This window comes from Ylistrum balloti, unplaced genomic scaffold, assembly GCF_031769215.1.
Source record: "Ylistrum balloti isolate Yb309-2 unplaced genomic scaffold, AGI_CSIRO_Ybal_v1 Utg371002, whole genome shotgun sequence".
Lineage (NCBI taxonomy): Eukaryota > Metazoa > Mollusca > Bivalvia > Pectinida > Pectinidae > Ylistrum > Ylistrum balloti.
The window spans coordinates 698431-770519 of NW_026782559.1; the positions used below are offsets into that span (position 1 = coordinate 698431).

Genomic DNA, 72089 nt, shown 5'->3' on the forward strand with positions numbered 1-72089 from the left:
TCCATAGCTTTTGACAAATCTTTAACACCTCTTCTGAAACAAATTATTCTATTAGAATATTTAATTTTCCACCCTGTACATCACCATACCCCATTCTAAACCGAAAGAACACCTTCGTTCTCTTGTTAAGAGCGTTTTCTTTTCCAAGAAAGGTGAAAAGTGGTATAAATACAAGTGTATTTCATAATAAATAAAGATACGTCCAAATCAAAGCAGGAATATACGGAGGACAAAATCATAGAATGATTGAGTTTCTGGTTGACAACACCTTCGTCGAGTTTGGTGGCAAGATCTTCAAACAGAAAAGGCGACGAGGACCAAAAAGTTACCTTACAGAGTTTGCCAGAAAGCCTAAGAGGAAGGAGTCAGACCAGAAAAGAGGACAGGCAAGAATTTATATTAGACAGGAGATCGATAGATGGCGAAAGATGAAGGAGGATCTTGGACTGAATACGGATTCGGAATTCGCGAAGATACTGCTTGACTGGTTAGCTTAAAGAGCCAGACCCACTCCTCGACCGATATTATTTTATATACATTATATATATATATACATAAAAAATTATGATTTTCTATTTTTCTCGGGTAGCAAAAGTCCTGACTAGCCCTGTAATACCGCAATTTTAAAGTAAATCGCTGCCAATCTAACGTAATTAATAGTTTTAAAAAAGAATTCGAAACGACTCAGTGCTAATTCATAATTATGCGGGAAGTCCTGTCCTCTGACGCATGCGCAAAGAACTGTAAATAAATCTGCCGTCTTCCAACATGACAGAAAGCGTGCAAGGGAAGCGGGGAAGAAAACATGTTTTGACGGACTCTGTGTCGAAAAGAAGGAAGATGGCTGGTTCATACTCTGTATCGCTCTCTGTTTGGCTCTCTCGTGTAGCATCACTCTAAAATCATATTCATAAATACTCTGATCACCGAATATTTGTTTTAGATCCATTTCACGATGTTGTATATGTTCGTTACCTTATCGTAGCCCCCATTTGAGGGTCTCGTCTCTTAGCAATTAACCGTAGTTTTTCTCGTAAACTGCACGTTTTTGTGTCATATCTAAGCATTGAAAGATGTGATCAATACATACGTTAGATGATTTCCATACAGGATATATAGAGTATTAATTGCATTTATCGGTAACATCTCTTTACAAGCGATGTCACATGGACGTACTACTCACCTCTTCCTCCATTTTTGTTTTGGTTCTGACCGCGCCTGAACGTATCACGTGACATTTCCTCATCAATATTCATATCCTGGTGTTGATTAATTAGACTAATTCCGGCACCGATATCACCGGTACCCTTTCAATTTCAAGGTCGAAACTTTATAAAAGTCTTTATTAATATATTATCTATTAGTATACAACATTTCCAGTCAATAAAATATGAAAAAAATATCCATAACGGAGTGGGTGTGGCTCTTTAACGTTAGCCTTATCATTATAACGTATCCGCCTGTCATTGATTATAATCCAATATCCAGTGTTTGATCCCTTTTGTTCTGAACTTGTCAGTCCGTTGACGACTTCTTGCATGAAAATCATGATAATGGGAACAGGGCCTTGATTGTCGAATCAACTGTGACATGTAAATACCATAAATAACAAATTTTCAATAATTTGTAAGTAACAAGTTTTATTTATGCTATACAAAAGTCATTGTTCACTATCCTTTCCCTATTCCGTCTGTGGTGATTGTTTCTGTGGTCACGAAATTCAAGAAAGTCATTTTGCAGAAAATCCTCCATACACCTCACAGAACATACATAAGAAATGAAATATGTTTGTCAAATAGAAGGCAAAAAGTCTAACACAATTTTATTAAAATAAAAAAAAGATACTTTATAGGGACATTCATTGTTGGTTGGTTGATAATTTTTCCTTTTTTGCTTTAACTTTTGCCTTTTTAAATGTTTTGCTTTTGTTCTTCAAAACAACACTTGAAGAAAAGGTCACCACTGCGTTACATCCGCGATTGACCGTAAAACCGCTTGGCTTTGGTTTCCTGTCAATATAGGGCAGAAACTGCCTGTTACTGGTAATTCTGTCTATGGCTTCCTCTTCAGACAGCTGTTCTAATTCTTTCCGTGGTATTTTCAGGTGAAATAATGTGTTCTCGTTTATCTGCAAGATGAAACATTGATATGAATGATTGATTTATTTGGTATAGAACTTTTGCTTCTCTCACATGTATCACACACTCTGCTCAACTTTCTCTGTATCTAACAACCTGAATATACCCAAACTTTAATGTTTTGATAACATTATATGTATGTGATCAGCAATATATATTAATACATAAAATATACATTCAACAAAACACGAAATGCACAATCAATAGCCTAGGATATTTCGGGAAATTGGTACAAAATTTTAAATCAATATAAAAGAGACAAGTCTACTCTTTACAATACTGTAGAGGAAAAGTCTGTGTGACGTCACTTGTGTCGTCAGCAGTTACTCAAAGTAGGATACCCGCGAAAAACAAAATGACAATTCAGTACCTGGTGTGGGCACCTCTTGTACAAATCACTGCACGGATTCTCCTATGCATTGAATTCACGAGAACATTAATTCGCCTTATGGGAATGTTGTTCCATTCTTTTGTTAATGCTGCCATCATCATGGCGCGGTTAGTTTGGGGTTTTTAACGTTTCCTTATACACTTGTCCAGCTTATCCCACAGATGCTTAATGGAAGATATGTCGGGGCTATATGGGGGCCATTCCAGAGGCTGAACGTTGTTTGTCGTGAGAAAATCACGACAGACTCTGGCAACAAGAGGACGAGCATTGTCTTGCTGGAAAATTAGGTTATGGTGTTTGAAAAGTGGAAGGACATGTGGTGGGAGGATCTGGAAAGAATCAAGAGTTGATGGTGAACATCACCCGTCTCCTATTCGAGCCATGTTTGCACATCCGGTCAAGACGCACTTGCCGCCTCCATGGTGATAGAGGTGGCCCGACATAAGGTCGGCGTGCAATGATTCTCTAGACAAGCAAGCAATCCCTGGCAGTTTGAGCACTAATAGGTCTACCCATTCTCAACAGCAGTCTTGAATCTGTTGCGCAAGTGCGACAATCGAATCGCCCTGTCTTTAGACGACCGCTCCTGGGAAAATCGGAAACTAACCTAGTAGCATGGAAACGTGTATAGAGACGGTTAATTGTACACCAGGCAACGCCAAACTGCTGTTCGACATTAATTTGACTATGACCATCCATCTTTTTTTGTTGAGTATATGAAGTATAGAGACATACAATCATTTGTAAATGCCCATTCAATTAAAATCAAACTGCTTGAGGGACTTTTTCATCTCTTGATACAGTCCAGCCAAAAAATATCTGAGAAAAACCTATACATAACATTAACAAAATTCTGCTAAAAATGACAAAACTTCTATTCGTCAAATCTGTTGCTCAGGAAAGATTAACCGCAAGTATATAATTATGCATAATTATTACAAACCGTCTTTCCTACAACCGAGAAAGTGGATCTGTGTACAAACTTGCAACACCACAAATGGGAACATAAGGAAAACCCAACTTCATGTAAAGATGTTTCAAATGGATTGATGAACAAAAGTTCCTAATTAATTTCATCAGAAATCCATGCATCCACAATGATCACTACTTAGTCAGCATAAGGAAAGTGTAATTAGTACGATCATACCTTTATGAAATACTTTTAGCACAAACGCACTAAAATGATGTTACATATGTACCGCAGAAATATGTATGTTACATTACTCAATGCAGTAAGAATTCAAATATTTTCGTTAATTTTTTGTGTTAAACACAGATCGAATATTACTCTCTATTGCTATAATTTACAGCAGCATTACGGTGAAGACTTGAGATAATGACCGACAGAATTTCTGTACTTACACAGCACTCTAGAGACAAAGGATAATCTAGATCAGCAAGAGGCCATGACTGGTCCAATACGCCAAGATCCTGGAATCACACGGACAATCAAATATCAACACAGCCTAGACTTCATTGTCATCTTATGATTATCTATTACTCCTGACCTCATTCTACATACATAGCCCATAATTACGTAAAAGATTTCTTCTTCTGTGTTGAAAGTGGAATCTTTGATTAATGTTAATGTTGAAAGTCTCTTTTTCTTTTTTTTTCTGTCAATGATTCTTTTTCTTCTAATAAAACACAATCTAGGTCATATAATGATTCGTATCTTAAGGAATATCAAATATGTTTGAAAACAAAACACGGAAAAGAACGTACAGGAAATCAAAACACAGAAAACAACGGACAGGAAATCAAAACACAGAAAACAACGGACAGGAAATCAAAACACAGAAAACAACGGACAGGAAATCAAAACACAGAAAACAACGGACAGGAAATCAAAACACAGAAAACAACGGACAGGAAATCAAAACACAGAAAACAACGGACAGGAAATCAAAACACAGAAAACAACGGACAGGAAATCAAAACACAGAAAACAACGGACAGGAAATCAAAACACAGAAAACAACGGACAGGAAATCAAAACACAGAAAACAACGGACAGGAAATCAAAACACAGAAAACAACGGACAGGAAATCAAAACACAGGAAAACAGGTCACAGAACAAAAAGCAAAAAAGGGAAAAAACACTGAAGACAAAGCACAGAAAATAATATACAGGAAAAAACGCACAGGAAAACAAAACAGAAAATAACGCACAGTAAAGTAGTCGATGGAAATAACGCAAACAATTTCCTTAAACAAGTCCATGCTTAGTATTGATGTCCCCTTGCCATTAATGTTAATGCTTACAGACTCTTTAAACAATGGTAGAAAAAAAAATTTTTTTTGCCTGGACGTTGAAATTAACTTATACCTATGGGATGATGATTAGACAAAAGGCAAACAAGTGAATAGCACCATTTAATACAAATTTAGATACAAAAGCGCCAAAAAGTGAATTAAACTGCATCCTATATTAGCTGTTTTGTCCTACTTGGACCATCAGCAAATGAGGCTAACGTCCTAAATCTTAAAACTAGGAAGCCACTGAGGAAAATCCAAAGTGAACAAAAGAAATGTCAAACTTTAGACAGGGAAGAGAATTTTCTCATACTTCAGTAAATTAAATCAATTTTATTTATCTGATAATTTTAAAAGAATGTCAAGTACATTCTGACCCATGCCACTATTCATATGAATTGAAATGCGGCATGCAGATTTTGGCAAACCTCGGGGACTAGCAGTCAACCTGTAGTGTCGAAGAATGTACAAAAGACATTAATTAGACTAGAAGATCACCTATGACCGCAGAACATTATGAACAATACAAAGTTACTAAACGGCGATACTAACCCATTTATGATCAGTTGTTCTGGTCGCCTGTGAGCTCATAGCTGTCCAGAGCTCCGAGGCAAAAGCTGGCGCCATGGGCGACAACATGATGATGAGGTCAGCCAGAGCTAACTCAGCTTGATGACTGTGGACAAGAACATCTACGGGTATTTTCTGAAAAACAAATAAAAAATCGAATTACTCCTAAGTTCCAAAGATAATATATACATCATGTACTACCAACAGAAAAAGAAACTTTAACACAGGCATTTATTTATATAATAGGAAACATTCTAGAGGTTGTAACATTGTAGTCTATATTAGATTGTTTAGTTCCAAAATGAATTAACAAAACTATAAATAGATTCAGTAAATGTTTGAAGATTTGTTTCTGTCTCAACTTATTTTTTGCGTAATTTTTCAATACCAAGTAGATGCAGACTTTTAGCTTCATATTCTTAGAAATTAATGTACAGTTAAAACTCGTCATCTAGAAATTCAAGGAACCATGGAAATTATTTCGACTTATTCGAATTTCGACAAATGTCCACAGTTAGGTTGGCCATATCAGTTTCCTGACGTCGATTACTAATGGATGAAATACAGGATACAATAGCGGATACACTGTGATAGCGAAATTCAATCTTATTTGAAAGGGCAGTGAATGAACAGAAACAAATAGACTTCTACTTTCACATTTTATTGTTTATTCATCCAAATAACATGAAACAACAATATCAACAGTGTATGTACTCACTTCAAATTGTTACGTCCCACTCACATGTGTACACTCAAAGCACAAATAGATCATATATCTTACGACATGGCAATAAAACGAAACTAAAATTTGCTTTACTATGCATGAATAAACATAAGCAAAAAGGCAGCACAGGAAAGATTTTACCTGTTGAAGAAAACATTATACAAGTCAGCACTGCATTGTTCAAGCAATAAAACTAGCAAATTACACCGTAACAGTCCTTAACAAACACAAAAATTAGTCACTTTCGGAATTCTGGTGATCAGATTACGTAAAAAAGTCTGTTATGTTGGTTTGTCGGTTATGGAGCTTGGTGAAATGTAGATTGACAAAAAAGGTGTTCGCCAAGGATGGAAGCACTGAGTCTGTTGTTTCGGTACACTCATGGAAGTTCTGTAGAATGTCACACGCAGATATGGCACTCTCCATGGAAGGTTTAGGTTGGACAGGCTATGCTGTATGTCATCGTCACTGTTGCCTTCCCAAGTAGTGACAATACAGTTGATGATATCCTCATCTCTGTTGCGTTAGCTGATGTAGGGATGTCTTTGTCCACTACAACATTGTGATCAATTCTCATTTCAGGGGCTAGGCCAAACAAAATTTCCAGGGGAATCTAGTCCTCTGAGTCAGCATCACTATCAACAGTTATGTCATCTGAGGTTTTCACCGAGACAAATCCGGCATGTCGGAAGCAGTTATGTATGATTTTCTCTGTATTTCTGCCCCAAACTTGGTGAAGCAAACAAATTGCGTCTAAACAGTAACAGATACTTCCCCGGACTTATTGTCGATTGCCCTGATTTTGCACTGGATCACTAGTTTCCTGTAATGCACTTTAAGATTGTGTATTATCCTTAATCCATGGGCTGTGTTACACTTGTAGTGATAGGGGAAGGAAAACATAAATTTGAGGCTTTTAACTCTAGGCTGTGCAGGACAGTTGTCTATCACCATGACAATTGATTTCTTTTTTCTTTGTCATCCGGTTATCAAGTTTTTTGAGTCATTCACTGAAAACTTCTGATGTCATCCATGCTTTCTTATTTGAGTGATACAAAGTTGTCAGAGTTTTGACATTTTTGCAACAGCGTGGATTTGCATACTTCCCTATAACAAACGGAGGAAGTTTGTCACTCCATTTTATATTAGAACCGACCATTGCAGTTAGACGTTCCTTACCTTCTTTGCCTTCATGGCAGCTGAGAGATTTAAATTCTAATGTCTTGTCAGGCAACAGTCTGTAAAAATACTCATCTATTATAAATGTAATCTGCATCATGGTCTTTGAGGATGGAGGCTAATTTTGTTTTCCATTCACTCATACCCTTAGATGAAGACTGTACATCAACTGACTCTGCACACACACTTTTTTTAAGCCTATAGAGCAATTAAAATGATTTAACAAAACCCCTAATTTGTTGGCATAATATGTTACCAGAAATGGTTATATTCTGTGAATAGGCATTGGTAAACCAAGTAAGTAGAGCTTGTTCTACCCCAAGAAATTATGCAATCCTGTTCCTCTGTGGTCAAACTTCCCTGAAGATGAACTTTTTGATGTCCAAGCTGTTTTTTATCCATGTTGATAAAGTTGATTGTGGAATACCGAAATCAGCAGAGATCTGTTTCTTTGTCTTCACTTCCTTTCCAACCTCCATAATGGCTTCATATTCAACATAATACAATCTGGCATCAAGTTTTCTTTTTAAACCATTTCCATCAACTGATCCAGCTATCCCCCGGGTTGGGTACCGGGTCCTTCACTAGATTGTTCAGTTGACCCTGTTCTAGCTAGCTTAGGTAATAACTTATGTAATCAGGAAATGAATTAACAACATTGACCATGTGTAGTATATTAAGTAACAACAGTGTGCTTCTGACCACTGGTCAATACATAATCCACCACTGGTCGATAGATGTCAATAACTCAGTTAAGCTAATCTCACTCTGGCATTTAAATCATGATTAGAAATCTGACATATATCTAACTACACAATTTTGAATAATTTAATTAACTTCCTTATTAACTTTTGATAGTTCAGAATTGACTGTTTTCTTCAAAAGACGTGCTGATGTTTTGACAAAAATTAATTTCAAGACAAGGAATGATATTTCTCTTGTTTTACAATTGAAGGGACTGAAAAAAAGATATAGAAGGGAAAAAATCGGGACTTTGAAACCATTACGACTCAAACAGAATTTCGACTCAAGTGATTTTGGGACAAGTTTCAACTGTACTTCATTTCAGCATGATAATCAAAGAAACAAACCAGTTATTTCAAACACTGACAATATGCTTTCAATCAATTCAATTTTTGAGATGAGAAATATCATTTTATTATAGAAACTAATAAATACCATATTTAAGTAATGTCAAGCTACCTTAAAATTATTCAAATATCCATGTAACCTTGATATGGCTGAATTTATCAGAAACCTCTGACTGAGTTGTTCTGTTACCTGAAAAAAAAATCAAAATGAAATTACATAATACAACAAAAGGCCCAATGGGCCTGTAGAACTCACCTGGGATATATATAAAACCCAAATGTAATGCCTCTAGGCCTTTTAGTTCATGAGAAGAAATCATTTGAATGTTTTAACAAATTTGACCCCTGTGATCTTGAATATCAGTCAAACTTATTTCTGTTCACAAAAATTGTTTGGCTTCATCCTAGGAGCATACCAGCCAAATATCATGCCTCTAAACCTTTCAGTTAATGAGCAGAAGTAGGTTATATGTTTTCACAACTTTGACCCCTGTGACCTTGAATGTAGTCAAGCTTATTTCTTTTTTTGCAAATATTGTTGGACTTCATCCTAGGTACATACTGGCCAAATATCATGCCTCTAAGCCTTTCAGTTCATAAGAAGAAGTTGTTTAAATATATTCTCAAATTTGACCATTTTTGATCATGAATATAAGTTAATGTAATTTCTTTTTGCAAACTTTGTCAGGCTTCATCCTAGAAACATAACAGCCAAATATCAAAATATTTGGTCCATTGGTTACTGAGAAGAATTTGTTTAAAGGAAGAAATTGAGGCCAGACAACAGACAGACAACAGGCCCTGCGCCATGGCATAAGTTCACTCCACCCTTTGATAGAATGTCTCATTTGACAACTGGCGATTGGCCTCCTTAATGTCATCATCTCTGTTCATGACAACTACTGCGAAGACTTTGTCCGCTGGTTTGATAACAATATTGGTATACTGTTTTAAGGCCTGCAATGCCCTCTGTTCTCCCATCCCAAGGTTATCTCTTTAGGTATGGGATTTAGTGCTGTATTCAGATATCTCCTGTTTTACTGCATCTAAAAATGCCTTAAAACTAAATTGGTTTACAAAGGCCTCTGTGGCAGAGTGATCTGTTTCTTCACACTTAATCTCAAGATCAACAATCATGATGTTCAATCCAACAGAAATGCCCAGACCTGCCTGTAGCAAGCCATATGTGGCATGACATGCAGGTAGTACCTATAGACCAATGCAGGACGTAGTGTGATCAGCAACCCCTCAGTAAGGAAATTGATACCATGCACACTGTCATAGTATGACCAAATATAACAACCCTTGCTTGACAGTGGGCTCCAGACACAAAAGGGCTGATGACAAGACGAACAAAAACCAAAATATTATCTGGGAGCATAAAAATTGTCAATGACCACTCACTCAAAGGATACACATTATCTAAAATGTTTTATTAATATTTCAGATCTATTTTTTTCCAATATATATTGAAATGTCTCCCTTTCCCTGCAGCAGTATTTACAATTGTCAGACACAGCTCATATAATATAAACTTAACACAGATAAGTGTATAATAAAGTATCATAAATGACACCAAACACAACACATTTATGATATCATTGTCGTCATAGAAGCTGCCACTGTATATTGTCAAAATGGCTCTTCAACATAATAAATTTCACTGTTAGAGACGAATGAATTATTTAAATTTAAACCAAATTTTTAACCTCCTTAGGCATCAACCAGTATAGTAAATACCTTTCACATGTTTCAGGTTTGTAAAGTTCCGTCATTTATAATATAAATATATTTACAAAGCTTTGTCATTTATATCCTTCATGAATGCCTTAACAAGACAGTAGAAAGCCTTTTGCATGTGATGATGTATTAATCCTTACCTTGACTAAACATTCATTACGAAAGTTATAAATAGAGCATTCGTATTCCTGGAATTTTTCTTCCTCACACGTCAGGGGCATATTTTGTGATCGTCCCTGTATGAAGTTGTTTATCGTGTCCCACACACGCCTCTGCCACGTCATCACACCCACAAACACTGAAAAATTCATCATAGTTACGATTAGACTGAATGCCAAACATTGACATTTCTCCTGAACCTTACTGATAAACCCTGTAAAATTTTATTGTTCTTCAACAGTACACCTCTAGTCTAAGGGTTAATATATTATCTCTTCATAAATTAAAATTTTCTCTTTCTCAAAGGTGATGATCAGATTTCCTCCTTACATCAAAATACAAAATTTTGGTAACCCGTGTATAGATTGGTATTGCAGTAATGACTTAAATACATTCTAACCCTGATAAAGTTGTCAATTACACATCAATGTAGAGAGAATCCTATGATACTACATATATGTGTGTGTCAAAGCCAATAAAAAAAGTCAGTCACTCATTTTTCTTACAACCACATTTTCAAGTACATTCTAAAATGATCATAAGATCTCACAAGAACTGTTATTAAAAGCTCATCGGAAGTCAACTCTCATGAGATCAGTAACTGTTTTGAAAATGGGTTTGAAACTGTTATTTGCTGATTTGGAATGCATTTAAACAAACCTTCATACGTCCACTTGCGGTCAGATTTTGGGGCCACGTTGGACAGTATACACAGACGAGTAGCATCCACGCCATACTTGTCAATTATCTCCTGAAAATTAAAGTGTTGATAATGGCTACAGATGTCAATCACGTAAACTACAAACCTTCAAGATTTCTAACTTCATGCATGATTAAATTTTTATTTTCTTTTTTTTTTCTTTTTTTTTTTTGGCAACACTGATCATGGTGGTTTTAATTACCTTATACATTGTGTGAAGTTTTATTTCGATTTCAAAAACAGACTAGAACAAAGTGAGGACATTTTCTATTCGTACAATTATGGTTAAAAAACTATAAATTTGTCCACTGGCTTTTTCACAAATCTTAATGTCTTCAACACGAAACACTTGCGTGAAGTTTCATCCAAATATGAAAGAATATACAATTTGTATAGATTTGAAAGTTGCCCAACACATCTGTGTAGATGTACAATAAAAATGCAACTTATTTGAGTAAGGATACTTTATTGTAGAAGTGTACCTTATGAGGTTTCATTCTACTAAGGTGTTTAAAAAAATTTAATTCTAACCCCTATTATCTTTCAGTTAAGAATGGTCTATGGGAGACAACTGTATTTTTCAGAATTAAAATTGATCTTTATCTCGAAAATCTTATATGAGAAGGTGAAAAGAGTGAATAAGGTACATGTGACATACATTTTAAAGAGATACCGTAAATTATACAGGTGTACTTGTGGTTTACCTGAGGATCCACCCCATTGTATTTAGATTTACTCATTTTTTCCCACTGTGAAAACACTTTTAGTCCTGTGCTCTTCTCAACTGGTGCTGGCCCTGTAACATATAAATCATGATTTATAAACTATGGGCCCAGTAACATGTATATCCTGATTTGTAAACTATGGGCCATGTAACATGTATATGATGATTTATAAACTATGGGCCCAGTAACATGTATATCATAATTTATAAACTATGGGCCCAGTAACATGTATATCATCATTCCACATTACTGCCCTGTACAATGTATATCATGATTCCATACTATAGCCCTGTATAATGTATATCATAATTCCACACTACAGCCCTGTATAATGTATATCATAATTCCACACTACAGCCCTGTATAATGTATATCATGATTCCACACTACAGCCCCGTACAATGTATATCAGTATTCCACACTACAGCCCCGTACAATGTATATCAGTATTCCACACTACAGCTCTGTACAATGTATATCATAATTCCATACTACAGCCCCGTACAATGTATATCATTATTCCACACTACAGCCCTGTATAATGTATATCATAATTCCACACTACAGCCCTGTATAATGTACATCATTATTCCACACTACAGCCCTGTATAATGTATATCATGATTCCACACTACAGCCCTGTATAATGTACATCATGATTCCACACTACCCCATGGTACAATGTATATCATGATTCATAAACTGCAGCTATCCAATATATACAGTCTGTTTATTACAATTCATGACACGGTTGTGTACATTAATTATAATCACCATAAAAACATGAATAATTTGTTATCTGTGGTCTTGTCGAATTTATCATGATACATATATAGTTAAACAACTTGGAATTCCTTTCACTATCAAATCTAGGTCATAGCTGGAATGATTGTCAGAGAGATAGAATTGTGCAGTAGATTCTAGTGTTGCGAGACCTCCACAAGCTTCAGCTGATCATAAGAAAAGAAGCAGTCATGTATTAAAATGAATACAGCATTTTACCAAGACCTCTATCAGATAGGTTGCACTGTATGCTGCTTACAATAATGGTGAGTATATTTACCTGAAAAGTCTACATCAGCTTTTGAGATATAACGTCCATCCACACTGTAACTTTCTCCTAGAACCATGCCCTGTGTTAACAGGTTGATGAATGGTTCTCTGGTGGATACATACCCACAGTTGTACAGAAAATGGCTGAAGAAGCGGGCAAAGAAAAGATGCAGAACAGCTGGAAAAAAAATTCAAAAGTTAATTTTGGCATTGAGGTAACTTATATGAATATCCTCCAGGTTCTCTGTACTTGTTAATATTGCCTGTTGTTAAAGTGATGTCTCATTCCTCCTGTGAAACACCATATAGAAATGGTGATAATTCATGAACAACTACCAAATACTGTTAAACATCATTTTACAGACAATAGATCAAAAGTGATTGAAATCATTGCAAAAACTCATTAATGGATCATAATCCTGTTTACGTTTTACAATCTCTATAAATACAGAGAAACAAAATGAACTTGAATTCAAATGTGACCTTCAAATACTGTACGTACGCAGAGAACTTTTTGTGAGAGTTAACAGATTAACTTTCATCCAATTTGCTCCTTTGCCAATAAATAGAGGGCGCAAGATCAAGTTTGAAATAGGAATCTTTTAAATATGAATCTATGGCAAATATAGTACTAAAAGAAACCGAACACAGTTTTATACATGAACAGAAATAACTGAGGGCAAATTTTCCCTAAATACATTGGTTATGTATCCTTCTCATTCTTTTGTGCTCTTTGCAGTTTCCACAGAGACACCAAAAAGTGACCATGAATTAACGGATGACCTTGAACTTACCATGTTCCTTGCCACCAATATAGAGGTTAACAGGCATGGAGCGGTCAGCCTTGTCCTTATCAAATGGTGCGATGGTATTCTTAGGGTCAAGGTAACGGAAAAAGTACCAAGAAGAATCAACAAATGTATCCATGGTGTCAGTCTCCCGAGTAGCTGGTCCACCACACCTGTCCAATCAAACAAAAACACATTCAAAATGGACTGTCTTTTTGTGTTTTTGTCTCGCTTTTTCCCCATTTTATTATTTTTTTTTGAGAGGAAGGACGAGGAACAAAGATAAAGCAGTAATAAGAGATGAATGACGTTGATTACTATAACAGACTGAATGCTTAGATTTCCTTAATTTTTTCATGCATTTGATTTCAGGCAAGCATTGTAATACTTAGACTCTTCACAAAATTATAACACTTTCTGAGAGAAATGGATAAAGATTATCATCTTCAAACTAACGCTAGTCAACACTCGCTATTGTGTCTACCACCCATTGCTGTTTTGATCAGAGACAGCCAAGTTCATCAAGTGACCTTTCGTAGCCTCGTTTTATTTTTATTATTATTTTTTTTTTACTGAAAATTTTTCTTCCTTTCATGGGTATGGCAAAATCTTTCCTTTTTTTCACTTGATTCTGATGTGAAAAATTTTCAACCATTACAAATTAAAATACCATCATAGAATTAAACAGGAAACCATTAACACCCTTCTTAACTTACAAAAGTGACCTTTGTTACTTACTTAGGACATTTAACATTATACCAGTCTGACACCTGGGCTAAGGGTGGCCTCCCTTTTTCTGTGGTACCAGGAAGGCTAGGTAATTCCACTGGTAGGTCTTTCATTGGAACAGGCACAATCTGTGACAGTAAAAACTTTCATCAGATGCAATTCTCATCTCAAAAATTGTACAGAAGTGTTTAACATTGGTTGAATTTATTGATGGTGCTAATTCTTATCATCTTGGAAATGATCATCCAATTCGAAGCTATTGAAATATTCTGTATTTTTTCTGTTCTAAAACAGAGTACCTGCTAATAAACAAAATGAAGTACAAACTTCTAGTTAATTCATAAAAAGCTGAAATACATTTATATGAATTTTTGACGTTTCTACTCTGGGGTCTCATTTCTTTTAAAATATATAGGGCTTAATGAATAAGAAAAAGTCTAGCTAAGACGCTTTAAAACATTTTCTTTTCAATTTTGTCTTTTTTATTACTAACAAACAATTCAATATTTATTTTATGGCACTTCTTTTCTTCACATTTATGTGCAAAAGCAAAATGTACAGGAACCACAAGTTTTCTTCAAAGATTGTACTGCCCTGGTGCCAGGTTATGAGTGCAAGGGAGATAACTTTAAAATATCAACAAAATTTCAACAGGTATTTTTGAATTTAAAGCAAGATTACAAATATTGGTTGAAAATGGTCATCAGAAGTTCACATAACACTTGAATAAACTCAATTTGTTTTTCTGAATAGAACATGCAAGTTATCTTTTCAATTCTGACACTTTCAGACAAAAACCTTTGGATAAAAAAAAAAAAACAATATAAAAAAAATTATTTATCTCACCTTACAATTGGGACACTTTATCAAAGGAATGGGTGTCCCCCAGTAACGTTGTCTTGATATTAACCAATCATTCAGCTTTGAACTACACATGTGACCTCCGATATGTCTCTCCTGTAACAGATTTGTTAAAGGATAGTTATCAAGTGTCATGAAACAGAAATTGTGACACTGACTATAGTAAGCCAGTGTCAATACATGCAGAACATCAAAACTGTCATCATATACTAATTATTCTTACAAAGTTACTTCCAATGGGTAATAACCAAATTTATGCTCAAAAATGCAATTTTTCTATGAAAATTATAGTAAAGTCTAAAAATATCTTCCTCCCTAGGAAAAAATGTGAGACTCATTTTGGTAATTAAAGCACCTTAAGATGCTTCCTTTCATGAAGAGTATTTGATTCTACCATATCTGGGTGTTGAGAAGAAGATTTTTGAAATCTGAGTCAATTTAATCCCATTTGGCCCTGCCCCTCAAGTCTCTATGGGGTGGGGACTGTATAATTCACAATTATGGTTCATCTTAGTTCAGGAAAGATTTCTGCAAAATTTCACTGAAATCAGATCTGGGATTTTTGAGAAAAAGTCAAAAATGTTAAATTGTTTACAGGCGCATGATGCATGACGCATGATGCATCACACATGATGGCAGATGAAGGAGATAGCAATAGGTCACTACGAGACTTTATCTCTGTAGACCTAATAATACTTGAGGTCAAAGTACCATTTCATTTTCATGCTTTCAGTAGCTATCATAACAATACATGATATTTGTTTCTGAATGAAAATGAAATGACCAAAAACAGTACCAGGTCTTCTAGTAGGAAAAACTGGGAAAAAATTCATTAAAAAAAGAAAAGAAAAAAAAAGAATAATAAAAAAAAAGACTGATTACCCCAGACTTTGAATTCAAATGGTCTAATGAAAGTTTCATGTAACAACTGATCAATATCATTAAAGGTCAATAACTGAACTGATCATTATAAAATTAGAGTGATAGACAGTTGCAATACCAACCCTGGCATATGCTGTGATTTCTTTCAAAGCCTCTTCTCTGCTCATGCCGGAAAACTGTAACCAGACAAATATTTATAGAAAGTTAATATCAGTATGTTCCAAATCTCTGTGAAAAGCAGTTAAATCCTCAGAATAGAAGTTCTTATACGACAACCAGACTACACGGTCACCTTCATCTTATCACACAACCAGACTACACGGTCACCTTCATCTTATAACACAACCAGACTACACGGTCACCTTCATCTTATAACACAACCAGACTACACGGTCACCTTCATCTTATCAGACAACCAGACTACACGGTCACCTTCATCTTATAACACAACCAGACTACACGGTCACCTTCATCTTATAACACAACCAGACTACACGGTCACCTTCATCTTATCAGACAACCAGACTACATGGTCACCTTCATCTTATAACACAAACAGACTACACGGTCACCTTCATCTTATAACACAACCAGACTACACGGTCACCTTCATCTTATCAGACAACCAGACTACAGACAAACAGACTACACGGTCACCTTCATCTTATAACACAACCAGACTACACGGTCACCTTCATCTTATCAGACAACCAGACTACACAGTCACTTTCATCTTAAAACACAACCAGACTACATGGTCACCTTCATCTTTTAAGACAACCAGTAGAAGATTTGAGGTGATGTTTCGATGACTACACGGTCACCTTCATCTTATCAGACAACCAGTAGAAGATTTGAGGTGATGTTTCGATGAAAAATGAAAAATGAAAAATGGAAATGATTACCTACCCTTACTTATGAATCAGGCCAAAGCTTGTTGAAATCCACCCAGGCAGAAAGGAGGAGTAGGGTATTAAATCTAATTTCAGTTCCTCCCCCTTTAGGGCCCTGTCCCTCAACCCCTGATGGTCAAATAAAAATTTTGATTTAAATAAATGATAACCCTCACCCATTGATGAATCAGACCAAATTTGGTTGAAATCCATCCAAGTTTGAAAGAGGAGTAGGGTTTCGAAAAAAAAGTTTACACACAACGCATGTCGCATGATGCATGACATGCGATGCCGGGCGAAGAACAACAACTATAGGTCATCTTGACACTACGGATCAGATGAGCTAAAAATCCCTAATATATAAATTTAAGGAGTAGAGCACATGACCACCAGATGAAACAGCCCAAGGTTACCCAGGGTTTTACCTGTACACGAAAGTATCATAAGACAAAGACAGGTGTCGTTTGATTAAGACAATGGTAAACCAATAATAGTGATCTTCTGATATAGGTGATAGGACCTCACAACCTGCCAACTAATGTGTGATATGATATAGCTTGTTTCGTCTAATATATACATCATGCAGACATCACGCGCATATTGTATATTCTGTAACATTGTGCATTACCACAGCTCTACATGTTGTACAGGCATCTTCGGGACATGACAGGGAATGATGGGACATGACAGGACATGATGGGACATGGTCAAACAAGGACAGGACATGATGGGACATGACAGGGAATGACGGGACATGATGGGACATAATAGGACATGGCAAGACAACGACAGGACCTGATGGGACATGGTCAGACAAGGACAGAACATGATGGGACATGACAGGGAATGACGGGACATGATGGGACATAATAGGACATGGTCAGACAAGGACAGGACATGATGGGACATGGCCAGACAAGGATAGGAGATGATGGGACATGAAAGGGAATGATGGGACATGACGGAACATAATAGGACATGGCCAGACAAGAACAGGACATGATGGGACATGACAGGACATGATAGGACATGGCCAGACAAGAACAGGACATGATGGGACATGGTCAGACAAGAACAGGACATGATGGGACATGACAGGACATAATAGGACATGGCCAGACAAGGACAGGACATGATGGGACATGACAGGACATGATGGGACATGGCCAGACAAGAACAGGACATGATGGGACATGGCCAGACAAGAACAGGACATGATGGGACATGACAGGACATGATGGGACATGGCCAGACAAGAACAGGACATGATGGGAAATGACAGGGAATGACGGGACATAATGGGACAGGACATGGCAGGGTTTGACGAGATGGGATGGACATAGCTAGCACCACATCCTTCTGAATAATATGATGAGGGCAAAAATACTTGCAAACATTTTTTCCAACAGAGATCCAACAGCTGTTAATGAGACTAACCTGAGCAGAGTTGTCCACTGTCTCCTTTTGACCATCACTGGTCAGTACACTGGGTACAGGTATGTCCAGTTCTGTGGCAGTAAGGCAGTCAGCCTCAGAAATATCTGGGATTGCTAAACATCATAAAGTTGAATGTTTGTTAATATTTCTGTATTTACATATTCTAAAATTGCTACATATTGGCTGAAAGCACCTCTTCTAATTTGTGTTATTGTGAACATAATGCCAAGTAAAAACTTAACATGTTCACTTTTGAAATGAATAAAAATATGAAAGTCATGAAAATCTAATCCAGAATTAAATTAAGTGCATTTGTCCAATCATCATTCAGTTTCACCTTTAAATTAATTTAGTTTTTCTTTCCTTGTGGTAGTACGAGAATTCAAAATTCCAATAAATACCTAAATGGACATCACTGTTTTCATCAAATTTTGTAGTATGGGACACCACAACAGGGACTGCTTTTCCAGTAAATGGATGGATAGCTTTTATTTTCAAATCAAAATCTGAAAGTAATAATGAATGTTTTAAAATGTACACAGATGAACTCCAATTTATCCATATAACATCCTTTCTCGAAGAAAATGACTGGAATAGAATCATTTATGGAAATTAAGAAGCTATCTCACAATATTAACTGGATACACCTGATGTGAGAAATAATTTCGACTTGACTTAAGTAACTCAATAAAACCAATCCAGTTATCAGAATCTATGGCCTCAGTGTTGTTTACATATAAACTTTTAACCCAACAAGTCCTATGCTAGTAACATCACAGTTCAATCATCAACTTACTTTTCTTATCACCATCCTCAGGATTCTGAAACAAAACAAAAACATACATTAAACATTGATTTAATCATATTACAGACCAGTACAAAATGATAAAACTGAAGAAAGACAAGAGGGCCATGGCTATTAAAGGTCATCTGACAATTGATGCATGGATGGACAAACCAGAGGAAAAACTATTTACAACATCCTATGGTTCATAGAATTTCAAACAATCTGAAAGCTTTTGTTTTCATTTCAGTTCCAGTTACCACAGACTTATTATCTGTTCCATTCAATAAAGTAGAAATTTAAAAAAAACTTAAAAAGACTTTCATCCACTGGACAACAGAGTTGCTAGATTCAAACATGATAAGTTTTGTGATTGAAAAAAAACTCTGTTAATCAATTGTAAGCAATCTGCATTTGACCAGCATACCATGTAGTACTCAGCGTTGTTAAGTCTGTGAGAGGGAGACAAAGCTATATGAGAAATCCCATACACCAGCTCAGGACTATGAGTAAATACAATCATTGGGTCAGCAAACTTCTCGTCCTCCTGAAATAAAATAATGGTTTCAGGTTTTATCTGTGATTAAGTGGCTAGTGTTATCCACGAAGAAGTTCTACTAGAATTGTATTCCAGTTTTACAAACAGTGAAAGGAAAGTTTGTTCAAAGAATTAATGCATAAGAATTCACTCATAAAAGACATCACACAATATTTTTAATAAAACTTCTGTATTTGGTTAAAAACAAGCTGAACTGTTTCTTTGTATGTAATATTCAATCAAATCATCATCTGGTTTTCATTTAAACTCTTCATACTGAAATCAGCAATCAAAGGTTTTTCTTTATGAGTACTCTTATGGCACTGAATTAGTGCTTCTGTTTGATCTGTTTTTAATTCCATATCAAACACATTATATTTTTTGAAATGATATAATCTCTCATCTTGCAGTACATTTCTGAGTTCAAAGTTGAATCTGCAACCGTTACATTCCCCAAGCCACTCCTTCTGTATGCGTACAATGTCCCTCCAAAGAGATGTGTCCACCTCATCTAGACCCTCAATCAAATCCTGAAACACAGTAAGAACCAGAAAACATCTCTTAAACACCAAAAATATGTCATCATTCCTTCTTTCATCAAAAATTTGTTTGTAACTTGTTGGGTTTATTACTGTCTAAACAACCAGTGTCATTCTGAGAACGGGTGTCATTTTCCAAGATGGTGGCAACCATACCTAGTTAAATGCTCTACTGACTGAGCTGTCACTACCCTCAGTAAAGACGGATGTACACCTGGGGTTATGTATGTCAAATTGGCTCTGTCAGGAATAATTGCAATATATAGTAAAATTTGACAGACAACGGGTGGAGGACGTTACAGTATCCAAACAGCTCACTTTGCCCTTGGGTGAGTTCATAAAACATGGATCTTCATGGTAGGTGAGTTAATAACACTTGGAACTTCAAGAAAGGTGAGTCAATGATACAAGCCTAAATGAACAAACCTTCGTATATGCAGTTGTCTTTATATACCACTGTCGGAGAAATCTTTTTTCTGCCTTTGCTCCTGACCTCCAGGAACGACCATTTTCATCTATCTGTTCATCAGCCAAGACTGTCTTATCTACAGGATCCCAGTTTACCTCCCCCTGGCCAATGATACAACACATATTAACTTATGTCTACATATACAACTTCAACATTTAGTGGTTGTCTCCCCCTGACAAATGATACAACAACACACATCAACTTATGTAAACATAAACAACTTCAAAATTTAGTGGTTTTCTCCCCCTGACCAATGATACAACACATATCAACTTATGTCTACATATACAACTTCAACATTTAGTGGTTGTCTCCCCCTGACCAATAATACAACACTCATCAACTTATGTTTAAATATACAACTTCAACATTTAGTGGTTGTCTCCCCTTGGCCAACAAATATCAATTCAGTTACCTCATTTTGATAAACCAAGCCATGTTCGTACATCTTGAGGAAAATAAACTGAGTCCATTTGTAGTAGCTAGGATGACTGGTATTTAGCTCCTGTCAAAACATAAATGTACACATGTACTGATGCTAGGACTATGATAACAGTAGTTGCATACCAGAGTGCATGCCTCACTATTACAATTGTGGTACACAATAACCAGTAATCACAGTTAATGAGTAGTGGTTAGTAGAAAAAAAATATTGCCATACCAAAACAAAAAAAGATTTTAACAAAACATTATACAATGCACGATGTCTACAACCTTGACCTTTGACCATGGCACTTGTAAAGCAATGTCATCCAATCATTTAATTGTTTGGAATAATTGGACATTGGTAACATGCCTGTCATACATCATGATTTTTGTGTGATTGTCACAGTATTTACCCTTTCTCAAGTAGAATCAAAACATGATGACCATTTTCATGGTTTTTGAAAGGAGGTAGAGTCAAATAAATAACTAAATATTGAAACCTCTACCAAACACATTCTGAAAATAAATAACTAAATATTGAAACCTCTACCAAACACATTCTGAAAATAAATAACTAAATATTGAAACCTCTAACAAACACATTCTGCAAATGAAGTAAAATAAGTAGAACTGGCTAACCAGAAGTGACAGAAGGGAGGACAAATGGACAAACAACACAACAACAACAACATCCTATTCTATCTTAGATCTGGGAGAGTTTGGAATGTGGTCTAAATTTTCTGTTACTACTAACTGTGTGTGGGTTTTTCTTCTACTAAACATAGCTTGATTAAAACTGGAGTTTGTTATGTAGATTGGACAACAGAAGAGTTTGGTTACACTTACTGAGTCCCAGTCAAAGCTACAGAAAAGATCGTCCATCTGCTTTTTCATGCTGGCTATGTTCCTACAACACAAAGCCATCACATTTACAACATCATAAGGGCAATCACATTGTTTGTCAGTACAAATACCTTCTCTGTATCAGGCTGTAAACACACATATCTCAAACTTTTTTTCAGTTTTGGAGCATTTTAGTTTATCTTACTGGGAGTATAGTGAAAGACATTAATTGTTTCATACAGATGACTAAACCCAAACTCACCAAAGATGTATTTGTTTTTAATTATATCAAGGACCCCTCTTTTCCTTCCTTATCTTCTCCCCAAAATCCACAAACCGGGAAATCGCGGCTGACCTATAGCATCAGCATTCAGACAGGCCCATTGAAAAGATGTCGGCCACGATCAATTATTACCTCAAACCCCTTGCTCTCAAAGTCAACTCATATGTGACAATTACAACCAACTTCCTGAACAAAATCAAAGATCCTGGTCAAATTCTCTCTTATAGCTATCTAGTAACAGCCTACGTTTCTCCCGCTACACATCAATTCCCCATAGAGATGGCATCCTTGCGGCTAAACACGCACTGGACACCAGAGAGAAAAAAACCTACCAACTTGGTTCCTCCTTAGATTTGTACGTTTTGTCCTTATGAAGAACTGTTTAATATTTAATAACAAACATCTACAAATACAAGGCACCAAATGTGCCTTGAATTATGCAATACTCTTTATGGATGTATTTGAAACTAGTTTCCTGGAGACCCAACCTCTTAAAAACCACACAGGAATTCTATACAGTATCAGATCACGACTTAGGAATATTATTATTACTGGCCTTAAAAAGAGCAAACAACTTAAAGAATCTTCTTGTGAGAGCTGATATAAACCCACCTAGCAACACGCATGAAGTCAACCCTGTCACAAACTGTAGTTTGTGACCTTATGTGGAGACTTGCATTTCAATTACCAGTAAGCCAAACCAACAAACCTTTGACATCAGACAAAGCATAAAATGCCGCTCTACCAGTGTATCTTATATCAAAACTTATATGTCAACTGCCAATAAATCCAGTTGAGATCTTCTGACAGGTGTTGTCCGGTGATCCATTCGGTTTATTTTTAATTAATTCAATAAGGTTATCCATCAGGATTATCAAGTCACCAATTGTGGATAAGAATTTATATCTGACTCCTCTAGAACTATATAAATTACAGCCCATCTTATGAAAGACAGTTCTGGATTCAATAATCGACTTTGCTTTTTTATTTTATTGGTATATTTTACGATACCAAATTATTAAGTGGAGATTAACTTCTTCTTTCACCAGAATGACTATGTAGTCTTACATTGTTGTCCAGAGTTGGGGATCTAAACCTCGTTCTATTGCAGCATTCTCCGCAGGAAGTCCAAATGCATCCCATCCCATCGGGTGAATGACCTTGGAGAAGAAATCCATGAAGTATAAGTGATAATTCTTATAGAAATATTAGTGTGATGTGTCACATATTGGGCTCTCTCCTAATTGTCACACAAACTCTGTATTTCAGTTTGTTTGTAAGGTTTGTTGTCCTTCCAACAGCCAATGTCAATTTGAGGTTAGGTCTTAACTTTTGATAGCTGGTGATTATATTACTGAAAAATAGCTCCCCAAATGCGGGCAATACCCCACAGCCTTATTATAAATTTGGGTGCAGGGCTGAGATTGTGAAAAACCTCAATAGGCTGTGTAGGTCCATAGGCCCAACATGCCCAGCGAAAATGGTGATCGCCAGTGATGTCGTTCTTGAGATAATGAGCGGAATGCAAATTCAAGATGGCGGCTGTAACCGCCATATTGGATATCAGGCGACAAGGAAAAACAATAGGGTTCTGTAGGTCCATAGACCCAACATGCCCAGCGAAAATGGTGATTTTTTTAAATATTGCCCAGAGCAATTCGAGTAAAGTGTCTTGCATCAGGACACAACCATGACAGTACAGGATGGACCATTTAAATCAGCAGGGAGTGTTAAACCACAAACTTCACAACTTCACCCAAGGTTGTTTAGTCCAAAGTTCTATGGACTAAAATAAAGTGGCTCCTCCATCTAAACAATAAAGCTATCCTCAGACTTGCTGCAAACACAGAGAGAAAAAGTTGATGTAAATTTTCTGAATCTTTGACTGAAGATGTTTTTGTGTGCAGTCTGTAAGCAAACTTATTTGATTGATCTCCTAATATCACCTATGAATGTGACAGTCGCATGAAGAGACAATATTCGTAATAGCTTGTAACATTATTTACTGATGGTATATATACTGTAAAATTCACTCTTATTAAATCACCCTAAATGATTCCTAATATCACCTATGAACTCCTGAAGAGACAATATATGAAACTTAGGCTCACCATCAGTACTCAGTGTTCATAGTGCAAGTTGCAAACATACTGTCTGTTTAACCATCTAGCTTATGGTGCACTTTACTTCGATCATTGTTCATCTATAGCTGAACCTTTAACAATATCCCCTATAGACACATGTTTATTGGGGAAAGATACACGATTTGCTATATGTCTGGTATGTAGAAGTTACAATATCATTCTGTACCAACACCACTAAACAGCAGTACCTGTTTTCCACAGAGCCTGTGGAAGCGTGCCATAACATCACTTATAGTGTATACACGGACATGTCCCATATGTAGCTGACCACTGGGGTATGGAAACATAGACAGCACGTAGTACTTCTCCTTGTTAGCCTGTAGGTAAATACAACAATATTTCGCCACCAAAATATGAACAACACAAATATAAACAAAACAGTTTTACATCATTTCACCATAGGGATGAAATGAAATCAGTTTCAGATTACAAGACACCCAAAAGATGGGCAAATTGATGGTGTTGTTTGAGAGAAAATCATTCAAAGACAGTGTCCAGAAAACTGATTCAAAATTTTTTTTCTGCATTCATAATTACAGCTTCAAATGCTTTTGAAAATAATTTTTTTAAAATTCTAACAATAATGTACAATATTCTGGTTGTAACCCTTTATCCAAAGCTTCCATTTGTCAGTGCAATGAAAAGATACACAGCTTCTAAGCTCTCTAAGATTTTTTATATGGCCACTCAATGCCCAAATAATAATGCTGGCAATAAGGAAAAGACACACATGAATAAACACTGAAGTTGTTAATTACAATGACACAAAATCTTATATTTTGCAAGGCCAAACCTTCTCAAGAATAAATCAAAATGACACAATAACTATATATTTACACATTTTAATTAGTGTATACAAATGCATCATACTGACTTAATTGTTTGATTTTACAATTAGTATTAAGAAATTCTCAAATATTTTTTTGAAATGTAGATTTCTATCTCCGTTGTTTTCATACATGCCTTGTATTGTTTCCAATAACTCACTTCTGAATTGTTGCACTTTTTAGTATGCTGCTCTTTCAATCGTGGCTTCCAATATTCTTCCAGTTTTCTTGAAACATCTCTGTCAAATTTTGCTTCCTATTTCAGAGAAAATCAAAGTAATTATCTTTATCATTGATATTGGTAATAGGTAAACCATCAGGAAGTGACATATAAACAACAGTATAAGATACAAAATTTGAATAATGTAATTATGCTGTCACTCTATCTGAGTTACCTCCCCTGTCACAGTTCTTGACACGCTAAACAATTAACATATGTGACTTCTGACCATATTCATTATTCAGAGGGGTCAATATATAGTTATAATAGCAGGTAATTCATGAATACTAGTACACATACATATGTATATGCCACGATCAATTAATTTCTTTTCTTTATTTGAATATCAGCCAGTAGTTTTTTCATATTTGAGAATCAACCAGTATGAATGTACATGTATATATATAATAGTGGGGAAAAAAACACTGTGCATGGGTATAATATGCTATAACTTAGGAGGTATATAAGAAATCAACAAAAAATGTTTAACAGGGTTTTATCTGAGCTTTACTTAACACCAGCTCAATTGATATGGTTATTTCATCAGCAGTGTCCTGGATAGAGATCAGTTTTCATACATGTTCTCTAAACAAAGTTCAGGTAATAGATACCATGTGTATGGCTGGACATCCTAGACGTATGCATAATTCAAGCAATCAATTATGTACGGTTCACAATTGCGTACCGTTCAGGGACTAATTCTTCTAAGGCCAGGAGTATTTCTAGCCATGAAAGAAGCAGTTCTGAGTCATTCACAGAGATGAATGACCCATATATACGTATCCTGGTGATAAGATGATATGCGTGGACGTCCTGACCGAGGCAGGTCTTTCTGGTGGTCCAAAACTGTTGGTACCGTCTCAACAAGGCGTATACAGTATTTTGGTGCACACAAAGTTGTCTTGCAACTTCAGCATGACATACACCAGTTTTGATCGTGTCAGTTTCATTCAACCTTGGGCATGTCATATCAAAGACATTTTTTTTTTTTCAAAATTATGCTGGTTTTGGGTGTTACAGGTATTTACACTATGCTTTTACACAGGTTTGGCATTGACTGCTGGATGAAAAAGAATGTGAAATATGGGCCAGACAGACAAACTACTCGTGATATTCATGCATTGACCAGTGTACAAGACGGAAAGATATACACAACTTACCTGTGTAAAGTTTCAAGCTTTTATCAATAAAATTGAACATCACATGAACATTTTGTACATGCACTGTTTCTTTTTTCCACTAGTATATATAACAGACATTTCAGCATATGTTTCCTCCATTTTGAATGTGTAACAAAACCTGACAAGCTATAATTCCAATATTGATCAATAGTGATATCCATTTAAACCAAATTAAACGGATATCATGTAGAAATGACTATAAAAATTAGTCTTACAAAAAAATTCTCCAAATTTTATTGAAAATTTGATTTTAAGCTGTAGATGTTTCATCAACTTTCTTACAAGACCAAAAATAAAAACAAAAAAGTAATCCTATTTTATAATTACCAGTTGTCCTGTTTCACTAAAGACATGTCTAATTTGCTGCCAGCCCAACTGCCTAAAGGATACCCGGAGTGTCTTCAGGATACACCAGGTCACCATGATGATGTGCTGCGTGTTCTTCTGAAAAGCTTAATTATCAGGTCTTCTGATGTTAAACTGTAATGCCCATCAATAACCTGAAACAAATGTGAAATTTCATTGCAGCTTATCTTGTTTCACATCTCATACATTTGAAAACTTTTGAGTTTTTTTCTCATTACTGAGGCCATAACTTTTGAAAAAAGTTGTTGAAAGCTTACCAGATAAAAAGATCACTACATCAAAAGTTTGTATACTTTTTCATACCAGAACTTCGGGATATTTTACACGGCTGAACAAATCTTGATAAACATGACAGGCGGCATACACGGTTTGGGACACTTCAAAAAGGGCTTAGCTGCACTGCCTATGTAATTTCAAGCTGTAAACGCACCACACACCCACACCCTCCCTCACAGATTCACACACAAGCAGGTTTTACATATACAAACATTCAGTTATTACAAACCAAAGTACCTCTGCGTAACGCCAAGTAATTGTCAAGAATGACAAATTGGTGGAACAATTAGATTCTTCCGACATGATATGTTCGTATTTTGACGGAGAGGGCGAAACAAAATGAGTTTATTATCAGATAATGCTGGTACCTATTGTCTTCCATCAGTAAACAAGTAAAATGTTCAGGAGTCTGACGTCTGTCAATAATAATGTATTATAATCGAGAAGAGAACAGAACGTCAGACTCCAGTGGTAAATTGTTTATGTTGTCATAACCGTCTTTCTGCATTATAACGCTAACACACTGGTCTATCGTTTACGTTATAGTTTAGCTGTTAATCAATCCAATGCACGTTGCTTACTGTAAAATAACATCGATAACAGCTTACATCAGACTGCATGTCCTTGTTACCGACTACATGGGCGCAGCCATCTTTGTTTTACCTAAATTTCGATCCAAGCACGGAAATAATATTGCGGATACTCGTAACCTTTTACTTTCTGTTCAAAGAATATTCAAATATGTATGTTAATATTACAACAAATTAAATTTCTATTTGTTATTTATACTTGCTCCATACAAAGAATTGAAATTGGGAACTTTTATAAGAGTACTAGCTTGATACCTATACAAGTAATTACCTTGAACGGTTTAAGAGAACTGGTCTGAAAAAATCGAAAGATGTGATTTGGCCTATCTGTTTCGATGGTAACAGAAAAAAATTTAAATGGAGAACTTCCCAATAGCAAAAGATACTACTAGCTTAATAAGTGTAAAAAAAAGTTTTGAGCAATTATTTTGAACGGTTTTAGAGCACTGTGCACGGAGAAACTGAAAGGTGGGGGTCAACATTTATGGGAATTTGACATTAGCCCCACTTGGAATTTCAAAATATGATAACCATAAACAGATATGGGTATCAGAAGCTTAAATACGGAAAAGTTAGTCTCGGAATTGATTTCTTATAAAATGGGAGCTCCTTGACTAACACCTTGGTGTGTGTTAAAGTAGTTGTTATGTAATTCCTTCTAGTGCATTATTATGAGGCAAATCCAATAGAATTATGTCATTAATGTGTGCAAATTATATCAACCAACATTTTGATACCACATATCACACTATTTCAGGAGAATCCTTTCTTTTATGTTGAAAAATGCAGCCAAAATTCATATAAAACGCCATTACTTTGGAGAAAAGTACTGTTTTGGACACTCCAATTTTTATACTTCCAAAACCAGTCTATTTTTCATACTTGCTTAAAAGTTGGCCACAGATGATATTTTTCAAAAGGATGATTGTTGGAAAAAAATGAAACCCAGTAAATTTGTCATTTTACACATTTGCTTAAAAAACCCAAAGAACACTGATTTTTTTTTTCATTTTCGTTAAATTGTAACAGCTTAATAACCAAAAGTGTGTAGGTCTTGCTATTTGACAAGGTGCTTGTTCATGTCAATTTGTTCAGTTTGGTTAACATTGTAGAACTTGACCTCTGTTCAAGGTCAAACACAAATGAAATGTGTTAAAATAAAGGCATTTTTGTGCAAGTTTCGCAATATGAAGATTTAGTTAGCAGCTTTATACAAATCTTTTGATGAAAGTCAATAAAGTGACCTTATTAGATTATGTACAGTAATAGTGACGGGTTTTGCCTTTGTCAGTTACGATCCATAATTTGTGGCACTTTGAAAAGCTAATAAGAGAACAGTTGCAGCACATTACATTGTGTTTTAGTATAGCAGAACTGCTCAAGGGATTGCTTGTTTGAACTTGAGTGTTGCATGGACTGGGTTAGTTTGATCTTGATGCTGAACAGGAAATACAAAATGCATGCAACATGTGCACACATTCCAACTGTGCCCGCTGGACAGACACAGTAGTAATCTTTGAAAGATCATTTCTGTCAAACGCAATCCAAACATTGTATTTTGACTGTGATTTGTGTCTTGAATGGATTTGGCCTCGGAAAAGATTTTCATCATGCTGATAGACCCAAACTTCAAAGTCTCCAGCAGGAGTCAGATGCTCAACAATATATCTGGGTGCTACTTTCAACTGGTATGATCCGCAGGTTACCGTTTCTAAATATTCCATATCCAGTACTGGAAACTCTATTGAACAGGCATCAAGCTTCACCAAGTTGGCCTTGTTGCGCCTAGAAAGGCCAGGTTCATCTGCAACCCTTGAGGCCAAGGTGTTGGGCAGATCCAAACGTGATTGCATTTGGTCAGCAAGGTGACGGTCCCTCTCTGGTGTGGACACATAAATTGGTCCACGTACAGCATTCAATGAAGCAGTAGCTACTTTAATCAGTTCCTCTAAGACACTTAGGAAGTAGTTTGAGCTGAGTTGTTCTCTGAACAGTTTCCACTGTTTCAGTCGACCATAGTAGCTCTCCATCATGATGGTCCTCGTTGGCAGTAAGTGTATCATGCTGTGTCTGATCTGACAGAAGATAGGAAGGCATGTACACAGAAAACCCTGAACCTCGCAGCATCTCCAACACATCACTAAACCCCCGGTCAACAATCACATTGTCATCTTCACTGAGCCACAAGGTCAGGTTCTCAACTGTTCCAAAAAGTTTTGTCAAGATGTTTGCATCGTTTTCATTGCCATAAAAAGGCTCAACAGTGCCTAGTACATAACCATATGGAAAGACAATGCTCATGAATTTGCGCTTCTTTTGCCCACAGTATGAGGATCTTTGAAGGGGGGATCAGCACGTTTTTGGACATCAATATAGGTACCATCAAGGATTACAGTTACTTTGTAACCCATAGAAACATCTTGTAAAGGCAGTGTTGTGGCACTTAGCGTCCTCGCAGGTAATGTGTCTTGGACCAAGGAAACTTGGCACATTGGTCTGGCTCAAGGCTTTTAAGACACTATGAAATGTGTAAGACACATACCGTTTTTTTTTGTCAGACCATACAAGACACCAAGTTGAGACCATAAATATTGGTCTTCAGTTTAACCCACGCTGGGGTATAATGCATAGCCCAGTGCCCTCTTTTCCACATATGGCACATCTTTTATGTGAGTTGCCACCATAAAATAATTTCTCAACAGAGATTAGCGGTAGTTGGTTGGACGGCAATCAGTGTAAGCATCATCTGCATCATTAGCCAGGTCATCTGGAGTGCTCATACCAGAAGGTTCATACAATTCAGACTGCAATGGCCTTTGCTTGAGGTACCGATTGTATCACTTTCCACATAATATGCTTTCTTCTGTTATGCTAATTATCTCAGCAGTCAGCAGCTGGTGCAGTCAGTTATACTGGGGTAAATATGTACATGTCTTACTTGAGCTCGGGCTCTTTGAGAGAAATCTTTCAACCTGGTTTTGCAACCACGACCTATGCACACGTCTGACATGATTATTAGTAAATTTGATATCTAACTAATTGTTATCCATTATTGTTATGTTTAATGATAAACGAAGAAAAGTGGAATGACGATAACATGTTATCAGTAATATTGATTATTTAATCATTGTTCAGTTTTTATAATACAGACTTAACTGTCAGTTGTTCTTTAGAGGATAGATTTCTAGTGCAGAAAACACCATGTTAAGTTATACCTACTGAAGTTAACTTTAAAACAAATACAAAATACTTGAGGTGCTTTGGTACCACACAAAACTGGAAAATATAGCAGTATTTGGCACAAAAAACAACGAAAATTAAATCTTCATGATTATGGTAAATTATGCAATAAGCATGTTTAAATTGCTAAAGATATATTTTACCGGTTTTGAAATCGCTTAAAATTTATTCAATAGACAGCATATATAACTAGAAAGCTTTTAAAGAAGTATGAAATATAGACTGAGATTGCAACTATACAAAATGAACTTGACATATATTCTTTATTTTGTGAAAATTTTGCAATTTGTAAATCAAAGTTATCAATATGCTTACATTTTTTATGCCAATATAACATATGTGGTATCAAATTAACGGACATTTTATGTACTTTAGGCTGGTATATAAATATTTTCATTTAAAATTCTCATGTAGCAAGTATTTGTCATTATGTCAGGGTACCTTTGTCATTCAACCTGGTGTTATACAAGGAGGTCCAGTATGACTATAAGTAGTTATAATGACTAATCATTTATGCGGTTGTAGGTTATTTTCATGTATCTACACGTGACGAAAAAATAATAGAAATCTATGTAGGGGCCAAATGTTGACCCCACCTTTGTGATGAGGATTATCTGTTTCCATGGTAACAGAAAAAAATTGAACTGGGCACTAACCTAATACATACAGAAAGTGTTGTGGAGTTGAGTGGAACAAATATTAAAATACACCATATGCACGAATAATGCTTCCAATAATGATAATTGACATTTCCCCAACACAATACATTTGTCAAAGTTTTCATGAGAGAATGAATTATAAATTGTGTCTTTGTTAAAAATATGGTGGATTATGGACAGGTCATTTTAGACTTCACGGACAGTTTGCAACAGCTGATGCTCACAATTATGGACAAGTCATCCTAGACGTCATTGACAAATCACCTCAGATAATGATAACCGGACGAATCACCTCTGATATTCCTGACCGTCAACTTCCTAAGAAATAGCCCAACGGTCTTAACAGTCACCTGAATTCCATAAACATTGTTTGTGTTGTGTTATATATATCACATAAAACATCTTGTTAACATAGTTAACTGTCATCCTATATTATGGATTCTCATAGAGTTTGAATTAGAGAGAAAAAATTCTATATAAGCTTCTGACTTAATACCCCTCCCCAGGGGAAAATGCAAGATCATGAAATTTATAACTTGTGTTAAAGCATCTCAAAAACCCTTCCATCAATAAAAAGTATTTGATTCTTCCATATCTGAGTGTTGAGGAGATTTTCGATAATTTGATTCTATTCAACACTGCCCCTATCCCCTAGGTCGGAGACATTGTAATTCATTCATTTGGTTAATCATTGGCCATGAAAATATCTACCAAATTTCACTAAAATTGACTCAGGGTTTTTCAAAAACAAATATGAAATGTAAATTGTTTTACAATAGATGGGCAAAATGCAAGAAATTCTTTACAACTCTTTACTATCTAGTATGAAATGCTGTTTAATTAAAGTAAAAACTACCCTGCCGGGCCTTAACAGTCATCTGAATATATAGACCTGTATATGAAAGAGGACAAATAAGCCTGAAATAAACCTACTCTACAGCTTACAAAGAAGATATTGTTTGGTCATAAAAACATTTTCTGTAAAATTTTAACAAATTTGACCCCTGTGACCTTTAAAAACTGAAAATATAAATAACATGAACATGATTGATAACTCTTCATTCCAGCATACTACGGGCCTGTTATCAGAACTTTGGGCTTTTTGGATTTTGAGAAGAAATCATTTAAAGATTTTTAAACATTTATATCTGTGATCGTGAAATTGGGTCAAGGTCATTCATTTTATAAAACATGCTAGAGGCCCAATATCAGCACCCTAGGCCTTTTGTTGACTAAGAAGTTGTTTAAAGATTTTGACATATTTGACGGTTGTGACCTTGAAAGTAAGTGAAGGTCAATAATACAAACAACCTTGGTATTTCTTTGTCCCAGTTGGCTACAGGCCTAATTTCAGCATCCTGGGCCTTTGGTTATTGAGAAAAAGTTCTTTAAAGATTATGACATATTTGACACATGTGACCTTCAAAGTGGATCAAGGTCATTCATATTGACGAACTTTGTAGCTCTTTATCCCATTCTGCTACAGGCCCATTATCAGAACCCTGGGCCTTTTGGTTATTGAGGAGTTATTTGATTGGAAAGTTTACGCATGGCAGTTGACGACGACTGACGAAACACGATGGCTATAGGCCATCCTTCATGTTTTGGCTAAATCTGGTATCTATAACTTTCAACAAATTCAAACTTGATTATGATGATGATGATGATGATGATGATGATGATGTGTTGTTGTCATGATGTGTTGGTGTCAAGATGATGATGATGTGTTGGTGTCTTGATGATGATGTGTTGGTGTCTTGATGATGATGTGGTGGTATCAAGATGATGATGTGTTGGTGTCATGATAATGATGTGTTGTTGTCATGATGATGTTGAAGAAATCAGAAGAAATTGTTCAAAGGTCTGAAAAATGACCCCTATGACCATGAATAAGGGTCAAGATTATTTCTTTTCGCTAACTTTATCGGGCTTCAATCCAGCAACCCTTCATCCCAGTACAATGACATTTGATCTGTTAGTTATTGAGAAGATGTCGTCCAAATCGAAAAGTTGACGCCGGACAGACAGACTGGCGACAAACGGACGGCGGACGACGCACCACGGCACAAGTTCACCTGGTTCTTCGTGAAAGGTGAGATAAATACAATTTATAGGATATTTAATTTGCCAGAAGTAATATGTAAGAAAACATTGTTTCGTCATGTGTAAGCCGTGATTACCGACGGTGTGTGATCCTTTATGTTGAATAATGCAATTAGTGAAAATATTAATGATTTTCAGAGAAACAGGATTCTCAAATGGGAATTAAATGATTAAGATAAGGGAAACTGACGACCACAATAAAATCGGTTAGAGAATCATATGCTTATAAGGAAAATGCACGAACATTACACCAACTTCAATGGCAATACGCACGCAATTCCTTGTTTTCCTTTTTGATTTTAAATTGTTGATACAAAACATTTTTGATCAATCGAGGACGGGATGTGCGCTTCACAGCAAATGTCGTCAATTGTATTGATGTTTGAAAAATTACCGACATGATTTGAAGTCCGTTTAGATAACGCCAGCATGATTAAGGATACAAATCCTGGCCTAAGTCGTGTGGGAGAAGCTCCCCTTTCGTAAATTCGTCTATCCGCAGAGGTTATCAGCACATTCGGTCTAACGCTTCGGAATCACCATTTTGGGAATGGCAGTATTAAGCCGAGGATGACCATTAAATGATATCTGTGGCCTAGCGACCACTGTTATTGTCTGGGGCAAGACAAATGTGTACAGGTTATGATGGTCCAATATTAAACACTGATCCGTAAATACACTGTTTAAATGTCGGTAGCACTTTTCACCATAAAGACAGTCTCTACAATTACCATATCTGCGAATTCTGCGCATCTGGCATGGAACCAAATATTGCCATGCCAAATTACTTACCGTTGTTTTTGTTCATGAAGGGAATTACAATTACAGTAGACGTTAGAATGTACAATTTATGTATAAATGTATAGCATCTTAAAAGGGTGTTCGCTTCATATGAGAATTTATGAAATGAGTCTCAGAAATCTTGCGAGCGTTGACGAGCAAAACCTACAACTTCGAGACGAGTTTCGTAAAAATCTTATATAAAGTAGTAACCTAACGACACTTTTGTTACATGGTTTAGAAAAAAAACAGGTTAAACATAAAAATGTGGAGGACAAAATCTAAAGGAAGGAGCCATTTTGTTCCGCTATTTTCAATTCATGACGTAACGTTCATATCATGACATCAGAATCGATAACCGACAAGCACAATATATCTTTAACAAATTCAGAAGTACAAAGTCTTAGCAAAATGTGCTCCAATAAAGTATATCAACTTACTATTGGCGCCAGGAATTATAGATATGTAACTCTACAAGTTCAAAAGAATTGTGATTTATAAAGTAGGTACAGATTTCAAAATAAAACACGTTTATCAGTAGGTTTATGTTTCTATTTAATACATTTTCAAAAGCTATTACTACAAACAAAATATTTCACACTTTAAAACATTTTTATAATTTCTGTTTTCTCCAGAATTGAAATTTTGTTTCAAGTTAAATTTGTCAAATAATGTTTAACATGTCAATTTGTTGTATTGTTATTACATAGAAGAAATATTTGTACATTTATACAGACCTCAGACGAATTAAACATGTTTTGTTTAAAACTCGGTTAAACCAAAGATGTCATCAGATATGTCAAAGAACCGTTCGTTTCGCCGCATTAGGCGCCTCTCGCGGCAACATAACGCGGGATACAACATTCTTTTTAACTGAGGATTGATGTCACTGTTTAACAAAATGCCTTATCAATGATAGTTTGTTCTTTACATCGAATGTATTGTCCTTCTTAGTACAACATGCATTCCGTATCATAGTATTTTTTTATTCCGTATTGTATCGACTCGTGTTTTGATATGTCCTACACTTTAAACAAGAAATTATATTAACAGGATATCAAATGTCTTTTTTATTCTATTGATTAAAATCAAAATTTCTCGAACAAGTTTTCATTCTAAATTGTTAATAGCCATGTTTGTTAATAAAATGTGTTTTTTAACTTACTGATTTGTTTTTAATTTTACATTAGAGCTTGAAGGGGTATTTTGATAACTTTTTAACCAATCGATAGTACCGGCGAACCACTAACAAACTGTCCAAAGCTGATCACATAATTCCGGTTTTTTTTTTTTTGATAGATCTATTTTAAGCACATTGAATCAAGCCCTCATCTCCCAGAGACATTCTCACAGGACCCTGAGTGTTGAATTACGAGAATGATATGTTGATGACTAGTAAACATGCCAGACTCGAACAGGAAACGCATAAAAAAGATCTCCATATGTGGTGCAAAAATCTCCTGGTGGTTTTATTGAAATCATAAACCAACTTTGCTATCTCCGCTGTTATTTGTTTTTGCGTAGTTTCCAACACTGAAGGGGTTTTATGATACAGAATGACCATTTGAAGGTTTTGACTTTGGTGAAAAAGAAAGTGAATCGACATTATAGTGAATTAGAAACCAACTAGTTTTGTCAATGTATTACTGATGTGTTAACTTCACTGAAAAGCGATTCTTTAGAGTCAGAAATACAACATGCATCATAGTGCCGATGACGTCATCGGAATGGTTACCATTCTATGATTAGTATATGTAAATAGTATGCCTAGAGATAATTTAAAGTAATTTGTAGGTGGCGCACATGCTGTAGTAATTGTGTGTCAATTTTGCCTAACTTACAATAAGTATCAGATAGTTAGATTCACCTGTACCTGTGACATGAACGCAACACATCACCGTAAAATTAATGTCAAATTTTACACCCCACTGGAAGGCTTGTCAGAACAGGTGGGCTCACATAGCTGGAAAGCAAAAACACACACATCAAAAAATGTTTCCAGTTTCATACTACCGTACATTTACAAATAAATGAATCAGATAATCCGGACAGGATATACCGGAAAGTCTTTAATTTTGACTTTTGGGTTGTATTTTTTTTTCAAGTTTTAAAGTCGGGATGAAGTCGCAAAAAAGGTATCTTGTTATAAATATTTGATTCAACGCCTTAAATCACACCAAACACTCTTTAACTTGTTACATCACATTGTGATTTTTCTTGATGTTAAAAAACTACTGAAAAAATTATATTAGAACTGTACAAAAGTCATACAAGTGAATTTCACCCGGATAATAGAAATCTACATCATACAAGTGTTTCGTCCTTCTAGGACTCGTCACCACTTGTTGGGCCGACAGGGTGAACATCTCGAGGGATAATTAATGAAATCAAACTGCAAACTCTGACGTCATTTACGTCATAGAATGCTTACATATAAATTAGCCAATAGAAATGTTTATTTTAAGTCACTAAATGTGACAGCGCGAATCAGATTGATTATCCATGCAAAATAATTAATTTTCCTTAATCGACGCCGAGGATGCCAATATTTTTTAACATTTCCTGTCTTTTTTTTCTTTTATCGATATTTCTAGAAATATTACCGAAACGGTATGTAATAAATTGTTTCATAGACTGCACTGAGGGATCGCGGTATAAACTAATGTTTGACATACTAGTCTTCCGTTCTCTCAGTGGTTTGTGATACCAAGGCAGTTGCGTACACGCAAGGCCGTGAAATGGATGAAAATTTACGGTATATATATATATTTTTTCTCTACTTTCTAACAAAAGTGAACATGTTGACAATATTTTGACAAGCATGTAAATACTATATAAAATTACACGTTGAATTATTATTGGAATATTACCCTCTCATCCTTTTGTGACCATAAAGACGACGGAACATTACCCGCAAAGTTTACAGCCTCACATGTAAGGTTTTCAATTGTGGTGTAAGGTACACCCCTTGAACTCAACACCCCATGTAAATAGAAGATGTGTATGTATTTCCGGTTAGTGATCATATGTTTGGTAGAGTTACCCTTGATTGACACGCTAGCTATGTAATATTTGACTCTTACAACTAGTATGGGGTGTATCGCTTGATATATAGAGTACATACACGCATGAGGGTCTATATGGGAAGGTATAGATAGATCCGAGCAAAAACAGAGTAATCGCTCTGAGAGCATACAGCTTCCCGTACCGTGTAATTGTGTAAATCTTAAATACGGGCTTACACAGTTCACTCGTGATTCAAACATGTTCTCTACAAATGTACAAATGGAATTAAATACAGCGCAAACAAAAACAAAAAAAAAACAAAAAAAAAAAAACTCATAGTTTGTTTTCTCCCATGAAATGAAACCAACTTATGTATCGTATAGACTTCGATCTTGTCGTGGGTCAGTGAGACAAGGCTTAGTGATATGAAGACTCAAGGAGACGGAAACTTGTATTCAACCAGCCATCTTGACGGATGAAAGCGAAATAAGTTCCGACAATGTACTTTGATTTAGGTTCAGCGGGTCCCCCTTTACAGCCCCTTAGTCGATCCGGGTAGAAATGCCACATTTGAGTGATCTTGCGCACCCGACAAATACCACCTGTTTCGTTACCTGTTCAGGTAAGTAACACTATACCCATCTGATACCTATACAAAGTTTCAGGTAGAATAAATTAAGATATAAGATGCTGACACCTTGATATATATATATTTTTTAAAAAATTCAAACTATGACATCTTTATAATACCTTACCAAAAATAAATTGTTTGAAATATCAAGACGCTAAACATGTACATAACACTTGAACAATATGTTTTGGCGACATGTCAGTTGAAAATATGTAATAATTATCTCCGGATGAACGATAGCAGAAGAACAGATTAGGAAATACCATGAATTCAAATACAACACAAAAACAACGAACACACCATTAATGTCCCTTAAGAGGTCGTCTTAAGACGTTCAACATCTGATTCCTGAAATGAATATTTAACTTTCCTCCCTACCCTGTCGAACATTGTATGTAAACAATTTGTGAACCATCTGCAGTGGATTTGTGGTTTTCTTTCTGCATCCTCATTATTTCGAAGTGGCCAAAATAAACCTTTGCTACCTGATGTTTTATTTACTTTCCTCAGGCATTGCATGTCCCTGGTCCCTAGCCGAGAAAAAATAGGTTAATAAAGTATGAAAGTTTGAAGTTAAACCAGTTAGCCATTTGTTAGTATATTACGACCCAGTGGAGCGTCTTACTGCAGTTGGTTCAGTGTGATGACACTATAAGCGGGAGTTGAGTGGTCATCTTCGTCCATGGATCCTGTTTCGATATAAGTAATAAGAATTGATTCCCACTTTTGAAAAAAAAAGCCATTGGGCGGAAAAATATCTTTGTTGATGTTTTAGTCCTAAGGGAAGCATAAAGGAATTTTCTTTTTCTACTGTAATCACCCATTGCACTGAGAATAACATTTCAATAGTGGAGCATTAAACATTTCCATCAAGCCACATTATTCTGGCATTGATTTAATAAGTCATTGCAAAACATTTAAAACTTAACTTTAAGAAAGACCAGTAAAAAGATAAATAAAAGATGGGTGTGAAGAAAAAAAAAGAGAAAATATCAACTTGTCAACATAATCCAAACTTCAATTGATAAAACTAGGGCAAAATACGGGTAAAGAATTTGATTTATTTGGATTTCAAAAAAATTCTGAGTCGCAGAACACTATTCCCTGTTTTGATGGGGTTCCCAATGAGGAGTCTTTTAAGATCATAGCAGGCCTTGTGTTCTATTTTGTGTCCCCATAATGAATTAACATAGTACATTTATTTGCTGTGTCGTTTTCCCTCTTGGTAGTGTGACTTTGATGCTGCGAAGAAGATTAAGGACAATCTGATGGTGTATTTAGTTAACCTTGCATCAGCAGTTTGTTTTACTTTGTTATGATGGATATTCGAAAAGCAAATCAAAGTAGTTCTACCATCTGTGTATGTCATTATTGGACAATCCTGACAAATTGTCTCAGAAATTATAGGTGTGATACGTAAACAGTAGGTCAAAGTTAGATTTATCTAAGGGATCTCCAGAGTGCAGATACATTGAAAACTTTTGATAAAGAATAGTTGTAAGATTTCATCTTCGTACAAACAAATTTGTTGACCGAAAAACAAATGATACGAAAAATAGTATATGAATCATGTCAGCATGCCAACATTGACAAGATGATACGATAAAAACATACCTGTTAGCCACATGAATCAAAATCCATAAACCATCACACAATAACTGTTTGTAATCGAAGTTCAAAAAATCGATATCTCTGATCATTTATTTATGAAATATTGACTGATTTATCTGTTTTATTTAATTTGATGATCTAATGACGAAGAAGAAACATTAGCGACCCGAGATCGATCCTTTTCCTTGATTGAACCAAAATTTGTCATCTTCCCGACCCGGTGAGGTTTTCTCGGAACTTAAAAAATATCCAGCTTTTGACCAATATTCAACACCCTCTTCTAAAAGCATTTCTTCAATAACAACATTTTATTTTTCCAAGCTGTACACCACCATACAGAAAGAACACTTTCGTTTTCTGGTTATGGAATGCTACCTTTCCAAGAAATGTGATGACAAGAGAGTTATTGATCACGTCAAGAGTATATACCCACCAGAATTCAAAATCGAAATCGAATTCAAAACCTCGATCTTTTCCTACAACGAAGGAAACATGGACAGCTTAATCAATTTCGCTACTGTAAGATTTCCGTTGCTGAATAGTAACATTCCTGCATCCCCTACCTCAGGTGTTTACATGTCGCAGATGATTCGATATTCAAGGGCCTGTTCCCATTATCACGATTTTCGTGCAAGATATCGTCAACTGACTGACAACTCGTAACACAGGGTTTTAGAAAATGCAGGGAAAGTTTCACGAAATCCATGGTAATCTCATTGAGAAATATTCTATTTCTTTGTAGGATATAAAGCTGGACGTGTTTGATTCTAGTAAGTTTGCCTGTCGGTCACGTAGTTGTATACCTCGTTATCATTTGAGAACGTGACATTACTTACCTGAATGGGCCAAGATTTACATAGTGGGTGTCGTCGACGAAGCAGAAGATGCTTACACTTCCAAAACACCTGGTCTTTTCTCCTTGTGTTTTTTTTCTGGAAAGTCCGTATACATTTTCCTTTTGTTCATATTTTGCCCGAATATCTGTCGAATTCGATTCCAGATCACGATGATATGGTAATATTTTTAAGTTAAAGGTTAAATATTAAGTTTTTTTTTTGTTTTTTTTAATGTGTATGGTTTTAGCTCGAGTTGTTATCAGGCTCTACTGTACTAATTCCGCATTCTCATTGAAAGTTGCTATTTAATTGTGTGTCTTTTGTACAATCTTCGAGATCGTAGGCGGTAAACACTGCTCATAGACGTGTTTACCATAACATTCATGCCTCGTTTTGATGGATCCGAACAATATCATCGTTCAGGAGAAATCAGTCTATATCCTAATCAAGAAAATTGTGTTTGGGGGTTAGAGGGTATATATGTTATGTTATTTAAAGACAAGATGTCATCTATTTTTCTGAAAATGTGTTTTTCTCATGTGTGACATGTTTTGATAGGCTCTTCGTATGAACCAAATCAGCCAATAGATGGATACAGTTTATTCCCAATACTCTTTTGGTAATTTCGGTGTCTTTCCGAAATCTAGATATTTTTATCTTACCGATATTTTTCTTTTCTGTGTTTTGATTTAATCTCCCTTGGTCCCAGTGTTTAGATTATTCTTACACATTTTGATTTATTATAAACAATATTCTAAAGCCAAAGGTAATTTCATAATAGTCATATAAAAGAGAACATGAAAAAAAATCAACCGAGTTTAAAATGTCAATAATAAAACAGATGTCTCCATTTCTTTTCATTGAGGTTCACAAAGACAAAGATTAGTCGTACCAGCGTATATCCCAAAGAGGTTGACAGGATTTTTTAATATCTTTGAACATGTATGTCGAATGAAAGTACTTGTACTCAATGTCGCCGCATTCACTCTCATAATTATTTTTTACGCGTGATCTACGCCTAAAAGAACACCATGTAGCTGTTTGTAATACAACGATATTCGCATTTTCTTTCTTATTTGTGTTGTTGGCAACAGGTTTGTAGATTTTGTCTCTTCCCTTATGAACACGTGCAACGTGTTAGCTGTAAAACTGTCCGCCATGACCACGCTCTAACAAACACTTCTTTATGACAGGACGAGGCGAGGATATCGGGAACAATACCAGAAGATATGTGCACATCTTTTACTAATCTCGTCAACCTGTGCTCCACATTTCACTTGTGCGAAACTGGGAAACAGTTTGCATAGTAATTGGATTTTCGCTCCCTTTTCTAAGCCGAGTTCAAAGACCTATTTCTCTCATCATATTTGTCGAGCAGTGCATCTTATTATGAAAGGTCAAGCTTTGATAGTAACTAGATAAGGTCAAATTCTTTAAAAAGAATTCCATGAGCAATTTTCAGCAATTGGTGTACCATGAGTATTATGTAAACAGAATATGTTGACATTTTACACAAAAAAGAATCTGTCCTCAAACTCTAACGACTTGCGTCGTAAATGGACAATGGGACAAACTATCGATTTTGTGACAAGTATACCTACAACATGTTGATTATTTTTCATTGACTTACTGTCACAGTAACCCTGTATATACGTAATATATAAGAGACTGTTAACTCCCAGGAAATGTACCTGGATGCACTTGTTTTCTTGCAGTAAAACTGGTCTTAACACAAACACCGTACAATAGTATAAAAAATATCGAATACCATTCCAAGTTTTTACAAGAAACCATGAATCATTCTTGACGTTACTGAAGTTTGTGTAATTTCTCGGTGTTAATATTTTGACAATAACTGTCTTATTCACGGGAATTTAATTTCGTGATACTCTGTATTAAGCCGTAGATTTACAGTTAAGCATGTCCTATATTTTCTGTTGTTTTGATTCAGTGCAAAAATAGGTTTGGTGTCTTATTTCACGCTGATGATTAAGAAAAACAAGAATGATACATATTACACGAGTTCTGTATGGTATGGATAGTATCAATGAAGCCCCCTCAGAAGATCAGATCTGGCAAAAAAGGTATTTAACATTTGCAAACATTTTCTCAATGTTTTCGCCATTGCCAAAATCTGTTAAACTTTTCCGAGTGTCAAGTTCGTCATAAAATACCTAAATAATCTAAACGACAAAGAAAATGCCGTATCAACCGATTTAACAAAATCATTTTATCAAAGTAGAGCACAAGATGAGAAAAAGTCAGAAGAGTTAGACGAAAAACCCTGAAATCATACAAAGATAATTATACATGTGTATCCAGTAGAGAAAGCTGCTCGTCAATATTCATCAATCTATGTAAGAAATTCCCCCTTGTGCGACCAAGGAACTTCTCTTTAGCTTGATTGGTTGAGCGTCAGACAAGTAAGGGGTCTCAGGTTCGATTCCTAGCGGGGTCATTGAAATAAATTATTACCTCTGTTTCAGTCACAATTTAACTAACAGGCATATTAACGAGTATCAAACACGTCCAACGTAATATCGCATTTCTTTTGTCGGTTGGAGTCAGACCACCTCTTATTGTCAGCAATTTGGGATAAAATCTCCGCCTATAAAGTAGCTTTATTTTCATGTGTATTTGACATGCAACGAATATCAATAATTAATTTTTCTAAGAGATGATCGTTTGAAGAAATCATATTATATCAAGACGAAAATCCAGTATCCAGACTTAATTATGATAAGGATATCAGTATTTAGACTCAAAAACGATGAAATACCAATAACCAGACTAAATATAGACGTAAATATCAATAACCAGACTAAATATAGACGTAAATATCAATAACCAGACTAAATATAGACCAGAATATCAATAACCAGACTAAATATAGAATATCAATAACCAGAATATCAATAACCAGACTAAATATAGACCAGTAAATATCAATAACCAGACTAAATATAGACGTAAATATCAATAACCAGACTAAATATAGACCAGAATATCAATAACCAGACTAAATATAGACCAGAATATCAATAACCAGACTAAATATAGACGTAAATATCAATAACCAGACTAAATATAACCAGACGTAAATATCAATAACCAGACTAAATATAGACGTAAATATCAATAACCAGACTAAATATAGACCAGAATATCAATAACCAGACTAAATATAGACCAGAATATCAATAACCAGACTAAATATAGACGTAAATATCAATAACCAGACTAAATATAGACGTAAATATCAATAACCAGACTAAATATAGACCAGAATATCAATAACCAGACTGAATATAGACCAGAATATCAATAACCAGACTAAATATAGACGTAAATATCAATAACCAGACTAAATATAGACCAGAATATCAATAACCAGACTAAGTATAGACCAGAATATCAATAACCAGACTAAATATAGACGTAAATATCAATAACCAGACTAAATATAGACCAGAATATCAATAACCAGACTAAATATAGACCAGAATATCAATAACCAGACTAAATATAGACCAGAATATCAATAACCAGACTAAATATAGACGTAAATATCAATAACCAGACTAAATATAGACCAGAATATCAATAACCAGACTAAATATAGACAGAATATCAATAACCAGACTAAATATAGACCAGAATATCAATAACCAGACTAAATATACCAGAATATCAATAACCAGATCTAAATATAGACCAGAATATCAATAACCAGACTAAATATAGACCAGAATATCAATAACCAGACTAAATATAGACCAGAATATCAATAACCAGACTAAATATAGACCAGAATATCAATAACCAGACTAAATATAGACGAAAATATCAATAACCAGACTAAATATAGACGAAAATATCAATAACCAGACTAAATATAGACGTAAATATCAATAACCAGACTAAATACAGACCAGAATATCAATAACCAGACTAAATATAGACGTAAATATCAATAACCAGACTAAATATAGACGTAAATATCAATAACCAGACTAAATATAGACGAAAATATCAATAACCAGACTAAATATACGACCAGACTAAATATAGACCAGAATATCAATAACCAGACTAAATATAGACCAGAATATCAATAACCAGACTAAATATAGACGTAAATATCAATAACCAGACTAAATATAGAAAATATCAATAACCAGACTAAATATAGACCCAATATAAATATCAATAACCAGACTAAATATAATATATAGACCAGAATATCAATAACCAGACTAAATATAGACGAAAATATCAATAACCAGACTAAATATAGACGTAAATATCAATAACCAGACTAAATATAGACCAGAATATCAATAACCAGACTAAATATAGACGAAAATATCAATAACCAGACTAAATATAGACCAGAATATCAATAACCAGACTAAATATAGACGTAAATATCAATAACCAGACAGAATATCAATAACCAGACTAAATATAGACGTAAATATCAATAACCAGACTAAATATAGACCAGACTAAATATCAATAACCAGACTAAATATAGACCAGACTAAATATCAATAACCAGACTAAATATAGAAAATATCAATAACCAGACTAAATATACCAGAATATCAATAACAGAAATATCAATAACCAGACTAAATATAAATATCAATAACCAGACTAAATATAGACCAGAAAATATCAATAACCAGACTAAATATAGACGAAAATATCAATAACCAGACTAAATATACCAGACTAAACCAGAATATCAATAACCAGACTAAATATAGAAAATATCAATAACCAGACTAAATATCAATAACTAAATATAGACTAAATATCAATAACCAGACTAAATATAGACCAGAATACCAGACTAAAATATCAATAACCAGACTAAATATAGACCAAATATCAATAACCAGACTAAATATAAATATCAATAACCAGACTAAATATAGACCAAATATCAATAACCAGACTAAATATAGACCAGAATATCAATAACCAGACAAAATATCAATAACCAGACTAAATATAGACGTAAATATCAATAACCAGACTAAATATAATATCAATAACCAGACTAAATATAGACCAAATATCAATAACCAGACTAAATATAGACCAGAATATCAATAACCAGACTAAATATAAATATCAATAACCAGACTAAATATAGACCAGAATATCTATTACCAGACTAAATATATACCAGAATATCAATAACCAGACTAAATATAGACGAAAATATCAATAACCAGACTAAATATAGACCAGAATATCAATAACCAGACTAAATATAGACCAGAATATCAATAACCAGACTAAATATAGACCAGAATATCAATAACCAGACTAAATATAGACCAGAATATCAATAACCAGACTAAATATAGACCAGAATATCAATAACCAGACTAAATATAGACGTAAATATCAATATCCAGACTAAATATAGACGTAAATATCAATAACCAGACTAAATATAGACCAGAATATCAATAACCAGACTAAATATAGACGACGAAATATCAATAACCAGACTAAATATAGACGTAAATATCAATAACCAGACTAAATATAGACCAGAATATCAATAACCAGACTAAATATAGACGTAAATATCAATATCAATAACCAGACTAAATATAGACCAGAATATCAATAACCAGACTAAATATAGACGTAAATATCAATAACCAGACTAAATATACCAGACAAAATATAGACGTAAATATCAATAACCAGACTAAATATAGACGAAAATATCAATAACCAGACTAAATATAGACCAGAATATCAATAACCAGACTAAATATAGACCAGAATATCAATAACCAGACTAAATATAGACGAAAATATCAATAACCAGACTAAATATAGACCAGAATATCAATAACCAGACTAAATATAGACGTAAATATCAATAACCAGACTAAATATAGACCAGAATATCAATAACCAGACTAAATATAGACGTAAATATCAATAACCAGACTAAATATAGACGTAAATATCAATAACCAGACTATATATAGACCAGAATATCAATAACCAGACTAAATATAGACGTAAATATCAATAACCAGACTAAATATAGACCAGAATATCAATAACCAGACTAAATATAGACCAAATATCAATAACCAGACTAAATATAGACCAGAATATCAATAACCAGACTAAATATAGACAATAACCAGACTAAATATAGACGTAAATATCAATAACCAGACTAAATATAGACCAGAATATCAATAACCAGACTAAATATACGTAAATATCAATAACCAGACTAAATATAGACGTAAATATCAATAACCAGACTAAATATAGACCAGAATATCAATAACCAGACTAAATATAGACCAGAATATCAATAACCAGACTAAATATAGATGTAAATATCAATAACCAGACTAAATATAGACCAGAATATCAATAACCAGACTAAATATAGACCAGTAAATATCAATAACCAGACTAAATATAGACCAGAATATCAATAACCAACTAAATATAGACCAGAATATCAATAACCAGACTAAATATAGACGTAAATATCAATAACCAGACTAAATATAGACCAAAATATCAATAACCAGACTAAATATAGACCAGAATATCAATAACCAGACTAAATATAATATAACGAAAATAGACTAAATATAGACCAGAATATCAATAACCAGACTAAATATAGACGTAAATATCAATAACCAGACTAAATATAGACGTAGAATATCAATAACCAGACTAAATATAGACGTAAATATCAATAACCAGACTAAATATAGACCAGAATATCAATAACCAGACTTAATATTATTGTTGCATCAATATTTATTTTTTTAGATACACACTTATCAAACATAAAACGTGCATATACGATTGTTAAAATATTACTTTCAAATATGTATAGGATACACTCTATCTGACTATTGCTAGAAGTATAGCCATTTTTGTAGTTCTACTTGTAGGAAATACGTTAGTCTAGGAATTGTCTTTAAAAGCCTCGGTGGTTCTTAACATCTGATGTCGGCAGTAAGACGAATTTACGATACAATGCTTTAACATTGGATGTAACAGTCCTCCGCTTATAGCGTAATACCTGTCGCTAGGCGAGGTGTATAATCAATTTTTAACAATCTGCCACGACTAATTTTGGTTAATGAAGCTTAGATAACCCAATGTGTAAATATCAGGTACAAAATTCAGTCTGAGATCAAAATAAAAAATCCAAGATCGAATTTTTAAAAACAAATCGATGTAATATCTATTTCTAAAATGATGAATTTATTGATTTTCTGGTGTTGGTTGTGTTCTTGTGATAATTTCATGTAAAGAAGTTACTGCTTTTATTTTCACAAGTCACAAAGTGAATAAAGCCGCGTTTGTGTGTTAATGATTTCGCCTGACGTAACACCTTACGTACACAAACCCATCCTTCATTACTGATTATCATATCCTGAAACACGTGTGCAAGTATACTCATTATTGCGTAATATGATATATCTCAAGAGGAATGTTGATATCTTATTACAATATCTTACTAATATCTTAAGTTAAAAAATACTTACTTGTCGAAAAAACTGAAATGAAAATCAATGGAATGATAGCAAAATATGAACAACAAGAAGATTTACACAGAACCCATGAAAACGTGCAAGCAGAATTAGACAGCTATGACGACAGTAAACTGTAAATCTTTATAACCCCGCATCTCTCAACATCCTGTGATGGCAGTTTATCTGTCTGTCGATACATTGCATGGAAATCATAATATTGGAAACAATGTCTTAAATATCGAATGTAAATGATATGGATTTGAAAAGCTAAACGGTTATTTTCAAGAAATAGAAATTTGAAAGTAAGGAAATTGCTTATCATACAAGCGCAAATCTGTCCCTGTTGGTTTCGTTGTAAGAAAGATCAAGAAAAGCGTGTGTTGCAAGGTTGCTTTTGTTGGCTTCGATGTCGTATGCAAAAAAAAAAACCTTAGTTCGATTCTATGACGATAATAAACATATTTGCCTAAGCAACCTCGCATATCAAGGACGATCAATACAAAGCTTTCATAGAGTAAGAAAGAACAGCATCTTGTTGAACGACCTTGTCGTGTGATGTTGGTATCTAAGGTCAAATGAGAGGAACAAAAGCTACTATGGTGATTGGTATATGCCATTTGACGTTAATAACGAAATAAAAGGAACTACTATCGTCTTGTCACAAGACATCGCTCTTTTCTCTTGTCACAAGACTGTCCTTTTCTCTTGTCACAAGACATCGCTCTGTTCTCTTGTCACAAGACTTCGCCCTTTTCTCTTGTCACAAGACTTCGCCCTTTTCTCTTGTCACAAGACATCGCTCTGTTCTCTTGTCACAAGACTTCGCCCTTTTCTCTTGTCACAAGACATCGCTCTTTTCTCTTGTCACAAGACTTCGCCCTTTTCTCTTGTCACAAGACTTCGCTCTGTTCTCTTGTCACAAGACTTCGCTCTGTTCTCTTGCCATTAGACATCGCTCTGTTCTCTTGTCACAAGACTTCGCCCTGTTCTCTTGTCAAAAGACATCGCTCTGTTCTCTTGTCACAAGACTTCGCCCTGTTCTCTTGTCACAAGACTTCGCTCTGTTCTCTTGTCACAAGACTTCGCCCTGTTCTCTTGTCACAAGACTTCGCTCTGTTCTCTTGTCACAAGACTTCGCCCTTTTCTCTTGTCACAAGACTTCGCTCTGTTCTCTTGTCACAAGACTTCGCTCTGTTCTCTTGCCATTAGACATCGCTCTGTTCTCTTGTCACAAGACTTCGCCCTGTTCTCTTGTCAAAAGACATCGCTCTGTTCTCTTGTCACAAGACTTCGCCCTGTTCTCTTGTCACAAGACTTCGCTCTGTTCTCTTGTCACAAGACTTCGCCCTTTTCTCTTGTCACAAGACTTCGCTCTGTTCTCTTGTCACAAGACTTCGCTCTGTTCTCTTTTCACAAGACTTCGCCCTGTTCTCTTGTCACAAGACTTCGCCCTTTTCTCTTGTCACAAGACTTCGCTCTTTTCTCTTGTCACAAGACTTCGCTCTGTTCTCTTGTCACAAGACTTCGCTCTGTTCCCTTGTCACAAGACTTCGCCCTTTTCTCTTGTCACAAGACTTCGCTCTTTTCTCTTGTCACAAGACTTCGCTCTTTTCTCTTGTCACAAGACTTCGCTCTGTTCCCTTGTCACAAGACTTCGCTCTGTTCCCTTGTCACAAGACTTCGCACTGTTCTCTTGTCACAAGACTTCGCTCTGTTCTCTTGTCACAAGACTTCGCCCTTTTCTCTTGTCACAAGACTTCGCCCTTTTCTCTTGTCACAAGACTTCGCTCTGTTCTCTTGTCACAAGACATCGGTCTGTTCTCTTGTCACAAGACATCGGTCTGTTCTCTTGTCACAAGACTTCTCTCTGTTCTCTTGTCACAAGACTTCGCTCTTTTCTCTTGTCACAAGACTTCGCTCTGTTCCCTTGTCACAAGACTTCGCTCTGTTCCCTTGTCACAAGACTTCGCCCTGTTCTCTTGTCACAAGACTTCGCTCTGTTCTCTTGTCACAAGACTTCGCCCTTTTCTCTTGTCACAAGACTTCGCCCTTTTCTCTTGTCACAAGACTTCGCTCTGTTCTCCTGTCACAAGACTTCTCTCTGTTCTCTTGTCACAAGACATAGCTCTGTTCTCTTGTCACAAGACTTCGCTCTGTTCTCTTGTCACAAGACATCGGTCTGTTCTCTTGTCACAAGACATCGGTCTGTTCTCTTGTCACAAGACATCGGTCTGTTCTCTTGTCACAAGACTTGTCTCTGTTCTCTTGTCACAAGACATCGCTCTGTTCTCTTGTCACAAGACATCGCTCTGTTCTCTTGTCACAAGACATCGGTCTGTTCTCTTGTCACAAGACATCGCTCTGTTCTCTTGTCACAAGACATCGGTCTGTTCTCTTGTCATAAGACATCGCTCTGTTCTCTTGTCACAAGACTTCGCCCTTTTCTCTTGTCACAAGACTTCGCCCTGTTCTCTTGTCACAAGACTTCGCCCTTTTCTCTTGTCACAAGACTTCGCTCTTTTCTCTTGTCACAAGACTTCGCTCTGTTCTCTTGTCACAAGACTTCGCTCTGTTCCCTTGTCACAAGACTTCGCCCTTTTCTCTTGTCACAAGACTTCGCTCTTTTCTCTTGTCACAAGACTTCGCTCTTTTCTCTTGTCACAAGACTTCGCTCTGTTCCCTTGTCACAAGATTTCGCTCTGTTCCCTTGTCACAAGACTTCGCACTGTTCTCTTGTCACAAGACTTCGCCCTTTTCTCTTGTCACAAGACTTCGCTCTTTTCTCTTGTCACAAGACTTCGCTCTGTTCTCTTGTCACAAGACTTCGCTCTGTTCCCTTGTCACAAGACTTCGCCCTTTTCTCTTGTCACAAGACTTCGCTCTTTTCTCTTGTCACAAGACTTCGCTCTTTTCTCTTGTCACAAGACTTCGCTCTGTTCCCTTGTCACAAGATTTCGCTCTGTTCCCTTGTCACAAGACTTCGCACTGTTCTCTTGTCACAAGACTTCGCTCTGTTCTCTTGTCACAAGACTTCGCCCTTTTCTCTTGTCACAAGACTTCGCCCTTTTCTCTTGTCACAAGACTTCGCTCTGTTCTCCTGTCACAAGACTTCTCTCTGTTCTCTTGTCACAAGACATAGCTCTGTTCTCTTGTCACAAGACTTCGCTCTGTTCTCTTGTCACAAGACATCGGTCTGTTCTCTTGTCACAAGACATCGGTCTGTTTTCTTGTCACAAGACTTCTCTCTGTTCTCTTGTCACAAGACTTCGCTCTCTTCTCTTGTCACAAGACTTCGCTCTGTTCCCTTGTCACAAGACTTCGCTCTGTTCTCTTGTCACAAGACTTCGCCCTGTTCTCTTGTCACAAGACTTCGCTCTGTTCTCTTGTCACAAGACTTCGCCCTTTTCTCTTGTCACAAGACTTCGCCCTTTTCTCTTGTCACAAGACATAGCTCTGTTCTCTTGTCACAAGACTTCGCTCTGTTCTCTTGTCACAAGACATCGGTCTGTTCTCTTGTCACAAGACATCGGTCTGTTCTCTTGTCACAAGACATCGGTCTGTTCTCTTGTCACAAGACATCGGTCTGTTCTCTTGTCACAAGACTTCTCTCTGTTCTCTTGTCACAAGACATCGCTCTGTTCTCTTGTCACAAGACATCGCTCTGTTCTCTTGTCACAAGACTTTGTCCTGTTCTCTTGTCACAAGACATCGGTCTGTTCTCTTGTCACAAGACTTCGCCTTGTTCTCTTGTCACAAGACTTCGCTCTGTTCTCTTGTCACAAGACTTTGTCCTGTTCTCTTGTCACAAGACATCGGTCTGTTCTCTTGTCATAAGACATCGCTCTGTTCTCTTGTCACAAGACTTCGCCTTGTTCTCTTGTCACAAGACTTCGCTCTGTTCTCTTGTCACAAGACTTCGCTCTGTTCTCTTTTCACAAGACTTCGCTCTGTTCTCTTGTCACAAGACTTTGTCCTGTTCTCTTGTCACAAGACATCGCTCTGTACTCTTGTCACAAGATATCGCTCTGTTCCCTTGTCACAAGACTTCGCCCTGTTCTCTTGTCACAAGACTTCGCCCTTTTCTCTTGTCACAAGACTTCGCTCTTTTCTCTTGTCACAAGACTTCGCTCTGTTCTCTTGTCACAAGACTTCGCTCTGTTCCCTTGTCACAAGACTTCGCCCTTTTCTCTTGTCACAAGACTTCGCTCTTTTCTCTTGTCACAAGACTTCGCTCTTTTCTCTTGTCACAAGACTTCGCTCTGTTCCCTTGTCACAAGATTTCGCTCTGTTCCCTTGTCACAAGACTTCGCACTGTTCTCTTGTCACAAGACTTCGCTCTGTTCTCTTGTCACAAGACTTCGCCCTTTTCTCTTGTCACAAGACTTCGCCCTTTTCTCTTGTCACAAGACTTCGCTCTGTTCTCCTGTCACAAGACTTCTCTCTGTTCTCTTGTCACAAGACATAGCTCTGTTCTCTTGTCACAAGACTTCGCTCTGTTCTCTTGTCACAAGACATCGGTCTGTTCTCTTGTCACAAGACATCGGTCTGTTCTCTTGTCACAAGACTTCTCTCTGTTCTCTTGTCACAAGACTTCGCTCTTTTCTCTTGTCACAAGACTTCGCTCTGTTCCCTTGTCACAAGACTTCGCTCTGTTCCCTTGTCACAAGACTTCGCCCTGTTCTCTTGTCACAAGACTTCGCTCTGTTCTCTTGTCACAAGACTTCGCCCTTTTCTCTTGTCACAAGACTTCGCCCTTTTCTCTTGTCACAAGACATAGCTCTGTTCTCTTGTCACAAGACTTCGCTCTGTTCTCTTGTCACAAGACATCGGTCTGTTCTCTTGTCACAAGACATCGGTCTGTTCTCTTGTCACAAGACATCGGTCTGTTCTCTTGTCACAAGACTTCTCTCTGTTCTCTTGTCACAAGACATCGCTCTGTTCTCTTGTCACAAGACATCGCTCTGTTCTCTTGTCACAAGACATCGGTCTGTTCTCTTGTCACAAGACATCGCTCTGTTCTCTTGTCACAAGACTTCGCCTTGTTCTCTTGTCACAAGACTTCGCTCTGTTCTCTTGTCACAAGACTTTGTCCTGTTCTCTTGTCACAAGACATCGGTCTGTTCTCTTGTCATAAGACATCGCTCTGTTCTCTTGTCACAAGACTTCGCCTTGTTCTCTTGTCACAAGACTTCGCTCTGTTCTCTTGTCACAAGACTTCGCTCTGTTCTCTTGTCACAAGACTTTGTCCTGTTCTCTTGTCACAAGACATCGCTCTGTACTCTTGTCACAAGACATCGCTCTGTTCTCTTGTCACAATGTCCATTGTTAAAGTTCTTTGTAGAGAAATGGATCGAATATTTCGTCACCATCATCATATGATTAATTATGTAAATGTAGACAGCTGAAGATATATTCAGTTAACCATATAAGTTATTTTGGACCCGATGAAAATATCTGTTAATACGTTTTAACGTGAGCAAAGAAAACCCAAACTTCTAAACTGTCATTTGCAAAAAAATTAAGACAAATCCGAATAAAAATGAACACTTTACAACGTGTCAATGGATTTTTTCACTGATTCTAAAACAGTTTATATTGTTGATTGAACAACAAGAACATTTCTTTTTGTATTTCCTCCAATTATTTTTATCATTGTTAATTATGCGATAGTGATTAATTGTATTATCAATGCTTAAAGGATTTTTTCCAACACAAAACAAATTACAACATGTTTCTTCATTGATCCCAGAACGACGTATTCTTGTGTGTTTCTGTGTACTTTAATTTATAATAGAAATATTTTAATTGAATGAACTGATATCAGCTTACGTTATCAATGACGTCATTTGATCACAGATAATTATACTGATGTTGAATGCAATACGATGAAAATCAGATAACAGACTCGGACCGAGATCGATACAGAAAATGTCGATTTCACATGACGCCAAAAACATGTGCTACACACTAAACAAAATACAGGGAAAAACAGGTACTCTTAAAAACTGGAACAAAATTTGCTACAACACTTTTTTCTTCCAAGATACCAGAAAGTACAGTAAAGTATAATATGATGTTTTTTTCAAATTTGTCTTTTCATTCATCATATCCAATATTCAAGCAACCTTTTTTTCTCTTTATTGAAGAAACTAGTGGCATTATTATATAATGACGAGGTTTTTCGTTTCCTCATTAAAGCAATTATGTTTTCTGTAGTCCTTTTTAATGAAACTACTACCTTATATGTATTGTTACACCAAGAGGACATATAAATTTGAAGAGTGCCTCTAAATGATTAAAATAAATCCGACAAAAAACAATATGGTTTTGGTGTATTTACATCACCTGTTAGTGTAGTGTTAATTCTGAGTTCAGTGTGACATCAATACGTGGGGACAGCTGCCAATACGACTGCAAGCATGGAAGACTAACACACGTAAACAATGATAAACCTTATACAATCTAATGAGAAAACGGATCCATTTAAGTTTTTCTTCAATAAGAAAGGTATTCATATTCTTTAAAAACAACTTGTCTGTTAGAATGATATCCTCTAGGCGTTTTATTTTCTGAAGAGGGACATTTATCAAATCTTTGAAAAGGTTTATTAAAAATACACAGTGATTACTAAATTAAATTCTGTTTCAGAGTAACTTTCATTTAGCAAACTGTTTGAGTACTTAGCAAAATTGTACATTTTGAATGCAATGTTTTTTTAATATTTTACTACAAGGTCCTCCTTGTAGACTAATTTCTAGGTTCTTGATATTGTGGGTGATTTATAAGATAAATAAAAATTACGAATTTGGTTGTAGCGTGGGGCTGGTTCACCTTCCCTTCTAGATTTTGACTTTTCTTCCGATACATTTTAATGTCCCTTAGTCGCCTCCGAGATTTCAAATTAGCTCTCAGCATCACTGACGATCCCAGAAGAACGAAACAGCTGTAGAATGCAGTTTAATTCAAACTATGGATCTATTTGGTGCAATTCTAACTTTAAAGCGGTTATTCACCAATGTGTCTTTTGTACAATCTTTCTCATCATGTGGGCAACAAACACATAATTCCAAAAGACATTTTTTTTATATAACAGATTTGTAAACAAATTGTTCGACGCAAGCTTCACATCCAGATTAAGCTCAAGATGTTGATGGCAAACAGTTGTTAAAAGGGCGTAGCACCTTACTCGATTATTGATTCATATACACGACAATACATGTACATATGTATTTTGTTGGGAGTTATTGTGCTAGCACAGGTGCAACAACTCCGTGTTAAGACGATTAGCTTATTTGTCCCAAGTTTTATAGCAAAATCGCCCTGTGTCCCAGGTGGAAGAAAGTTTAAAATCGAACGAGAAATCGTAAAACTGTCCCATAAAACTGAAATCATGTCACAGCTACTAACGGTATTAACACTATAGAGCGGTATACTTGTGGATTTTAATATGGTTGAAAATAACTACGTTTTTTAACAAACAACTAATCTATACCTAAATACGTCAGAAATTAAACTGCTTTCACGGAAACAACGTGGCGTGGGTTTATTTTGTTTTGTTTTTGTGTATATCATGGAAGTATATAAAATATATGACGCAACGATAAAGGATTTTTAAAAGTCCATACAAGTCACAAACCATCGGTATCAATTAATCAACCTGCCATCTTTGATGACACAAACTACTCAGAACAATTATAGATTATAATATTTAACAATAAAAGCGTTCTTTAGAACCTGATCTGTCACCTTCATTAATCCATAGGCACAAACCGTTACCGCGAATCCGATAAAGGTAAATGAAATTTATGCGGAACGTGCGCACGCTATTCATTAATGCGAGTCATGTGGCGATTCATTGAAAAGAGACTGATACGAAACACACGTCTGTGTTTGAACAAGAAGCGGGACGGTGAGGAGTCACGTTGTCTTAGGCCATATGGCACCGGTATAACGGCGATGATTTGTTGTTTTTAGCCCATAAAGGTAACTCTAGTACTGTAATCTGCTCGGCACTTGTACTGAGGGTTGATTCCACCTGCCTGTTGTATATGGTAGAAACAGAGGCTAAAACCTGCCGCTGTCCTCTTTCAATATTTAGGTAATTACGCATGTCATTAGATTAACGACAGGTGTGTTTTAATACGACTCCTACAACAGCATCGTAAACCGTCTTTCAGAAAAGAAGCAGCACGTCAGACGAGGATCACTCGAAACCCTTATTTCTGCAACGAATGGTATCATTGAGAAAAAGTCTGGATTGTTGTTATTCCACTTTGAAAAGGTTTCATTTATTGGCATCAGACTTCGCCAGACAATTTTAACTTTCTGTAGGCACAAGTGCAGATGTACAATTTTTGAGGTGATTGTTCCAGACAATATTGATTATAACATGTGATCACCCCCTCCTGCTCAAAAAATAGGAATTGATAAACAAACAAATATTTATATAAATAGAGAGATCATTACACATATTTCAGCACATTTCTGTAATTTTATGATTTTTTTCACATTTTCCATAATCTGAAAAAAATCCTATAGAAAATGTATTAATATAAGTATAGATAGTGATAAGGGTATGCTTGTACATATCCATTCATGTGATCTTTGAAAGATTGTTGACAACACACAAAAGCGAACAGCAATATTTTACCGACATACTCTTGTTCCCAAGCAGTAAATGGTGGAAACAACAACAAATATCACATGCCAATGAAATCATTATTCAAACACAAAGTCGATGAAACTATGGGAAAATATGAATAAAATAACGAGTTATAGGAAGACTTCAGAAAATGTACCGGGGTTTCCGGAAGTGTAAAGTCGGCTGCTACATTGCCGGTACCTGTGTGAATATTGTCACGTTGTCAAACGAGAACAAGGAAAATAACGACGAAACCACCAAGGTAATGACGAGCATAAAACACGTCCAGCTTTATATCGCACAAAGAAACATGTTTCTCTATAAGATCAGTATGCCTACATATGATAACTTCCCCATAACCTCCATTACCTGCATCGCTAGAAACCCTGTGTTACCAATGTATCTGTTGGTTTCGAACTTACACGAAAAACGTGATTCTGAGGAAAACCCTTAGAATATCAAATCAACTGTGACATGTTTACACCATTGAGTGGGGAGGCAAGGTTCTTTCTATATAGAAATGGAAAAATCACAACAGAGAAATTGAAATCATTACGTTTACCATAACACTTGGTGGAAAGCTTTTCGTTTGTAGGAAAGAACCCACGTTAGTGGCTGATGTAGCAGAGTTTGTCGTGTCGTTTATGTCCAGCTTTGACGGGTACATACGATGACCATGTACATGAAATACCTTGTTATATAAAGACAAGACGTCTTTGATATATCTGAAAGTGAAATGGAAGCCGACTTCGCAGGTCTTTGTGACCTGTGTTCACAATCTCTTCGATAAATTCAGCAACGTATGAAAACATAAACAAGTCTGCCAATAGAATAGATTTAAATTGACTCTATAACGTTCTTATTTGTGTTATGATTTCAAAATATTATTAGTTTCACATATAAAAGGTCATTTCCTTGGTTTTGTTTAATAACGCATTATACTCTCGTTATTAGTCTCGTGATATGATGAGAGGGGGGGGGGGGATATGCAAAACTGAGCTTAATAAAGGTGTCCAAGTTGTTCTCAGAATGAAAACTCCGTCGTTTATTGACCTCAATGAAGACTTGTGCCCAGATGTACAGTAAAACTGAGAAAACTAGCAGGTACTTTAAGATATACAGATAAACAGACAGACAGCCTGACAGACGGACAGACAGACAGTGGGAAAATTAAATGTATATTCTCGTCTATTATATTTACATATTATAACTAAAGCTCGCTCCCTGTCTGAGTGAGATGTTGGTAGCGTTCCCTATTATCTGTGACGTTTCATCGTTTCGATTTTAACGTACAGCAATATTGTACATGACCTGCAAATGTTATCTTGTTTGTCGCACGGCCAAAACACAATCAAAGAATCTGAAAAGATCATGTTCGTCCCATAATCTATATGAGGTTGACATTGATACAGAACAAAATACCAGCGCCTAAGCTAGAACCATCAAAAGAACAAATATTACGATAATAAACAGCTTTATCATTTCGGCTGTCTAATTCTTTGTTATCTTTAAAGTTATTCTATTCTAACACTCTTCTGAAAAAGGTACTCGAAGGTCAAAATTGAGATAGTGTTCAAAAAGGCATTGGGGAAAAACCAATATTTGAATGAGATAAAAAAAAAAAAAACCCAATGCGTCTTGTGTTGTTATATGATGGGGGCAACCTGTTTATATTTCTTTCGTCCTTCCTCCATAGCGACATCAGGACTTCACAAATATCTATGTAATCAACTATACAGACGTAACAATGACTTGAATTCGGTGATTTTAAATTATCTGTATTTTAGCTGTTTGATAAAAAATTAATTTCGGATTAATTGGAAACAAAAATCAAGTTGAACTGTATTTTGTTCCTTTATTAAGAAGATTTGCAGCGACATACGATGCGGTTTCAGAGGCAATGCGGTATCTATGGAAGTCCTTTGTTCGAGACACAAAAATCTTAGAAAAACACCAGAAATGAAATAGTGATCTCTCATCCTAGCATACAAGAATATATACATATCATTAAGATTTTAACAGATAATATTTCCCCGCATTTTCTTCAATATGACTGTGGTTTTATTTTCTCTGTGAAAAACGTCGTATATATTTGATTGTGTTTTTAACTTTCTCAGTAGGCTATTACATAGACTGATATTTCTATGTAACTTTAGAATCGTGCCGCGCACGTCAACTTGATGAAGGCTGATATGATCCCGTTGATACAGAGGAATACATCCATTTTGCAAACTATATTACCAAACATCATTTTTATTATGTTTTATGTATTTATATAGATGATATTGGTAACAACAGTATACGTGTATGTATTGTCATAAATATATATGTATATATTAACAGCCTATTGCGGATCTCCTTCCACAAATCCCCCTCCCCGGCCCTCCACATTCCTCTGTTAGAAACCACATCATTGTAATTCACTTTATATTGCATACAAATATCACGAAACGACTGTGATGGAAAAATATCCCCTCCAGACTACATACACGACAGTGATGGAAACAATGTCCCCTCCAGACTACATACACGACAGTGATGGAAACAACGTCTCCTCCAGACTACGTACACGGCAGTGATGGAAACAACGTATCCTCCAGACTACGTACACGACAGTGATGGAAACAACGTCTCCTCCAGACTACGTACACGACAGTGATGGAAACAATGTCCCCTCCAGACTACATACACGACAGTGATGGAAACAATGTCCCCTCCAGACTACATACACGACAGTGATGGAAACAATGTCCCCTCCAGACTACATACACGACAGTGATGGAAACAATGTCCCCTCCAGACTACATACACGACAGTGATGGAAACAACGTCTCCTCCAGACTACATACACGACAGTAATGGAAACAATGTCCCCTCCAGACTACATACACGACAGTGATGGAAACAATGTCCCCTCCAGACTACATACACGACAGTGATGGAAACAATGTCCCCTCCAGACTACATACACGACAGTGATGGAAACAACGTCTCCTCCAGACTACATACACGACAGTGATGGAAACAATGTCCCCTCCAGACTACGTACACGACAGTGATGGAAACAATGTCCCCTCCAGACTACATACACGACAGTGATGGAAACAACGTCTCCTCCAGACTACATACACGACAGTGATGGAAACAATGTCCCCTCCAGACTACATACACGACAGTGATGGAAACAATGTCCCCTCCAGACTACATACACGACAGTGATGGAAACAACGTATCCTCCAGACTACATACACGACAGTGATGGAAACAATGTCCCCTCCAGACTACATACACGACAGTGATGGAAACAACGTATCCTCCAGACTACGTACACGACAGTGATGGAAACAATGTCCCCTCCAGACTACATACACGACAGTGATGGAAACAACGTATCCTCCAGACTACGTACACGACAGTGATGGAAACAACGTCTCCTCCAGACTACGTACACGACAGTGATGGAAACAACGTCCCCTCCAGACTACGTACACGACAGTGATGGAAACAATGTCCCCTCCAGACTACATACACGACAGTGATGGAAACAACGTATCCTCCAGACTACGTACACTACAGTGATGGAAACAACGTCCCCTCCAGACTACGTACACGACAGTGATGGAAACAATGTCCCCTCCAGACTACGTACACGACAGTGATGGAAACAACGTATCCTCCAGACTACGTACACGACAGTGATGGAAACAACGTCTCCTCCAGACTACATACACGACAGTGATGGAAACAATGTCCCCTCCAGACTACGTACACTACAGTGATGGAAACAACGTCCCCTCCAGACTACGTACACGACAGTGATGGAAACAACATCCCCTCCAGACTACGTACACGACAGTGGTGGAAACAATGTCCCCTCCAGACTACATACACGACAGTGATGGAAACAACGTATCCTCCAGACTACGTACACGACGGTTATGGAAACAACGTCCCCTCCAGACTACGTACACGACAGTGATGGAAACAATGTCCCCTCCAGACTACGTACACGACAGTGATGGAAACAACGTCCCCTCCAGACTACGTACACTACAGTGATGGAAACAACGTCTCCTCCAGACTACATACACGACAGTGATGGAAACAATGTCCCCTCCAGACTACATACACGACAGTGATGGAAACAATGTCCCCTCCAGACTACGTACACGACAGTGATGGAAACAATGTCCCCTCCAGACTACGTACACGACAGTGATGGAAACAACGTCTCCTCCAGACTACGTACACGACAGTGGTGGAAACAATGTTCCCTCCAGACTACGTATACGACAGTGATGGAAACAATGTCCCCTCCAGACTACGTACACGACAGTGATGGAAACAATGTCCCCTCCAGACTACATACACGACAGTGATGGAAACAATGTCCCCTCCAGACTACGTATACGACAGTGATGGGAACAATGTCCCCTCCAGACTACGTACACGACAGTGATGGAAACAACGTCCCCTCCAGACTACGTATACGACAGTGGTGGAAACAATGTCCCCTCCAGACTACGTACACGACAGTGGTGGAAACAACGTATCCTCCAGACTACATACACGACAGTGATGGAAACAATGTCCCCTCCAGACTACGTACACGACAGTGATGGAAACAATGTCCCCTCCAGACTACGTACACGACAGTGATGGAAACAATGTCCCCTCCAGACTAAGTAAACGACAGTGATGGAAACAATGTCCCCTCCAGACTACGTACACGACAGTGATGGAAACAGCATTTAGTGTTGATGAGCTGACTGCAGTCCTACCACAATCGGAAGAAACAGATTCTTTTTTTTTTCAAAATGTTCTAAGAAAGTGTATCATTTTGTTCCATCGCACAAGAAAATGCTATACGTTTTGACCTTTTCTTTGAACTCAAACCTCTTTTTTCTACAATCAAGTAATGAATAGATTCAATAATTGTAGTTCTATACTGTCTTGAGATAATTTAGATTTTGTCTGAGGTCTTAAATCTGATCGTCGAACTGGTTTGTAACATGTTCGCGTATTGCACTGATAGATGCTACAGGCAATTATCATCCTAGATAGACGAATTCTGTGCTAATAAAAGCAACTTCTATGGAGACATTTTTCAGTCCTTTATAATTCAATTAGTGTTCAATCGATTAGCCATTCATACACCTTGCCCGCGCGTCTGTTGGCCTGAACTGGACACTTGACCACTTGGACAGACGTAACTTTATACTAATATATCCATTAGGCTTGCGGACACCTGATTTTAAATAAACTTTGTTTGACACCAATTACCACGTACAATGTACATTAATAGAGAGAATCAGTGAACCATATCACCACGAACATTAACCGTGGAATTGTAGTTCCACATTGTAATAATACCGATGTCCGAACCCGCCAGGTGACCACACCAATGGTCAGTGTTCAGTCCTAATCTTATATCACCTCGTTATGTACGCCCTAAGGCTGGTATGATGTCCGAAGACTTGGTCAGTAAAGCTGGACGTTATAACAGGGCTCATTAGAGTAATGATTCGTGAATTCAATTATCTCTTTCTTAGTTATTTGTCGAAAATAGATAAATGGACAAATAATGATAAATAAGTAAAAAAATATATAAATAAGGGAAGAAATATAATAATATGTATATAAATATTTTTTGATTGTGATCAGATGTGTAATCCTGATTTTGAAGGCATCATTTACATTCAAATAACGAAAATACATACATCTATTGTTAACAAATAAAACGGGAAATATGCATATTCATTTACTCATTCCTGGTCAACCAGTGGTGTCATGTGTTACAACTTATCCTACTTACCTTTCGTTGTAATCAAAATACAAAGTACATGTATTATATTATCATATTTTCCTTTCTTTTAAAATGTCTATATATAATGCAAAAACTATTAACGAAACATCATTTCTTAACTTTAATTGGGTAGTTCTTTGAAAAAAAGATTGGAGATCATTACAAGCCAGTATACCCAAATATAGCAAGAACAATGTACCACGTAAGGGTGTATGCTACTTCACCTGGAAATATTTCCACCTTTCCGGAGAATTATTTATTATTGGTTTAAACTTTATTTTATTGAGGTAATAGCAGTTGTACATATAAATGATACTAATTACAGAATACAGAAACAAGTACATAGTACTTATATTAATCTTTCTCCTAATGTAGGTATAAGCTATGGACCCATATTGACTATATTGAAGATATATATAAAATCTGCAGGGAAAAGCAAGAGAAAGGCTGCAGGGGTTGGGATGGTGATTACTAAGTGGCATCGCATTGGGCATCAAAACTGTAAAAAGGAACAAGGAACAAACGCAAGTTGTTTACAATCCGAGTTCAAGATACATACTATATTTGATATAAGTATTGGAACTGTACATTTGTTCATATAAATATTTACTGTATATAGTGAAAAAAGGAAAACAAGAAGAAAGAAAAATAATTAGTCACTGATACAAGAGAGCAATAAATGCAAGTTTCTTCAGAAACGTTTTGTCTGTATGATAAAGTTTTGAACACAATCAAAGATAAGTTCATTGGACTGAACAGATAATTCTGGACTACCATGGAGTAAAAGGTTAGCACTATAATTTAGAGGAAGGAATTATTAATTATTAATAAGCATGCAAACTATTTGAATATATATTGGATCTTAAAGGTGTGTGTCATAATGTCATACATAGTCAGAAGCATGCGCGTGTAGATTATATCACAAAAGAGGTTTTAAAAAGGGAATTTTAAAAATGGTGAAGTTGCTTTTTTATACGAAATGTGGTATAAAATGGTTCACATACGTAATTACATGATGATGTTGTAAGATTATGAGTTCATATTTAAGACAGCGGTGATAGAGTCAAAATAATGGAAATATTTGTTAAACCGTCTTTTTATCTTGATATTTTCTTCATTTACATAATAAACTTATAGAAAATTTACTTCAGCGAGCTAAAGAACCACATTGGAATGACAAGAGTAAGTTATATGTCACAGACAAAGTTATTTGTGCTAAACAGATTTGTTTAGAAGAAAACACTACGTGTTAATAATTATGAGGTAGTCTCATTTACATACATATGTATATGCCCATTAAGTGAGCTTCGGCGCCATAGATATAAAACCTGGCAGTTGTAAGCTAGATCTGTTCAGCTTGTTTCTGTAATTTTTCCAAAATATTCTGTCGCCACTAAATATACTGTGTAAATGGTCTATCCATTCCATTGCCTTATCTTTACTTCGGGGCCGTTACTCAAAGGAATTCATCGTGACCTAACCTCGGTTATAACGCGATATCTCGGACGTACGAGATCGTCCCGAGAGATAGGCGCCATTAGCACGTGATTACATATGCAAATCAGCGATAAACATGGATCATTTCGTCATCGATATCAACATATCTGAACGTGCCTAATTCCACCAAAATTTGTTGTGGCCATGTTCCTGTAAACGAATCGTGTACAAGCGGTATTATAACTGTGGGATATGGACATCAATAATACAGGGTGTTTACGATAAATATTCCTCAGTCATTAATACTGGTTTACTTTAACGGTAGAAATTACAAGTTTATTCCACCATGATCGATCATAACAAAACCTTTCAAAACGTAGTTGCACTGAAACTGTTTTACACGAAAAAAGAAAAATGTTACGCGGTGACATTTAGTAAAATTATCAGTAATGTAGCAATTTTGAAAATGAAAATGGTCGATAAATTTCCCACTGAATGATTTGAAATTTTTAATTGATTATAAAATGATTTAGAAAATAGTAAATAGCGAGAAATTTATCAGAAATTAATTTTATGTAAAACCAATACAGTCTCATTGGAAGCCATGTAGCAAACAAGTGCAATTGTGTGAAATATATAAAAGATCTTACATGAGTTCAGATCTATAAGTGACTGAAGAAACGAGTCTTAGAATTTTTAATACATTCTACCGAGCTACTGGCATGGTTATTAAAACACATTCGTGAGAAGTTTAATACTACTGATGAAATAAAGAAGAATGTAAGACTATTATCATAACATCACATAGTTATTTTCGTAATAGTTCGGTGTATTTCTTTCTTAAGTGACGTCATAATACATATACATCTATGAAGTCATAATGGAAACAATAGGAATATTCAGTCAAATCACAGGTTCGCATCAAAATTGATTTGTTTTGTCAATTCAAGTATATCTAATAATAGACAATTTAGGTTAATTTCGTGACTGATCTATATTCAATCTTTGAAACAACTATAACCTTAGGACATTCGAAAATGAAATGAAATGCATTTTCACAAAAAGATCCACAGATACAGGCAGAGTTATCAACAATGTTAACTATGAATAGATCATAATTAAGTACAATTATACCCTAATTTTGTATAAATAACGCTTTGTTCGCGTTCACCATATCCAAAGCAACTGGGAGAAGATGTATTCAATTTCGTGAGATGGAGTTTTAAAATTCACTGTAAGTTGTTAAAATCGAGATTATTCCAAGAACATACTGAGTAGAAGGAAAACAGGATGAATTAATAGATGACCATTTGAAATTTGGTCAGATAAAATCGTTAGCATTTCTTAAAGAATATCCGCGACTTGCTTAATTTTATTAAGAAAATCTGGAGTAAGACTGTTTTTCATTTTATACATTAATTGAAGATTCCTTCTTTTTCTAATATCAGATAGTCTTTCTTATTCTGTTTCAAAATAAAGAGAGTCGTTTGGAGCATAGGATGGGAGACTGGTGTTGGTACGAGATGTCTCAAGTTGGTTTTTTTTTTTTTTTTAATAAAATTTCGCTTTCAGTAACTGTACATCAGTCCCATAATTCACTGCAGTAATAAAAATCGGCACGATAAAAGACGTATACATTTTCACACATGGTTTCTCTTTTCAACATGTACTTAAGACTCACAAGAACATTTTTTTTCATGACAGATGTAGGAATAGATGCTATGTGATCTCCCCATTTATCTTCTGCGTTGAGAACTACTCCCAAATGTCTTTGACTGTCAAAAAAATTAAGAAGTTCTTCATTGAAATAGAATCAAAATTTTCCATCAAGATTTACAGCGTTAGTAATAAATAATACATTAGTTTTACTAGCATTGAAATCAACCAAACAATTGTTTACCCAATAACTTCATGAATTCAGATCTGTGTTGAGAGTATTTTTTTAATTCATGACAGGAAGATGACATGCGAAGAAGAGAGGCATCGTCAGCGAAAAGCCCCAAGATGGAGAACAGTACATCAGTTTTATCATTAATATAAACTAGAAATAAAAATGGTTCTAAAATAGAACTCCGAGACCAGGACAAGAAACAGAATTTGAAATAAATACTTTCCGCTGCATATCTGAAAAAAAGCTAGTGGACCAACTTAACAGCTCACCAGATATTCCGTAAGGCTTTAATTTAGTAGTGAGCTCTTTGTGTTAAACACGGTCAAAGGTCCCAAAAATGTCACAGAACACTTAACAAGCATGCTTCTTTTTTTCTAGGGCTAAGCATTATCATCATACATTTCTATTAATTGATAGTGTGTAATGATTTTTCAGAAAACGTGGCTGGTGTTGATAAAATGTGAGTTTTCCCTAAAATGGTTATAGAAATGTTTGAAAGCAATCCTTTCAAAAAACCAGCTGAGGATGACGAAGAGATTGGTCGATAATTAGGCGGAAGATGCATATCGCCCTTTCCGAATCGAGGCATTACTTTTGCTGGTTTCCAAGCTTGAGGAAATCTACCAACTGTCAAGTGATTAAAATGTCCTTTAAACCTGTTAATTACAATTCAACCGTCAGTAAACTATAAAAACCTGGTAGTGCATTGTAACACCATCACCATTAACTTTATTGTCTTAGAATGAACGAGTCTGATATTGTACCGTGTTCCCCGGCTCAAAATTAGGAAAAACAATATAAGTCCATGTGTTGCTGTTTATAATATTGAATACAGGTTTGTCCCGATGTATTTTAATGACAAAATGTAAAAAAAATAGATTTTTGTAACAGTACACTTGGCATGTAACAAATAGCAAACACCTTTGTATAAAATATAACCTCTGTCGTCTCTCCTCATCCCCTCCCATTTCCCCTACAAAGCTATTCGACTTGTATACGAGACAGGTGCAAAGGGGAGCTACCATATATCAATTAGCGCACCTATCGATCGTCCCTTTTAAATCTACCTGTCCGTCCAGTTATACCAGTAATTTCGTTCGGACAGGTGTTCGAATGAACCAACAATCGGCCGTAATTATAGATGAACATAAAAACGCGGGAAATATCCATTGATACAGTTTGAGTGAACAGGTGATAGGAGATCGTAACATTCGGTGAAATCAGCCGAAGTACCGAGTACGTGTGCCGTGGGGATACAGGTGTAACTATGCCTGATCTGGTGTCGGCGCACAGGTAAAAAAAAACCACCGCAGGTGATCTCCTGTCGGGTGGAAAAGTATTTAGCCCGTATAAATGAGATGAGCTTTAAAGTCTGGCTCGGTGTGACAATCACATTTCTCTCTTTAGCACATTTCTAAGGGTCTCACCTGTGTAGTGCCAATTCACAAGTGCACAGGTATTGTATACTGGTAACAGCATACAGGTATCCTTAGAGAAAATTGTCATAAGATCTACTCTTATTGTCAAAATCACGAACTGTCCGTCACGTAAATACAATGACAGGTAGGACACCGATTTACAGTGCCATATCGGGGGGCATACGACAACATTTTATCATAATTTTGCTGATAATTTTTGGCGGTGTTTATTTCTTTGTTTATTTGTTCTCTAAATACGTTTTCTTTATCTGTCAACATATTCCATTGATTATAAACGATATTTCTATATATTTTTTTTGTTCAAGTATGTGATATATTTGTATTAAAATGAAAACATGAACATATAGATGCAGGTTATATATTGATATGTAGGTCTGAGTCCTAGATTTACTTACATAAATCTTTAGCAAATACAGAACAGACGAGTACAATAAAAAAAAATACCATGGACTTTGGTATAGACAGGTCTACAAAGTAAGTCTGTGGTAAATCTAAATCTGGACATGAAATCAATTTAAAACGCGTTCATTAACGATATGATTAATGAAGTAATTAAAATCGAGCCGACTTATCGGATCACGGGCTAACGAAAAGTCATGTTCTTTATCTCGTGATATCTGTATTTCAACATACCCGCAGGGTACGAAAGTCTACTAATAAGACAGATTAGTTTTAAAAAAGTCACCTCCCACGAGTCAACAATCCAAACCGATATTTAAATAATAATTAAGTAATTCTGATTTAATAAGTATTATAAAAAGAACTTCGAAGTCCGCCGTCGGTCCCCCATGGATATTCTGTGGTTTTAAATTCCGGAAGTCTTTCTGAGGGAATAATAGTACTAGTGAATTAATTAAGGATTAAAATCCGGATATATTGTACGTTTCCTTGCATGGAACACGTTACACGCTATGAATTGACGTCCGTGATGTATATCCAAAATTCTGATCCGTGTGTTAGTTTATCCCCACAGGAAATGTATCCGATGCCTGCCAGGTGTCAGTTGCTGCCGACAGGTGGCGCTCACACTTACTTGTAAGATGCTAATTCAAATCACATAACTCTAGTCTGATATACAAGTATATATAAGGTATGTATCTTCCGTTTAAAAGAGTTACACAATAAAAAATCTACCAAAAATCTTTCACTATCAATGTGTTCAGATACAGTTATTTGTAACACTTGAAATGAAGAGGTAATATGCTGTCTTAACAAGAGGCGTATTCCTTGGGATTTTTTTTTGGCCATCTAAAAAAACATAAACACAACTAAACATCCACGACGTTAATCTGGACAATTTGAATGCGATTTTTATATTCTCATTGCTTTTGGCAGTGTAGTTTCTCTATTGTCTCAGGAGAGGATAATTACATGCAGATATTTATGCATGCAGTCGTGCAGTCATGCATGGAGTTGACAATAAAAGAATATACAGAAAATTCAGTTTAAAAGTAATTTTTTTAACCAAAACCTGCCTGAATTTGAAAATTGTTGTGGCAAACGTCCACCGGGAAATTTGGACGGTTTTCGGATCACGTCATCCCTGGAGGTCCTTACACTCCAGACCTACACCGATAAGTACTCCTTGTAATTGATTCCTTCCACAGTTCCGGATTAATATTTTTGTTTGTTTAATTCAATAGTGTGAACAGCATAGGTGCCTGTTTTTAAATTGTAATACAATGATACGGATGACGGATTCCGGAGAAAGCTGCGTGCCATCTTGTGATGGATTTGACTACCAGGACAGCGTTATTGGATCGTGTAATATCGATGTTCGAGAAACAACCTGTCCCACCGATTTTGTTCTATAAATCTGATTTTCCCCGTATCAATGGCTATACCTGTTCTTTGTGTGCATTTTAAAATGTTTCTTGAACGAGAAAGCAATGAGGTCTCGTTAATTTTGCTGATACGCTGCTCCAACATTTCCTCAGCTCTCTGTCCGTTGCTGTGGTGAGGAGGGGAGGGATGGGTCAGAGGTCGTTTCAAGTGGTAAAGTACGAGACAGGTGTATTATTAACATCAGGTAGACATTCATTCAACTCGCCTAGTCCTGCATTCCAAACTCGCTGTTTTCAGAGAGAGAGGAAAAAATCTATACAATTCCACTTAGTGTTAAATCCGTGATATATTACGTTCTTTCTACATATCTGAATTAATTTCACTGGTTACTTGTTGCATCTACATATAAGGCACTGCAGCTTGCACCTGAGGCTCGCTCGCCGTACAGGTATTTCAAATATTGATGTTTTCAAGAACTGAGAAGAAATAGTAGTTGTTAGGCACAGGAGCAAGACGTTTTAAGTAATTTAGCCCTTGCTAGTTGAACATTGAACTGTGTTCAGTTGGCATTTAAGAGCAACATACTAACCATTGTACGACACAGCTATAAGTCAGTTGTGTATAACCAGCTCATATACCGACAAAAGTATCGCAAGCGATGAAAACAAATGATTTTGCTCCCCTTGTAACGACACCAAAATTAAAAAATTATATGTATAATAACTGAACAGTTCGAAGATGACATCGCTGAATTTTCCAGCTGGCATTCATATTGTACATGAATGTCAATTTAAAGCAGTTCAATATTATGCACGAATGTCAACTGCCAATACCCCATAATTTTTAAATATACAATTCAGTTATTATCATAGGGACTAGCGCGTAATTGTTGTGTATAATACAATATGATATATATAATAATATAATATAATGTTATATAGTAAACACGAATAACAAACCAGACTGAAACATACATATCTTACAAACCTGACTGAAACATACATATCTTACAAACCTGACTGAAACATAAACAAACCTCTGAAACATACATGTGTACAAACCTACAAACCTGTCTCACAAACCTGAAACATACATATCATATAAATCTGACTGAAACATACATATCTTACAAACCTGACTGAAACATACATGTCTCACAAACCTGACTGAAACATACATATCTTACAAACCTGACTGAAACAAACATATCTTACAAACCTGACTGAAACATACCTGTCTTACAAACCTGACTGAAACATACATGCCTCACAAACCAGACTGATCCATACATGAACCAAGTAATGTACTACCTTTCCCGTTTATAATTAGCCATTTTTCTGGGCTGTTTTCTCTTTATATATGTTGTAATGAATGATTTTTAATACGTACTGATATGATGAGAATCCTTGAAGAAAAGGTAACAAAGTTAAGAAATATCTATATGTGGAACATGTGCTAATATCAGATTTCGCGTTCAGATATGAACGGGTGTACAACACCAGGCAATATTGAAGATCTGTCATCTCTATGCCTTTCTCCATGTGATATTAACAAAGTGATAATTAATGATATCATTAATTACGATAAGCCACGTCTTCTAGCTCGTGCGTAATGCAGTCAGATAGAGAGAAGCTCAACAAGATGTCATACCTGTTTAATAAACAGTATGGGAGGGAAGATAGACAGGCTGCAGGGGGTGGGGGAGCGAGGATGCCTAGGGGGTGGGGGCTCGTGTCAGAGGAAGGTGATAACTAAATAAGTCTGGATGTCATCACTTCCATAAGCGCTCATCACATCCTGTTTGCCCATTAGGACCTGTTTCGGACACTGGCCATCACGTCCGTCCGAGTTCCCGCTGACCACTGTCAGTTCGGACAATGGGTTGGGGTGACAGGTTACCCGCGAATTGTTTGTCCAGCAAGGTGCAGGAGTTAAGACTATTTGTATAAGTGATCAGTTAGGTGGCACTACTAAGTCAGACCAGTTGTGAATACTGGGCACTGGTCAACACCACACGTCCTTAATCATTATTTATCCCCTCCACAAGTGACGACTTAAGTGTTATCCTTTTTGTGGTCTTGCTTTCCATAATCCTGCGGTTCCCTCCGTTTTGCTGACAAGTACCACACACTCTACCTACTTTGGGTGTTTAATCTGAACTGGTCCTTTCGCTCTGAGTGTGTACCTTACCGAGCTCTTTGTATGCACGTGATTTCCAATTAACAGTACTTAAACTACACATTTAAAAGTACAATTATGTATTTCTTTATTTCTGAGTTTAAATATTTGAAAAGAGGGGTTTAAATTGACAGCAGGTTGTACTAGTGTAAGTGTGTATTGAATTGTTATGTGTATGTACGTTAGATATCTTAATTAACCCTACTTAAACAAATATGTAAAGTAATACTTTAAATTCCCCCATAAAACTAGACAAAGTAAATGTAGCAGACAGCCCACTACCGAACTAGTAAATTTTACATCAAATTAATTTTAAACATGTCAGTTCTATCTTTAAACTCTTTAATGAATGCATAAATTTTAGTGAATTTGACCAAAAAAAAGTAAAATTTCTGAAACAATCTGGGCCGAATTGTTATTTATTTTATGAGTTACTGAGCTCAGCCTGTTGTGTATGTAAAGAGGTAGGAGAAACATGAGTAATATCTATATTGTTGATTCGTAGCTACGAGTTGTATTGTTTTAATTTTATTTCGATCATAGAAATGGGAGGAAACGAATTTCAGCAACGAAGGTTTATTCTTTTTGTTCCACTGATAGGGCTCATGGCACAAAAAGATTGTGTGTTTTAAAATGAAATACCGTCTTTGGCTTTATGTCATTTATTTATTTATTTTTTTATAATTCATT

General features: G+C 36.0%; 1 protein-coding gene across 2 annotated transcripts; it reads right to left on the bottom strand.

Moving 5' to 3' along the window:
- Window positions 1-1658: 1658 nt before the first annotated feature.
- Window positions 1659-27858, bottom strand: LOC132560011 (leucine--tRNA ligase, mitochondrial-like). Of its 2 annotated transcripts, none has more exons than XM_060224667.1 (25): window positions 27795-27858; window positions 26899-27071; window positions 25331-25426; window positions 24532-24660; window positions 23268-23359; window positions 21920-21980; window positions 21063-21152; window positions 20605-20748; window positions 20053-20169; window positions 19529-19648; window positions 19114-19138; window positions 18719-18823; window positions 18318-18430; window positions 16110-16163; window positions 15091-15201; window positions 14254-14372; window positions 13522-13688; window positions 12738-12905; window positions 11654-11745; window positions 10910-11000; window positions 10231-10388; window positions 8463-8540; window positions 5339-5491; window positions 3892-3960; window positions 1659-2128 (listed from the first exon to the last, which is right to left on the bottom strand). In XM_060224667.1, exons 2-25 carry the CDS (start codon window positions 26992-26994, stop codon window positions 1859-1861), a joined length of 2718 nt encoding a protein of 905 aa, XP_060080650.1. In that variant the 5' UTR covers window positions 26995-27071; window positions 27795-27858; the 3' UTR covers window positions 1659-1858. The 2 variants fall into 2 exon arrangements, with proteins under 2 accessions (XP_060080650.1, XP_060080651.1); XM_060224668.1 differs by having other exon boundaries at window positions 27822-27854.
- Window positions 27859-72089: the final 44231 nt, after the last annotated feature.

Excerpts from the sequence above, each read along its gene's own strand:
- LOC132560011 (XM_060224667.1), bottom strand. The coding sequence starts at position 26,994 with ATGGTGACCTGGTGTATCCTGAAGACACTCCGGGTATCCTTTAGGCAG. Across the intron at positions 23,360-24,531 it reads ACAGGCTCTGTGGAAAACAG|GTCATTCACCCGATGGGATG; the intron begins GTACTGCTGTTT and ends TTCTTCTCCAAG. Across the intron at positions 15,202-16,109 it reads AAATCACAGCATATGCCAGG|GAGAGACATATCGGAGGTCA; the intron begins GTTGGTATTGCA and ends AATCTGTTACAG.